The sequence below is a fragment of the Lepisma saccharinum genome, chromosome 4 (assembly GCF_977018435.1).
Source record: "Lepisma saccharinum chromosome 4, izLepSacc3.1, whole genome shotgun sequence".
NCBI lineage: Eukaryota > Metazoa > Arthropoda > Insecta > Zygentoma > Lepismatidae > Lepisma > Lepisma saccharinum.
The window spans coordinates 14,769,906-14,833,459 of NC_139232.1; the positions used below are offsets into that span (position 1 = coordinate 14,769,906).

The 63,554-nt window shown below is 38.9% G+C and overlaps 77 non-coding genes across 77 annotated transcripts; all 77 read right to left on the reverse strand.

The window, feature by feature from the left end:
* Positions 1–15,630: 15,630 nt before the first annotated feature.
* TRNAF-GAA (transfer RNA phenylalanine (anticodon GAA)) lies at positions 15,631–15,703 on the reverse strand. Its single transcript has one exon. It is a non-coding gene; the product is annotated as a tRNA-Phe (tRNA).
* Positions 15,704–21,447: 5,744 nt separating this feature from the next.
* Positions 21,448–21,520, reverse strand: TRNAF-GAA (transfer RNA phenylalanine (anticodon GAA)). The gene has a single exon. It is a non-coding gene; the product is annotated as a tRNA-Phe (tRNA).
* A 111-nt stretch (positions 21,521–21,631) lies between these two features.
* On the reverse strand, positions 21,632–21,704 carry TRNAF-GAA (transfer RNA phenylalanine (anticodon GAA)). Its single transcript has one exon. It is a non-coding gene; the product is annotated as a tRNA-Phe (tRNA).
* A 109-nt stretch (positions 21,705–21,813) lies between these two features.
* Positions 21,814–21,886, reverse strand: TRNAF-GAA (transfer RNA phenylalanine (anticodon GAA)). Its single transcript has one exon. It is a non-coding gene; the product is annotated as a tRNA-Phe (tRNA).
* Positions 21,887–21,996: 110 nt separating this feature from the next.
* On the reverse strand, positions 21,997–22,069 carry TRNAF-GAA (transfer RNA phenylalanine (anticodon GAA)). The gene has a single exon. It is a non-coding gene; the product is annotated as a tRNA-Phe (tRNA).
* Positions 22,070–22,182: 113 nt separating this feature from the next.
* Positions 22,183–22,255, reverse strand: TRNAF-GAA (transfer RNA phenylalanine (anticodon GAA)). Its single transcript has one exon. It is a non-coding gene; the product is annotated as a tRNA-Phe (tRNA).
* A 102-nt stretch (positions 22,256–22,357) lies between these two features.
* TRNAF-GAA (transfer RNA phenylalanine (anticodon GAA)) lies at positions 22,358–22,430 on the reverse strand. The gene has a single exon. It is a non-coding gene; the product is annotated as a tRNA-Phe (tRNA).
* A 109-nt stretch (positions 22,431–22,539) lies between these two features.
* TRNAF-GAA (transfer RNA phenylalanine (anticodon GAA)) lies at positions 22,540–22,612 on the reverse strand. Its single transcript has one exon. It is a non-coding gene; the product is annotated as a tRNA-Phe (tRNA).
* A 103-nt stretch (positions 22,613–22,715) lies between these two features.
* Positions 22,716–22,788, reverse strand: TRNAF-GAA (transfer RNA phenylalanine (anticodon GAA)). The gene has a single exon. It is a non-coding gene; the product is annotated as a tRNA-Phe (tRNA).
* Positions 22,789–22,896: 108 nt separating this feature from the next.
* TRNAF-GAA (transfer RNA phenylalanine (anticodon GAA)) lies at positions 22,897–22,969 on the reverse strand. The gene has a single exon. It is a non-coding gene; the product is annotated as a tRNA-Phe (tRNA).
* Positions 22,970–23,072: 103 nt separating this feature from the next.
* Positions 23,073–23,145, reverse strand: TRNAF-GAA (transfer RNA phenylalanine (anticodon GAA)). The gene has a single exon. It is a non-coding gene; the product is annotated as a tRNA-Phe (tRNA).
* A 103-nt stretch (positions 23,146–23,248) lies between these two features.
* On the reverse strand, positions 23,249–23,321 carry TRNAF-GAA (transfer RNA phenylalanine (anticodon GAA)). The gene has a single exon. It is a non-coding gene; the product is annotated as a tRNA-Phe (tRNA).
* A 102-nt stretch (positions 23,322–23,423) lies between these two features.
* TRNAF-GAA (transfer RNA phenylalanine (anticodon GAA)) lies at positions 23,424–23,496 on the reverse strand. The gene has a single exon. It is a non-coding gene; the product is annotated as a tRNA-Phe (tRNA).
* A 109-nt stretch (positions 23,497–23,605) lies between these two features.
* TRNAF-GAA (transfer RNA phenylalanine (anticodon GAA)) lies at positions 23,606–23,678 on the reverse strand. The gene has a single exon. It is a non-coding gene; the product is annotated as a tRNA-Phe (tRNA).
* Positions 23,679–23,781: 103 nt separating this feature from the next.
* Positions 23,782–23,854, reverse strand: TRNAF-GAA (transfer RNA phenylalanine (anticodon GAA)). Its single transcript has one exon. It is a non-coding gene; the product is annotated as a tRNA-Phe (tRNA).
* Positions 23,855–23,962: 108 nt separating this feature from the next.
* TRNAF-GAA (transfer RNA phenylalanine (anticodon GAA)) lies at positions 23,963–24,035 on the reverse strand. The gene has a single exon. It is a non-coding gene; the product is annotated as a tRNA-Phe (tRNA).
* Positions 24,036–24,138: 103 nt separating this feature from the next.
* Positions 24,139–24,211, reverse strand: TRNAF-GAA (transfer RNA phenylalanine (anticodon GAA)). Its single transcript has one exon. It is a non-coding gene; the product is annotated as a tRNA-Phe (tRNA).
* A 103-nt stretch (positions 24,212–24,314) lies between these two features.
* Positions 24,315–24,387, reverse strand: TRNAF-GAA (transfer RNA phenylalanine (anticodon GAA)). Its single transcript has one exon. It is a non-coding gene; the product is annotated as a tRNA-Phe (tRNA).
* A 102-nt stretch (positions 24,388–24,489) lies between these two features.
* TRNAF-GAA (transfer RNA phenylalanine (anticodon GAA)) lies at positions 24,490–24,562 on the reverse strand. Its single transcript has one exon. It is a non-coding gene; the product is annotated as a tRNA-Phe (tRNA).
* A 108-nt stretch (positions 24,563–24,670) lies between these two features.
* TRNAF-GAA (transfer RNA phenylalanine (anticodon GAA)) lies at positions 24,671–24,743 on the reverse strand. Its single transcript has one exon. It is a non-coding gene; the product is annotated as a tRNA-Phe (tRNA).
* A 202-nt stretch (positions 24,744–24,945) lies between these two features.
* TRNAF-GAA (transfer RNA phenylalanine (anticodon GAA)) lies at positions 24,946–25,018 on the reverse strand. Its single transcript has one exon. It is a non-coding gene; the product is annotated as a tRNA-Phe (tRNA).
* Positions 25,019–25,120: 102 nt separating this feature from the next.
* On the reverse strand, positions 25,121–25,193 carry TRNAF-GAA (transfer RNA phenylalanine (anticodon GAA)). The gene has a single exon. It is a non-coding gene; the product is annotated as a tRNA-Phe (tRNA).
* Positions 25,194–25,478: 285 nt separating this feature from the next.
* Positions 25,479–25,551, reverse strand: TRNAF-GAA (transfer RNA phenylalanine (anticodon GAA)). The gene has a single exon. It is a non-coding gene; the product is annotated as a tRNA-Phe (tRNA).
* A 103-nt stretch (positions 25,552–25,654) lies between these two features.
* On the reverse strand, positions 25,655–25,727 carry TRNAF-GAA (transfer RNA phenylalanine (anticodon GAA)). The gene has a single exon. It is a non-coding gene; the product is annotated as a tRNA-Phe (tRNA).
* Positions 25,728–25,829: 102 nt separating this feature from the next.
* On the reverse strand, positions 25,830–25,902 carry TRNAF-GAA (transfer RNA phenylalanine (anticodon GAA)). Its single transcript has one exon. It is a non-coding gene; the product is annotated as a tRNA-Phe (tRNA).
* A 108-nt stretch (positions 25,903–26,010) lies between these two features.
* On the reverse strand, positions 26,011–26,083 carry TRNAF-GAA (transfer RNA phenylalanine (anticodon GAA)). Its single transcript has one exon. It is a non-coding gene; the product is annotated as a tRNA-Phe (tRNA).
* A 202-nt stretch (positions 26,084–26,285) lies between these two features.
* Positions 26,286–26,358, reverse strand: TRNAF-GAA (transfer RNA phenylalanine (anticodon GAA)). Its single transcript has one exon. It is a non-coding gene; the product is annotated as a tRNA-Phe (tRNA).
* A 102-nt stretch (positions 26,359–26,460) lies between these two features.
* Positions 26,461–26,533, reverse strand: TRNAF-GAA (transfer RNA phenylalanine (anticodon GAA)). Its single transcript has one exon. It is a non-coding gene; the product is annotated as a tRNA-Phe (tRNA).
* Positions 26,534–26,818: 285 nt separating this feature from the next.
* Positions 26,819–26,891, reverse strand: TRNAF-GAA (transfer RNA phenylalanine (anticodon GAA)). The gene has a single exon. It is a non-coding gene; the product is annotated as a tRNA-Phe (tRNA).
* A 109-nt stretch (positions 26,892–27,000) lies between these two features.
* TRNAF-GAA (transfer RNA phenylalanine (anticodon GAA)) lies at positions 27,001–27,073 on the reverse strand. Its single transcript has one exon. It is a non-coding gene; the product is annotated as a tRNA-Phe (tRNA).
* A 103-nt stretch (positions 27,074–27,176) lies between these two features.
* On the reverse strand, positions 27,177–27,249 carry TRNAF-GAA (transfer RNA phenylalanine (anticodon GAA)). Its single transcript has one exon. It is a non-coding gene; the product is annotated as a tRNA-Phe (tRNA).
* Positions 27,250–27,537: 288 nt separating this feature from the next.
* Positions 27,538–27,610, reverse strand: TRNAF-GAA (transfer RNA phenylalanine (anticodon GAA)). The gene has a single exon. It is a non-coding gene; the product is annotated as a tRNA-Phe (tRNA).
* Positions 27,611–27,721: 111 nt separating this feature from the next.
* On the reverse strand, positions 27,722–27,794 carry TRNAF-GAA (transfer RNA phenylalanine (anticodon GAA)). The gene has a single exon. It is a non-coding gene; the product is annotated as a tRNA-Phe (tRNA).
* A 107-nt stretch (positions 27,795–27,901) lies between these two features.
* On the reverse strand, positions 27,902–27,974 carry TRNAF-GAA (transfer RNA phenylalanine (anticodon GAA)). Its single transcript has one exon. It is a non-coding gene; the product is annotated as a tRNA-Phe (tRNA).
* Positions 27,975–28,271: 297 nt separating this feature from the next.
* Positions 28,272–28,344, reverse strand: TRNAF-GAA (transfer RNA phenylalanine (anticodon GAA)). The gene has a single exon. It is a non-coding gene; the product is annotated as a tRNA-Phe (tRNA).
* Positions 28,345–28,447: 103 nt separating this feature from the next.
* On the reverse strand, positions 28,448–28,520 carry TRNAF-GAA (transfer RNA phenylalanine (anticodon GAA)). Its single transcript has one exon. It is a non-coding gene; the product is annotated as a tRNA-Phe (tRNA).
* Positions 28,521–28,629: 109 nt separating this feature from the next.
* Positions 28,630–28,702, reverse strand: TRNAF-GAA (transfer RNA phenylalanine (anticodon GAA)). Its single transcript has one exon. It is a non-coding gene; the product is annotated as a tRNA-Phe (tRNA).
* Positions 28,703–28,904: 202 nt separating this feature from the next.
* Positions 28,905–28,977, reverse strand: TRNAF-GAA (transfer RNA phenylalanine (anticodon GAA)). The gene has a single exon. It is a non-coding gene; the product is annotated as a tRNA-Phe (tRNA).
* A 102-nt stretch (positions 28,978–29,079) lies between these two features.
* Positions 29,080–29,152, reverse strand: TRNAF-GAA (transfer RNA phenylalanine (anticodon GAA)). Its single transcript has one exon. It is a non-coding gene; the product is annotated as a tRNA-Phe (tRNA).
* A 110-nt stretch (positions 29,153–29,262) lies between these two features.
* On the reverse strand, positions 29,263–29,335 carry TRNAF-GAA (transfer RNA phenylalanine (anticodon GAA)). The gene has a single exon. It is a non-coding gene; the product is annotated as a tRNA-Phe (tRNA).
* Positions 29,336–29,438: 103 nt separating this feature from the next.
* TRNAF-GAA (transfer RNA phenylalanine (anticodon GAA)) lies at positions 29,439–29,511 on the reverse strand. The gene has a single exon. It is a non-coding gene; the product is annotated as a tRNA-Phe (tRNA).
* Positions 29,512–29,614: 103 nt separating this feature from the next.
* Positions 29,615–29,687, reverse strand: TRNAF-GAA (transfer RNA phenylalanine (anticodon GAA)). Its single transcript has one exon. It is a non-coding gene; the product is annotated as a tRNA-Phe (tRNA).
* Positions 29,688–29,888: 201 nt separating this feature from the next.
* TRNAF-GAA (transfer RNA phenylalanine (anticodon GAA)) lies at positions 29,889–29,961 on the reverse strand. The gene has a single exon. It is a non-coding gene; the product is annotated as a tRNA-Phe (tRNA).
* Positions 29,962–30,162: 201 nt separating this feature from the next.
* TRNAF-GAA (transfer RNA phenylalanine (anticodon GAA)) lies at positions 30,163–30,235 on the reverse strand. Its single transcript has one exon. It is a non-coding gene; the product is annotated as a tRNA-Phe (tRNA).
* Positions 30,236–30,343: 108 nt separating this feature from the next.
* Positions 30,344–30,416, reverse strand: TRNAF-GAA (transfer RNA phenylalanine (anticodon GAA)). Its single transcript has one exon. It is a non-coding gene; the product is annotated as a tRNA-Phe (tRNA).
* A 103-nt stretch (positions 30,417–30,519) lies between these two features.
* On the reverse strand, positions 30,520–30,592 carry TRNAF-GAA (transfer RNA phenylalanine (anticodon GAA)). The gene has a single exon. It is a non-coding gene; the product is annotated as a tRNA-Phe (tRNA).
* Positions 30,593–30,695: 103 nt separating this feature from the next.
* TRNAF-GAA (transfer RNA phenylalanine (anticodon GAA)) lies at positions 30,696–30,768 on the reverse strand. Its single transcript has one exon. It is a non-coding gene; the product is annotated as a tRNA-Phe (tRNA).
* Positions 30,769–30,969: 201 nt separating this feature from the next.
* Positions 30,970–31,042, reverse strand: TRNAF-GAA (transfer RNA phenylalanine (anticodon GAA)). The gene has a single exon. It is a non-coding gene; the product is annotated as a tRNA-Phe (tRNA).
* Positions 31,043–31,144: 102 nt separating this feature from the next.
* TRNAF-GAA (transfer RNA phenylalanine (anticodon GAA)) lies at positions 31,145–31,217 on the reverse strand. The gene has a single exon. It is a non-coding gene; the product is annotated as a tRNA-Phe (tRNA).
* Positions 31,218–31,326: 109 nt separating this feature from the next.
* On the reverse strand, positions 31,327–31,399 carry TRNAF-GAA (transfer RNA phenylalanine (anticodon GAA)). Its single transcript has one exon. It is a non-coding gene; the product is annotated as a tRNA-Phe (tRNA).
* Positions 31,400–31,601: 202 nt separating this feature from the next.
* Positions 31,602–31,674, reverse strand: TRNAF-GAA (transfer RNA phenylalanine (anticodon GAA)). Its single transcript has one exon. It is a non-coding gene; the product is annotated as a tRNA-Phe (tRNA).
* A 103-nt stretch (positions 31,675–31,777) lies between these two features.
* TRNAF-GAA (transfer RNA phenylalanine (anticodon GAA)) lies at positions 31,778–31,850 on the reverse strand. The gene has a single exon. It is a non-coding gene; the product is annotated as a tRNA-Phe (tRNA).
* A 108-nt stretch (positions 31,851–31,958) lies between these two features.
* TRNAF-GAA (transfer RNA phenylalanine (anticodon GAA)) lies at positions 31,959–32,031 on the reverse strand. The gene has a single exon. It is a non-coding gene; the product is annotated as a tRNA-Phe (tRNA).
* A 103-nt stretch (positions 32,032–32,134) lies between these two features.
* TRNAF-GAA (transfer RNA phenylalanine (anticodon GAA)) lies at positions 32,135–32,207 on the reverse strand. Its single transcript has one exon. It is a non-coding gene; the product is annotated as a tRNA-Phe (tRNA).
* Positions 32,208–32,495: 288 nt separating this feature from the next.
* Positions 32,496–32,568, reverse strand: TRNAF-GAA (transfer RNA phenylalanine (anticodon GAA)). The gene has a single exon. It is a non-coding gene; the product is annotated as a tRNA-Phe (tRNA).
* A 109-nt stretch (positions 32,569–32,677) lies between these two features.
* Positions 32,678–32,750, reverse strand: TRNAF-GAA (transfer RNA phenylalanine (anticodon GAA)). The gene has a single exon. It is a non-coding gene; the product is annotated as a tRNA-Phe (tRNA).
* Positions 32,751–32,859: 109 nt separating this feature from the next.
* TRNAF-GAA (transfer RNA phenylalanine (anticodon GAA)) lies at positions 32,860–32,932 on the reverse strand. Its single transcript has one exon. It is a non-coding gene; the product is annotated as a tRNA-Phe (tRNA).
* Positions 32,933–33,041: 109 nt separating this feature from the next.
* TRNAF-GAA (transfer RNA phenylalanine (anticodon GAA)) lies at positions 33,042–33,114 on the reverse strand. The gene has a single exon. It is a non-coding gene; the product is annotated as a tRNA-Phe (tRNA).
* Positions 33,115–33,225: 111 nt separating this feature from the next.
* Positions 33,226–33,298, reverse strand: TRNAF-GAA (transfer RNA phenylalanine (anticodon GAA)). Its single transcript has one exon. It is a non-coding gene; the product is annotated as a tRNA-Phe (tRNA).
* A 103-nt stretch (positions 33,299–33,401) lies between these two features.
* TRNAF-GAA (transfer RNA phenylalanine (anticodon GAA)) lies at positions 33,402–33,474 on the reverse strand. Its single transcript has one exon. It is a non-coding gene; the product is annotated as a tRNA-Phe (tRNA).
* Positions 33,475–33,576: 102 nt separating this feature from the next.
* On the reverse strand, positions 33,577–33,649 carry TRNAF-GAA (transfer RNA phenylalanine (anticodon GAA)). The gene has a single exon. It is a non-coding gene; the product is annotated as a tRNA-Phe (tRNA).
* Positions 33,650–33,757: 108 nt separating this feature from the next.
* On the reverse strand, positions 33,758–33,830 carry TRNAF-GAA (transfer RNA phenylalanine (anticodon GAA)). The gene has a single exon. It is a non-coding gene; the product is annotated as a tRNA-Phe (tRNA).
* Positions 33,831–33,933: 103 nt separating this feature from the next.
* On the reverse strand, positions 33,934–34,006 carry TRNAF-GAA (transfer RNA phenylalanine (anticodon GAA)). The gene has a single exon. It is a non-coding gene; the product is annotated as a tRNA-Phe (tRNA).
* A 103-nt stretch (positions 34,007–34,109) lies between these two features.
* Positions 34,110–34,182, reverse strand: TRNAF-GAA (transfer RNA phenylalanine (anticodon GAA)). The gene has a single exon. It is a non-coding gene; the product is annotated as a tRNA-Phe (tRNA).
* A 103-nt stretch (positions 34,183–34,285) lies between these two features.
* TRNAF-GAA (transfer RNA phenylalanine (anticodon GAA)) lies at positions 34,286–34,358 on the reverse strand. Its single transcript has one exon. It is a non-coding gene; the product is annotated as a tRNA-Phe (tRNA).
* Positions 34,359–34,461: 103 nt separating this feature from the next.
* TRNAF-GAA (transfer RNA phenylalanine (anticodon GAA)) lies at positions 34,462–34,534 on the reverse strand. The gene has a single exon. It is a non-coding gene; the product is annotated as a tRNA-Phe (tRNA).
* Positions 34,535–34,636: 102 nt separating this feature from the next.
* Positions 34,637–34,709, reverse strand: TRNAF-GAA (transfer RNA phenylalanine (anticodon GAA)). Its single transcript has one exon. It is a non-coding gene; the product is annotated as a tRNA-Phe (tRNA).
* A 109-nt stretch (positions 34,710–34,818) lies between these two features.
* On the reverse strand, positions 34,819–34,891 carry TRNAF-GAA (transfer RNA phenylalanine (anticodon GAA)). Its single transcript has one exon. It is a non-coding gene; the product is annotated as a tRNA-Phe (tRNA).
* A 202-nt stretch (positions 34,892–35,093) lies between these two features.
* Positions 35,094–35,166, reverse strand: TRNAF-GAA (transfer RNA phenylalanine (anticodon GAA)). Its single transcript has one exon. It is a non-coding gene; the product is annotated as a tRNA-Phe (tRNA).
* Positions 35,167–35,268: 102 nt separating this feature from the next.
* On the reverse strand, positions 35,269–35,341 carry TRNAF-GAA (transfer RNA phenylalanine (anticodon GAA)). Its single transcript has one exon. It is a non-coding gene; the product is annotated as a tRNA-Phe (tRNA).
* Positions 35,342–35,450: 109 nt separating this feature from the next.
* TRNAF-GAA (transfer RNA phenylalanine (anticodon GAA)) lies at positions 35,451–35,523 on the reverse strand. The gene has a single exon. It is a non-coding gene; the product is annotated as a tRNA-Phe (tRNA).
* A 202-nt stretch (positions 35,524–35,725) lies between these two features.
* On the reverse strand, positions 35,726–35,798 carry TRNAF-GAA (transfer RNA phenylalanine (anticodon GAA)). Its single transcript has one exon. It is a non-coding gene; the product is annotated as a tRNA-Phe (tRNA).
* Positions 35,799–35,900: 102 nt separating this feature from the next.
* Positions 35,901–35,973, reverse strand: TRNAF-GAA (transfer RNA phenylalanine (anticodon GAA)). Its single transcript has one exon. It is a non-coding gene; the product is annotated as a tRNA-Phe (tRNA).
* A 285-nt stretch (positions 35,974–36,258) lies between these two features.
* TRNAF-GAA (transfer RNA phenylalanine (anticodon GAA)) lies at positions 36,259–36,331 on the reverse strand. Its single transcript has one exon. It is a non-coding gene; the product is annotated as a tRNA-Phe (tRNA).
* A 107-nt stretch (positions 36,332–36,438) lies between these two features.
* On the reverse strand, positions 36,439–36,511 carry TRNAF-GAA (transfer RNA phenylalanine (anticodon GAA)). The gene has a single exon. It is a non-coding gene; the product is annotated as a tRNA-Phe (tRNA).
* Positions 36,512–36,614: 103 nt separating this feature from the next.
* On the reverse strand, positions 36,615–36,687 carry TRNAF-GAA (transfer RNA phenylalanine (anticodon GAA)). The gene has a single exon. It is a non-coding gene; the product is annotated as a tRNA-Phe (tRNA).
* Positions 36,688–36,788: 101 nt separating this feature from the next.
* Positions 36,789–36,861, reverse strand: TRNAI-GAU (transfer RNA isoleucine (anticodon GAU)). The gene has a single exon. It is a non-coding gene; the product is annotated as a tRNA-Ile (tRNA).
* Positions 36,862–63,554: the final 26,693 nt, after the last annotated feature.

The following is a 63,554-nucleotide window of genomic DNA, read 5'->3' on the forward strand; positions in this document are numbered from 1 at the left end:
AAGCGATTCTTCGCAGCATTCAGATCAAGCACCTCAGGTTTCTTATTGTTCAATTAAGCAGAAAAGTACTTCACAGGTGTTACTTGCTACGGCAATTGTTCAAGTACAAGATATAGCGGGCAATTGGGTCAATTGTCGTGCTCTCTTGGACGCGGCGAGTCAGAATAATTTCATTGTTGAAGACGTTGTTCAAAGTAATCGTCTTAGAAAGGTAAAGCATCGAGTTCCCATTCAGGGAATCAACAATTCGTCAGCTGAATCGAGTCATTCAGTAGAGATCCGTCTGAGATCTAATAATAGCAATTTTACGACAAGTATTTCGTGCTCAGTGTTGCCAACCATTACAGGACTAATGCCTTCAGAAAAGTTTGATGCATCTGAATTGAACATTCCAACAGATATTCGTTTAGCAGACCCAAACTTTTGTTCGCCGGGCAAAATACAGATTCTGCTTGGTGCAGAGGTTTTCTTTACCGTTATGAAGCCTGAAAAGAGAACAAAACCAGGAAATTTCCCCATTCTTCAAGACACAGAGTTTGGATGGATTATTGCAGGGAAGATTCCAGCAACATCTTCTAGCAACAGTATTACTAGGTCATTTTTCACGAGAAAGGAAGATTCTCTCAGCTCGCAGCTCCAACAGTTCTGGATCATAGAGGAGATCCACACGAAACTGCAATCACCAGAAGAAATTGCTTGCGAGCAACATTTTCAGCGAAATGTGACACGAGATGAAAGTGGCCGTTATACGGTCAGGCTGCCATTATGTAAGGATCGTTCAGTGTTAGGTGACTCCTCGCACTCTGCATTAACTCGATTTCACCAATTAGAAACAAGGCTTCAACGTCAACCACAATTAAAGGCTGATTATACAGAATTTATGCAAGAATATTACCAGTTGGGACACATGGAACCCATAGGGAATTTAAATGATGTACAAACAAATGACTGCACAAAATTTTTCATTCCGCATCATTGTGTTTTCAAGGAATCCAGTACAACGAAAATACGTGTTGTTTTTGATGGGAGTTCGCCATCAACAAGCGGTGAATCAATAAATAGCATACAAATGGCTGGACCTACCATACAGGAGGATTTATTTTCAATTGTTCTAAGATTTCGAACTCACAAGGTGGCATTGGTTTCTGATGTAACAAAGATGTATAGAATGATAAACATACATCCAGATGATAGGCCACTGCAATGCATTCTGTGGAGAAACTCTCCTCAGGAACTCATAACAGTATTTCAATTGAATACGGTCTCGTATGGGCTTACATCAAGTGCCTTTTTAGCAATCAGATGCCTGAAGCAGTTAGCCGAAGATGAAGCAGTTAACTTCCCACACGCATGTCAAGTGTTGCAGCGTGATTTCTATGTTGATGATTACGTTGGAGGAAGCAGTAGCGTGCAAGGTGCGTTACAACTTTATGAAGATCTTTCAGAACTTCTGAAAAGAGGAGGATTCATCTTACGAAAGTGGTGCTCCAACAGTACTGAAGTACTCAACGCTATTCCAGAATCACTGAGAGAGACTCAAAATCTAATTCATTTTCATACCGAAGGTGTTAAAACTCTAGGAATTTCATGGAATCCCTCGGCAGACACTTTCATGATTAACATTGGAGCCAAGTCTGTCAACATGATGTCACACAAATCAACCAAACGTCAAGTAGCCAGTGTTATTGCCCAGATATTTGATCCAATTGGACTACTTTCACCAGTAACTGTAATGTATAAGTATTTTTTACAACAGTTGTGGCTTCACAACATAAACTGGGATGATCCACTTCCAGAAAGCCTGCAAGTTGAATGGGTTCATCTTCATTCTCAGCTACCAGTCATCAGTGAAATGCAAATACCACGTTTCATCCTAACACCTGGTTGTGTCAAGAATATACAAATCCATGGCTTTTCCGATGCATCGGAGAAAAATTATGGCAGTTGCTTGTATGTTCGTTCAGCAAACGAAGAAGGTTACGCCGAAGTTCACTTACTGTGCTCAAAATCACGGGTCGCCCCGATCAAGAAAACCACTCTTCCTAGATTGGAACTGTGCGCTTCAGTCTTATTGGCCAAATTACTCAACAAGACTCTCCCAATTTTGAGACTTAATATTGACAATGTTTATTTGTGGACAGATTCACAAATAGTTCTGGCATGGCTCAGATCGCCAGCAAGCAGATGGAAGCCTTTTGTATCCAACAGAGTAGCGCAAATTCAAGAATTTACTCAAACTTATCAATGGAGACATGTTTCGTCCAAGGATAATCCAGCGGATTTAATCTCCCGTGGAGTTAAACCTCAAGATATTCATCATCATTCGCTATGGTTTCATGGTCCAGCTTGGTTGCAAGAAGATGAAACGTGCTGGCCATCATCATCATCTGACACAAGTCTTAACAACAAACATGTTCCTGAACAACGAAAGCTTCCTGTAACCACACTGGTGTCTCATCTGCAATCAGAGGCAATAATAAACGATTTTTCTACATTTTTCAAATTGTTAAGGATTGTAGCGCTTTGTAAAAGATTCATTCGCAATTGTAAAAATGCAAGTAACAAACAATGCGATCCACTTACTTCAATTGACATTGAAGATGCCACTCAAGCGTGCGTCGTTATGACACAAATTTCGTTCTTTCATCGAGAGATAAATGATCTCACTGCCAAAGGGCAAGTATCCAACAAAAGTATCCTTAAAGACTTACACCCCTTTCTGGATAATCAGGGAATTCTTCGTGTCGGAGGTAGGCTAGAAAATAGCAACTTGGAATTCAGCAGCAATCATCAAATCATTTTGCATCCAAAAAGTCACTTCGCCCGTCTACTAATTGCATCAGAGCATGAACGATTGATGCACGCAGCACCTCAATTGTTAATCTCATCCATTCGAGAAAGGTACTGGATACCTAGAATACGACAAGTTATTAAGCAAATCATTCATCAGTGTTTAACTTGTTATCGTTTGAAGGCATCTGCAGCACAACAGCTAATGGGACAGCTCCCATCCATCAGAGTTACACCTAGCAAGGCATTTAATCATGTGGGCATAGACTATGCCGGACCATACGTCATCAAAGTAGGGTCAATCAGGAGTAAAATCACAAAGAAATGCTACATAGCTCTTTTTACGTGCCTAGCCACGAGAGCAATACATCTTGAACTAGTAACAGACCTTACTTCTGAAGCTTTCATAGCAGCATTGCGACGCTTTACAGCAAGGCGAGGCAAGTGTTCCACCATTATCAGCGATAATGCCACAACATTTCAAGGAGCGAAGAACGAACTTCAGAAACTTCAATTGCTATTTCAATCGCAAGGATTCAGTGAAGACATTCAAAGGTATGCAGCACAAGAAAACTTTCAGTGGAAAAATTCACCCCCACGTAGCCCAACATTCGGTGGTGTCTGGGAAAGCGCCATAAAATCTATGAAGTACCATCTTCGCAGAGTCGCCAAGAATGCTGTACTGACATACGAAGAGCTGTCAACTCTTTTGTGCCAAATCGAAGCTTGCTTAAACTCTCGACCTCTTACATCCTTACCTGACTCTCACGAAGAATTTAATTACCTCACTCCAGGCCACTTTCTTATTGGTGGTCCACTAACTTCCTTTCCTCAACCAGACTTAACTGATCTCAAGGAAAATAGACTTTCCAGGTGGCAACGAGTTCAACAGTTTCAACAAAGGATTTGGAGAAACTGGTCCCGAGATTATCTTCATGGTATGCAACAGCGTCAGAAGTGGACAACCACGCAGCCCAACCTGCAACCAGGACTACTTGTGCTTCTGAAAGAAGACAACCTACCCCCATTATCCTGGAAAATGGGCATTATAGAAGAAGTGTTTCCAGGGAAAGACAACTTAGTTCGTGTAGCCGTGGTTCGCACCAAGGATGGAGTGTACCGCAGGGCTCTAAGTAAGATTGTGCCTCTTCCAGATGGGAAGATCAATTAAACTTCCATGATTTAGTTTGGATGCTGTGCATTCCAACGGGGGGGAGAATGTTGAAGATTGTAAATAGTAGTGCCTTCCGCTCCTCATTTGTTTTTATTTTACTCCCGTTGGGAGCTTCTGGCAAGAACGCTGATTCTGGGAGCGTGGTATTCGAACACAGCGGCATGGTGCATGTCGGCTCGCTGCAGCGGGAGAACATTTCAGCTAGCCTATCGGATGTGGGCCTTTTTGTATTATTTCAGTGTGCAAACGCATTTAATTATTATATAGTACCAAGTGAATTAAAGGACTTATATCATATACGAATTTGTTGCTATATCCGTTGTTCCAGCCCTATGGTAAGATAGACAATATGGCGTCATACCCAGAGATGCCAGTTTTCAGTGTTGATACGTGGAAGGTATCTTCAAACAGGCATATACAAGGAAACAAACAAAGATTTACATATTCATTTTTAGGGAAGATCGGAAAATGCTTTCAGGGGCAAAAATGTCTATGTTTGTGGGTAGTTTATTGTAGAACTGGGGCAGCCTGTGGAATAGAGCGCGCTGTATAAGGGAAAGCCTAGCGGTAGAGTTGTGGAACAATTCAGTGTTTCGGGTGGATCGAGAGGGAACTCTGAAGTTGAATTCTGTAAGAAGAAATTCAGATCTTAATTTCCCATTGATGATTTTATAGAAAAATTTCATATCGGCCATATCGCGTCGGGTCTGCAGTAACTGAATGTTCAAAGTAACAATGGCGGTAAAGAAGCTGAGGACGGAATCCATGCTAGAAAGATTTGTATTGGAAGCCATGGCCCAGACTGGAGAACAGTATTCGAGAATCGGAGAAATGAATGACTTGAAAAACAGGCTAAGAGAAGTTGGAGTATCAATTTCAGTGAATCTGTAGAGGAGGCCTAAGAGGCGCATTGCACTTTTAGTTGTAGCTGCGATGTGTTCCTTAAAGTTCAGTTTTTCATCTATGATAACACCTAGATCTTTTTGGGTCGCAACTGTAGTAATATAATTGTTTTCAAGAACATAATGAGAATGTATTTTGTTCTTTTTTAAAGAGACTGTGAGGGAGGAACATTTTTGTGGGTTAAGTTGTAGATTCCACTGCTTACACCATGTGACAAGTTCGGAAAGAGCATTCTGGAGAATCACATCATCTTGCGAGGTTGAGATTTCTTTGAAAAGTTTACAGTCGTCAGCAAACATGAGTATCTTGACAGGAAGTGAGGAAAGTCTTTGAGGGAGATCGTCCATGTATAGGATGAACAAGAGAGGGCCTAAGACGCTCCCTTGTGGCACCCCAGACAAGACAGGAAGAAAATCAGAAGAGGCGCCTGAAAGGGTGACACGCTGTGTCCGTGAGTGTAGATAATCCTGGAATAAGGAGAGAAATTTGCCATGTATGTTAAATCTAGTTCGTAATTTGTGAATAAGAAGAGCATGGTTTATTTTGTCAAAGGCTTTTGAAATATCCAAGTATATCACATCTAGCTGGGAATTTTTGGAAATAGCCCTAGTGGAATGTAAAAGGAGAACTGAAAGATTAGTCAAGCAAGAGCTACCTGGAAGAAACCCGTGTTGGGCAGTACTGATATGCGGAGATGTAAATCTGAATAATCTGTCCTTAATGATTTTTTCACAGATTATAGACAGAGGTGACAGGAGTGATATTGGTCTGTATGATGTAGCACTATTTTTGTCTCCAGATTTGTGAATGGGTACAACGTTGGCTTTCTTGAACATCTGAGGAAACACGCCTTCAGAGAAGCACCTATTTAGCAAGAGAGAGAGAGGATGAGCCAAGAAGTCAGCAGTGTTACGGAGGAAAATCGAGGGAATTTCATCTGGTCCTAAAGAGCGGTGTATGGGTAATGAGGCAAGGAGAGATTTAACTTCATGAGAAGAGGTATTGATAGTGGAGAGAGAGTGTGAACAGACATACTGCACGTCGGGGAGTGGGTTGGTTGAAGCATGCGAGGTGAACTTTTCGTGAAAGAAACTGTTGAATAAGTGCACTCTTTTATCTCCACAGGCTGATTCCGATTTGTACTTGATTTCCATGGGGACGCGTGGTTTCTGCTTTCTTGAATTTAACAAAGTAAAGAATTTCTTTGGATTGGTAAGGCACTGTGATGTTACGTTGTCTACGTAGTCCTTATATTTTTTCTTAAGTAAATATTTGGAGTGACGTCTAATACTACAGAAGGTTTGGTGTGTATGCACATTGGGGCTTTGTTTCCACAGGTTCCAGGCTTCTTTTTTGTTTTTTAACACCAGGAGAACTTCATTGTCAAACCACATCGGATATTTGGTCGATTTCGGTTTCCTGGTCGGCACGAAGTCATCAATCACGGCGTGCAGTACGTTCACAAACATCTCCACTGATTTGTTGACGTCATCATCCTGCATCAGACACCACGGGTAGAAATGAAGAGCTCGGCGAATGTCCTCCCAGGGTGCATTCCGCCACAGGCGATAAGGCTGCTTTTGCGGTCGAGACTTTCTCTTATCCACGGGGGGCAGGTATACAAGGACATCTAGCGAGTCGTGGTCCGATGGTAAAATGTTTCTTTCCGGGGTTATTTCTGGATCAGGCAGGGTTGCCAGGACGTAATCTAAGTTGCTATCACCGCGTGTCTTATGCATGTTGAATTGCTTCAAACCAATGTCATTCACGAATGTGTCCATGAACCATTGATCAGCCGGGCAGTTTGGAGTACCAGACGTGGGGGTGTTCCAATCGATGGAAAGGTTAAAGTCACCAAAGAGCATTACGTCACCACACATTAAGGCTGCCAAGACTGAATCCCTGCAGGCTTCCAGAATTTGCACTGGAGAGTTTCTGTTCGGTGGATAATACGAACCAATTAAAATTTTTCTACCTTTCTCAAGGTTAAGTTCAACCCACACGATTTCACAGTCACGGTTCAGATCCTTTCGAATTTTGCTTTTCCACTTCACATTCACGCACACCATCACACCCCCTCCTCTTCCAACTGGCCGATCATTTCGAAAAATATTGAAGTGACTAACAAAAGGCAATTCATTGTCTGGAACAGTGTCGTTCAGCCAGGTCTCCGTAAACACCAAGCAATCGTAATTCAACAGCTCCGTCAGGTGAGTAGTACAGTCGGTGAGTTTATTTTTTATGCTTTGAGCATTTTGGTAATAAACTGAGAGGGAGGTAGAGTTCCGTTGGAGGGGCCCGGGGTTCAGATGAACGTCACCACACAGGAGCGCGAGGCACAGGAAGTAACGGTAGCTGGCGAGGGTTGTTGACTTACCTCGAGGGTGCGGGTCCCGTTGTACCGGCGGCCGAGACATGGCTGCAGAGAGCTTGGGAACAATTTGAATAGCAGGAACAAAGTAACTTCTGTAACCAAGTATCCAGTTCGTGATTACAGGATCCCTAGCCCACATTGACGAGCCAGGGTGTAACTTCACAGTCTCATCACGTTGAAAAACACAAATGGCACAAAACACTACAAGAACACAGGCTAAACTTGAGGTGCGAAGAAACGTACTCCTTCTACCATCCGCCATCTTGACTAAAAAAAAGCAAGTATAATGTGTCCAACACTTATATCTCGTGCATGCAATAATGAAGTCAAATTTATTTGAAAAGGTACATTAACTTTGAGGAATTTTTACGATTCTGCTTGCTAGACTTGGAATCAGAGGGGTGTGGAACAATGAATAGAGTTTTTCTCCACCTAGAGGAAATCGGCATCAATTTTGTGCAGAATGCAAATTTATGATGAGTTTATGCGATATCATATTTATAATACCTTGCATAATATCGAACAGTTATCAAAACAATATTTTTGATGACTTGCCGAGAAAATGTGCTTGGAACATAGGAAAGTGGATGTTTTCATAAACGTCAAAGTGTTTTTAAGAGGATGTTGTCAGTAAGTTAATGAAGAGCAGTTGGTTAGACGCTACTATCCTTTTTTTTAACCATACTTGAAAGGTCGCGGGTTCAAAATCCACCTTCTTTTTTTGTTTGCTGAAGATTAAAGCTTTTTTCTTTTAGTTATTCTTCATAAGATGTGTTAACACACGCATTATGATTAATTCACATATCACATATATGTATTCAGGATGCAAAATATAACGTTATTTAAGTTATGTATTGTTTATGCTCTTCACTGACACCTAAAATATTGATTATTACGATATACTAACACACATGCACACACACACACACACACACACACATACAATTATGTTAAGCAGTGATGTAGTACATTACTGTAACGAAGGAGAGAGTTTAATGAGTTCAAATTGCTAAGATTGGTAATTTTATGTACGTTCCTTCGTAATGACTGTTGTTAATCCCGTCACCTCCATCTTTCGATGCGTCTAAAACTAATAGTAAATACCCAATTAACATAAGTAAATGGTTATTGCGACGGAGGCTGATGCGATAAATGAAACTACAAATAACTATTTATATTGAGTGACAAGCAAAAAATTCAAAACCTGAGAATGATCATGAATTCTCCACTGCTTTTTATCAAAATATTTGTCTTATATCAACAGAAAGTACGAGTATCAGATCTAACTAACTTTCCACTAAATTTGCAATACTCAAAACAACCAGCACAGACTTAGCGCTATGTAACTGAATTCTGCGCATTCCACGTGGCATGTGATCATCGAAATAATAATAATAAAAAAAACAGTAAACCTTCCTTCGACAGCCTTCGTAAAGGCCTGGACCTATCCATCTCCAAACTAGTGGTGTGATGGGGCAAATGCCTGAACCGCTGTGACGACTATGTGGAAAAAATAATTCAAGGTACATAGAGCAATTAATATATTTTGATTTTTCTGCATTTTTATTTCGGGTGAAAAAAAATAGTGCAAAGACTTTTCGATTTGTCCTCGTATCGGAAATAAATAATTAACATAAACGTTGATAAACTCGAAGAAACAAATCACCTTTGAAATAATCTCTTTAAATAAAAGTATTCATGTATAAATATAAAAGAACCGAACTTACAAGCGATAAACCACATATTTACATGTTACAAAAAATTGCCTGCCGGTGGGTGAAGAGAAGAATTATTTATTGAATCTATTTCTTTGCATATCGAGTTGTTGTTTTAAGTCCACTTGATGCACAGGAAGGTTAATCTGGGTATCGATACAGGGACCCCTTGATTTCAAGGCGGCGACGCTACCACTGCGTCATCGGGGAGTCTTTTGCAAATCGATTTTTTCAAATTGCTCATTCGGTGCTCTCTTGCGTCGTCACTCCGGGCGACCGTATTTTTCTGGCCATGAACAGCTCGAGACTCGAACCCGGGAACTTACACACAGAAAACTAAACGCATCATTTGAAACAAAAAAAATGCATAAAGTCTGTAGCTCAGACCAAATGTTTAAGTGCATCATATGAAATGATGCAGAAAGGTGCATCAAGAAAAAAGGTGCATCAAATGATGCATTAGTATGCATAAAACATAAAGATGCATCTAAATGTTTGGTCTGCGTTACCTCGTACATTCATGCAGGCAAATGCATCCACATGAGATATACATATGCATCAAATGATGCACTCTTTAATCGTGGATTGCATAGCCTCCAGGGCAGATGTTGGCACCCAAAAAAACAGGGTAGATGGTGTTAACTCAGAACACGGTGCCAAACGTGAATGTACATACACACACACACACACACACACACATGCATGTACAAATATATATAGTTTCCTACATATAAACTATATTCATTACATACGTATATTTATCTCCAACAAAAAATATCGAATCATTTCTAAAAAATTTATTCAATTATTATCACATTTATATATAACTTCGTCTATATTCCAAAAGGAATATCTAAATAGATGGTCTTTAGGCTGGTTACAGTATCGTGAGTAAAATAGGATCGAACCAGATACCTTTAGATTTTAAGTCTAGCAGTCTCCCAGCTGAGCTATTTCGGCTGATAAAGCTTCAAGCAATACAATACCTTCCTGCGAGTTTGAAGTCAATATGTTCAAAAGAAAAGTACGGTTACAGTATTGTGAGTAAAATTAAATGATTTGAACAAACCCGGGATCGCAACAGGGACCTTTAGATCTTGAGTCTAACGCTCTCCCAGCTGAGCTATTTCGGCTGATAATGTTTTTGCGAAAACCGGGATCAAACCAGGAAGCTTTAGATCTTCAGAATAATGCTCTCCCAGCTGAGCTATTTCGGTTCATAAAGCTTCAAGTAATCCAATACCTGCGTGCGAGTGTGATGTCCGAATGTTCATAAGAATAGTACGGTTACAGTATTGTGAGTAAAATGAAATGTTTTTTGCCGAAACTCGGGATCGAACCAGGGACCTTTAGATCTTTAGTCTAACGCTCTCCCAGCTTTTTTTTTTTTTAAAGTTTTATTTCACTATTCTGTTTACATCTATGGATTTTTTGTATACATACAATTACATTACATCCAGATATTTACCAAAATATTGTGACAATCGGACATTTTGTTTATTTGATTGTTTCCATCTAGATCTTTTAAGATACATTGTATATAGGGTGATATTTGGTTCAAACTTTTTGCTATATATATAATATACTGTATGTGCTATTAGCCACACAATGGCATTTTGTTTCTTCACAGGGAAATATTTGAAGTCTGGTAATATACAAATTTTCGCTTGAAAGCATTGTGGCGATATACGACATATTTTGGCAAGGCACATAAGAAGAAAGGCCCAAATTTCTGAAATTCCTTTACATGTAGTGAGGCGATGTTCATTTGTATCCACCTCTCCACATTGTCTACACTCATTTGTTGGTAGTCTTTTTATTTCATTTAGTCGAACATTTGTTGGAACTAGATCATGCACCAGGGTATACCACAAACTTCGTATGTCCGTGTCAAGGAAAGGCTTGTGGAGATTTTGCCATACATTTGACCAAATAACATTAGGAAATTTTTTCTGTATTCGACTCTGCTGCAAAATAAGTTGTCGTTGAAAATGTTCATACAAATATTTTGACAGAGTATTCTTCTTCAAATCCATGGGAAACTCCACATAACTCCATTCTTGTATAAAGATTCGTACATACATAGGGTTCTTTGTTAGTCGAGACAAGTTGGGTGGATTTTGCGGTGGAAACGTATCGGTAAATATACGCAACCACATTGAAGTAATCGACCGTTCAATTAAGTACAATTTATAATTTCTAGCTAAAAATAGGGACTTACATTTATTTTCAATATTCCATAGTTCTAGACCACCTGTCATTTGTGTTTGGCACATGATCGGGAAAGGTACCCGAAAAAAATGTCCGTACCACATGAACCATCCCATAGCAGACTTTATTTGTCGGAGATATTGCTGTGTGATTGGCAACACTTGAGCGACATAATTTAATTTACTAAAAATAAAAGTGTGTAGGAACCAAACACGCTGAATTAAATTGAGTTGTCTTCCTCTCATTTGATAACACTGTAACCTGATTTCGCTTACAATTTTCGTCCAGTTTAGATCCAGCATTCTGGATTCATTAGTATGAAAAGTAATGCCCAATATTTTGAGTTCGTTTACATATTTTATCCCTATGTCCGGATTGTCTTGCTTCCAGTTGCCAACAGGTAAAGCCTTTGATTTTGTCATGTTAACTTCCGCTCCACTGGCAGAACAATACAAACACATTGCATTCAGTATATTTTGGAGCTGGTTCGTTGTTGTTACACAAGCTGATAAATCGTCTGCGAATGTAAACACTTGCGTTTCAAGAAAAGCACTCGCTGCCGGCGGGGCTCGGCACTGAATATATCGAAGTAGCGGGTCCAAGGTCAAAGCGAAGAGAAGCATACTCAAGGGGCACCCCTGGCGAATGGATCTCGTCACGTGTATTGCAGGAGTCACGAATCCATTGATAAGAAGACGGGAGGTTGCCTTTCTATAGAATCTTTGCAAAACAGATATAAAGGCTTCACTGAAGCGATAGGCTCGAAGTACTTCAAACAAATATTGGTGAATTACAAGATCAAAAGCTTTTGTGAAATCAAAGGATAGTATACAAGCTGCGGTTTGTTGCATTTCATAATAATACATTATATCACGTATACCCGCCACCGTAGAAAATATATTTTGAGTTTTACTGACACATGTTTGCCGTGAACTGAGTAAGGAAGATAATATAGGTTTCAGTCTATTAGCCAAAACTTTGGCCATAATCTTATAGTCACAGTTTAACAAAGTAATGGGCCTAAAGTCAGTCACTGCACTCGGACGCGTTTTTTTGGCAATCAGTACAATTATACCTTCATTTTGAAGCACGCATTCGTTTCGAAATGCATCTTGTATTATCTTGACCAATTCATGTTTCATAATATCAAAGAAACGTATATAAAATTGGTAGCCTATGCCATCGTTGCCAGGAGTGCGCTTAACGTTACAAGTACGCAGTGCTTCATACACTTCATCGACAGTGACGTCACTGTCTAACAAAGTTCTGTCTTCGTCCGTCAAAAAATTATTTACCGAGGTGAGCAATTGTTGTACAGCCAATTGATCTACTTCTTTACCAGTATACAAATTATTATAATACGTGTAAAACGCCTGTGATATACCTTGTTGATTGCTATGTGTATCTCCGCCGGGATCGACAATATTGTTTATCAATAGAGCTCGCCTTTGTTTTTGTGTGTGTACATAGTGAAATAAAGAGGTTCGTTCATCTTGCAAGGATGACGCATGAGTAGTTCTTATCTTTATACCCTCCAAGTGATGCCGTTGCAACGTAAGGATTTGTGCTTTGTATTTTTGTATCTGTGGATAATGTTCTGTGACATCAGGTCGCATACATAACTCATGTAAACATTTGTAATAGAAGTTCAACATTAAGTTCCGGTCACGTGCACTTTCTTTCCCTAGCCATTGAAAATAGGATTTAATTCGAGGTTTTACGTATTTTACCCACCACGTATTGTAATCAGTATAGTGTTTTTGTTGCCGGCACCAATACTTCCATTTTTCTTCAAACATATCATTAACATTAGGCTGTTGAAGTAGGGCAGAGTTCATTTTCCAATAGGACGGACCCCAAACTAATTTAGATTCTTGTAGATTAATACTCATTCTGATTGCTATATGATCTGAAAAAGGTACCGGCAAAGCATCTATTGTCGTCACATATTTTATAGTATGACCAAGTGTATAGAATCTGTCCAGTCTAGAACCTGCTTTGTTATTGAAATAGGTAAACACTATATCCTTTCGTTTTTCGGTCCAGATGTCCTTCAGCTGTAAATCGCTGATTAAGGTCGTTAAAGCTAAACTATTTTGAAACTTTCCTATACAATCACATGATCGCAGCACTTGATTAAAATCACCACCTAGGATGATACACGAATCATTATTTGGAAGTAAATATACTATCTCAGACTGGTAAAATTGCTCTCTTTTCCATCTGTTTTGCTGTCCGGAGGGGGCGTAGATATTAACAAAAGTATAGCGTTGACTTTGAAAACTAATTCCCCTCCCATCGACTAATTTCTTTACATTTTTTATTTCTATACCACTTTTGATTAAAATTGCCGTCCCTCTCCCGCTTGTCCCCAAGTTTACAATAGCCTCGTACCCATACAGGAAGTTAAAATCTACAATACAAACTTCCTGCAAGTATAAAATGTCAATCGAATGGATTCGGACAAAGTCCGCAAGCAATTTGCATTTCACTGGTGTCAAGATCCCATTGATATTAAGGGTACAAAGACGAGTGCTGTAATTCATGCACAATAAGATATTATAAAAAACTGTATATAAGAATACCACGTAAGTGTGCATTTTTGGTGCTCAATTACACTAAAGTAAGTATTAGTGCGAAGTGTTTTCAGAATGATGATATTCGTTCATGTGCATGACACAATTTACACTATTTTTTCTACCTGTTATTATATCGATATTCATCTTGTAACTCTCTAACATGTAATATATAACATTACACTGTAGACACTAAGAAAGTACACAAATTTATGTCGCGCACTACACCCATAAATCACTCTCATCTCAAAACATAAACTAACAAACATTTCTCCTTACACTACCACCTAATGGAGGGGGAGGGAAAGGCGATCTGAACCCACATCTAATTAACATTTCACTTTTGTTGGGTCTTCCTGCTGAGTATGACGGACTGCTGGCTGAGAGACATCCTTGTACATTTCTTTTTCTTACCTTCTGCTACCGCTTTCAGTCGTGAACTGGTGCGTTTTTTTCTATTTCGTTGACCTTTGTCCATAACTTGCTTATCATCTGTGGATTCCTCTTCGGTTTGGGAGTCATCTCCTGATACCATTTCTTGCGATTGTGACGAGGGAAGGGGGGGAGCAATTTCAGGTTGGTCATGTTGTTCACTCACGTTTCCTTCTGCTAGTTTCAAGGTCGTTGTGGGCGAGGAAGCGCCTGGCAGGGAAAGCTCATCACCTGCTTGGCTCTTTTCACCTTCCGATACACAGCTGTTCGCGGGGAGGGGAGGGGCTATCTTATCACTAATCGAGGCTTCAGGCGTGACCTGGTGGTTACTCGAAAGTTCCTCGCGTTCAACTTCTGCAACCCATGACGAAGTGTGACCTTCTGTTGTTAACAAATGGGAAGTTTCCTTTGCTGCTCTCTCTGATGAAACTTTGTTCGTCGGAGGATCCAGTGGCGTCTGTGCGGCACCTTCCGGTTCTTTTACATCTGGGTTCTTTGGGGATTCTTTCATTTCTATGTCCAGGGTTGTCGTGGGTACTTGAAAACTTGTAGGCTGGTATGGCAGTGGTTGTTCTTCTGCATCAATATTGATTGGTGATCGGTGGATGGCTTCCGCATATGTTGAGGCTGTCCTTCTTCCTGGTTTTCTACGCTTATCGCAACAATTTGAGAGATGTTCTGTAGATTCACATATCCTGCACGTAATCTTTTGACCATAGTACGTTACCCAATATCGATCACCTTTGATATTGATGTACGATGGAATTGGTTTTTTAAGCGTCATGCGAATTCGCTTTGTACCGGTACGCGTAGGGTATATATGTTCATCTGTGTACTTTTCATCGTCAACATATTTCACGTCACCATATGTTGCCAGTGTCTGTTGTAGAACGTCCATTGGAAGTTCCATAGGAACTACGTGTACATTCACAATTACACTATTTTGATCCGCCCATTCCAGTTTTACCTCATGCTCCCCATTGTCATCAGTGTATACTAATGTGCCTCCCGATCGTAATATTATCTGCTCGCCTAACACTCGCGATATTAACTTTATAAACACACACTTACGATACTGATCGATTTCAATACTAAGCACTTGATCTTCTGTTAGTGACAAATTCTGCTGTATCCACCGATGCAGTTGTATCGATGTCGGTTTTTGTCGCACATTCGTGAAGACCAATTTCACAGTATTCACTCGCCGTACAGACATGGTTAAAAAAACACAGAAGGTAGACTTAACCGGAATTTTACTCGCTTGCACGTAAATGCTCGACACGGACCGCACGTAGAGACGATGCACCGCGTGCCAGTGCTGGCAGCGAACTGTCCCCAGCTGAGCTATTTCGGCTGATAAAGCTTCAAGTAATACAATACATTCCTGCGAGTATGAAGTCCGTATGTTCATAAGAATTTTACGGTTACAGTATTGTGAGTAAAATGATTTTTTTTTGCCGAAACCCGGGATCGAACCAGGGACCTTTAGATCTTCAGTCTAACGCTCTCCCGGCTGAGCTATTTCGGCTGATAAAGCTTCAAGTAATACAATACCTTCCTGCGAGTATGAAGTCCGTATGTTCATAAGAATAGTACGGTTACAGTATTGTGAGTTAAATGATTTTTTTTTTGCACAAACCCTGGATCGAACCAGGGACCTTTAGATCTTCAGTCTAACGCTCTCCCGGCTGAGCTATTTCGGCTGATAAAGCTTCAAGTAATACAATACCTTCCTGCGAGTATGAAGTCCGTATGTTCATAAGAATAGTACGGTTACAGTATTGTGAGTAAAATGATTTTTTTTTTTTTTTGCACAAACCCTAGATCGAACCAGGGACCTTTAGATCTTCAGTCTAACGCTCTCCCGGCTGAGCTATTTCGGCTGATAAAGCTTCAAGTAATACAATACCTTCTTGCGAGTATGAAGTCCGTATGTTCATAAGAATAGTACGGTTACAGTATTGTGAGTAAAATGATTTTTTTTTTGCCGAAACCCGTGATCGAACCAGGGACGTTTAGATCTTCAGAATAATGCTCTCCCAGCTGAGCTATATCGGCTGATAAAGCTTCAAGTAATACAATACCTTCCTGCGATTATGAAGTTCGTATGTACATAACAATAATACGGTTACAGTATTGTGAGTAAAATGAATTGTTTTTGCTGAAACCTGAAGCTTTAGATCTTCAGTCTAACGCTCTCCCAGCGGAGCTATTTCGGCTGATAAAGCTTCAAGTAATCCAACACCTTCCTGCGAGTATGAAGTCCGTATGTTCATAAGAAGAGTACGGTTACAGTATTATGAGTAAAATGAAATGTTTTTTGCCGAAACCCGGGATCGAACCAGGGACCTTTAGATCTTCAGGTTTTTTTAGTTTTTTTTTTGCTGTCATCTAACCAACTTTTTTTTATTATTTACATTTCTTTTTACATTAAATTATCCAAAACTTCAATTCTTGTTACATTAAATTATCCAACTACAATTTGCAAATAATTTGCATACATATGTTTTTTTTCCATACACCACAAGAGTTTGCATAATCATTACAAAATACTCGAAAGTTTCCTAAAACCGGATTTTCTATATTTTCATACATTACAAAAGTGGCTAAAAGCCACTGTAAAGATTGTTGTTTGGTAGCCGGAAAGAAATTGAACTCCGGCTTTAGGATATAGTATACCTTAACACTAGTGGGTGACAAACGACAAATTCTACTTATACATTGTTGTAAAAATAACCATGCCTCTTTAATTTTTCCACACTTAGTCAGGCGATGTTCGATTGTATCAGTTTCATTACACGTGGTACACAACGCATCTATGCTAAATCCTAATCGAGCTCTTTTTTCTTTACAATCTATTAACTCATTTATCGCTCTAAACCAACATGATCTTTGTTTTTTTGTAAGGTGGCGTGCATGTATATTTTTCCAAATTATGTTCCATTTATAAGTTGGATATTTTCCCATAATATGTGAAGCAGGAGATTCCTTGTCCATATTTTGTTTATAGATTTCACGCACAGTTTGTTTCGGTGGATCGTCATTTCTCATCAAAGCGTATATTAACTCAATTATCACAGGAGAGTAATGACTGAAGAAAGGTGGCACCTTTGGTTTGTTTACAGGAGACGCCAGTGGAATTTCAGTGAACAATTGTCGTAAGAAATCAGCATTTGGTTCATTTACGCTGAAAACCCGCGCTACAAACCGCTGATAGAACAAGGTTCTCGCTTTCACTTGGAAATCGATCAATTCAAGGCCACCCTGTACATAGGAACGTGTAAGACTAGATTGTCTAACTTTAAAAACGTTATTTTTCCACACAAATTTACCAATCAGGCCCTTGATTGTGGCCGTATATTGAGGTGTTAATGCTAGTATCTGACAAGTATACCATAATCTTGACAGGCCATATATATTTAAGAAAGTAATTCGTGAATTTAAACATAAGTCAAGATGATTATACATGTATAAATAATATCTTAAATTTGTACATAATTTCTGGTAACTTAAGTTTATACTTTCTTTAATGGTAGAGCCAAACATTATTCCCAATATCTTTAGCGAATTTTGCATTGGGAACACTGTTGTAGCTGAAACAGGCCACTGTAACCCTAAAGCCATACAACGTGTTTTCAAGGTGTTGACCTTGGCACCGGATACTCTCTCGTAATCGATAAGACACTTTTTTAAGGCCAACGCATCTGCAGTGTGTTTACAAACAACTGTTACGTCATCCACAAAGGCACTGACCTTCATGTGGAATCCGTTTACAGAAAATCCTTGGACTTGTTCATTTACATGACATAGAAAGGGGGCCAAAGATAACGCAAATAGCGCCAGAGACAAGGGATTACCTTGAGGTAAGCCATTACTTACTACAAAGGGCTTAGAGAGAAATTCATTTACCTTTGTTTTGATGTGTATACCTTCCATTAAATTCCGAATTTGAGTAATAAGGACCGGTTGTATACCCATATAATTTAACACCTGCCATAAATACTGGTGGTTTACACGATCAAATGCCTGAGAAAAGTCAACAGACACTAAGAAAGCATCGGCCTTAGTATTTTCACACAGTGAAATACAATCTCTTATGTTGGATAGCAGATGATATACTTTTTTATTACCTAGTACTCCATATTGAAAGGGCTGAACTAATGTTTCTATATTGTTTTTTAACCTATTTAAGATACATCTAGTTAATATTTTATAATCCGTATTAAACATTGTTATGGGTCTATAATCAGCTGTCTTCCGTGGATTCTCTTTTTTTGCTATGAAAATTGCAACCCCCGTTTTACATAAGGTACTCAGTTTCCCTGTCGCAAGGACTGCATTTACCCATTCTGTTACCGTAGGTCCTATAAGGGGCCAAAATTGATAATAAAAGGTACCAGAAATTCCATCTAGGCTTGGGGAGGATTTCGATTTTGCCGCACACACTGCGTGATAAACTTCGTCTATCGTAAATTCTGTTCCATTTTGTGTCTCATTTTCAAACTCAGCATGAGGACAATATTGTTGGATATATTCTGTAGAATCAGACAGGGAATTACTTGGAACATTATATATTTCACAAAGGTTCTCCCGTAATAAATTACGTACAGTTTCTTCGTTTTGACACCATTCTCCTTCATTATTTTGGAGTTTGGTAATTAAATTTTTTGATTTTCTTTTATGTATTTGAACTACATGATTTAAAGATACATTTTCATCGGGGTCAATATTTATTAATTTACTTCTTGCCTTTATGCTATTTACCTTTTTGGAATATAACTGAAGTAATTGCGCCTTGACTTTTTTTATACGACTTTGTGTCGACCTATCCATTTGTGCCTTATTATGAAGTTCTCGTAACACACAAAAATGAAAATTTACTAAATTTTTCCAATTTCTAGTCTTTTCTATACAATACGTACGACAAAGTCTTTGGAGGGATGGTTTAAAAACTTGATCCAACCATCGTATAATATCGGTATTTCTCAGCGTTCGTCTTTGCCAACCTTCCCATGCCGTTTGAAAGGCTTGAATAAATTGATCCTCCTTTAGTATTATGGTATTCATAATCCAATATCCCCTTCCGACATGTATATAGTCAAATGGGGATCTCATTTTCATTACTACTGCATCATGATCGCTAAAGACTAGAGGAATTACCTCAATGTCTGACACCAAATGTTGTAAACTACTATCAACATACATACGGTCTAAACGCGATGCCCCGGTTTGTGTTTTATAAGTAAAGCCTAATTTTCCTTTTTGTAATTTTTTCCATACATCAACGAGATTTAGACCAGTTACTAAAGAGTTGAGTTCTGGAGAATAATTGAAGGTGGAAGTTTGGTCTTCTTTATGTAAAGTACAATTCCAATCTCCAGTAACACAAAGTCTATCTGTGTGACCATCTAAACAAGGGGATAATTCCTGTGTTATAAAATTTCTACGTCTATTTCTATTTTGAGTACCAGAGGGAACATACACATTACAAATATTTAAGTTACCCAATTTACCAATTATAATCCTCCCACCGGGGTGAAACTGAACATTTAACATATTTAAACCATGACGTACCAAAATAGACGTTCCCGTATAATTTTGAACACAATTATTATATTCTTCATAGTATTGATGACACTTCAAGGAAGGAATCCCCACCTCTTGAATACAAGCAACATCTACATTATTATTAATTAAAAATTCACGTAAGGCCACAAGTTTAGTGTCACTACTTAACTTATTTACATTTATGGTTGCTAATCGGAGAACCGGATTGGCCATTTTACTTTACAAGAGGAAATAAAGGGAACATGTTAGTATAAATAATATCATTGTGCAAACATTTTTGGCCATTATGCACTCAAATTTTTTAACCCGTCCTTTTGCAATGTCATGGTTTATCAACCATTGGCTGGTCATTTCTATCGAAATTGGGGTCATTTGTTTTCAAACTTTTCGTCGTAGGATAAGCAAATGAAGCATTTTTTTTGTTTATTTTTACGTTTTTGTATTGTTTTACTTACAGTTCCAGCCGATAATTTCTGTGAGGAGGATCGTAGTTCTCTCTTTCGCACACCTCTATTTGGAAGTAAGGAATCCTTTTCAACATCACAGATCTGCTGGGAAATTCCATTTTCCATCCAGTCATCTTTGTCTTCCATGGATAACTGCACTACCGCTCCACTATATGATCTAATGGGGCGAGTTGGAACACGTAATACCGTTGTTTTCCGGCGAGGACAGTCCTGTTTTTTGTGAAGGTCACTAGCACAAATTTCACACGTGGGTGTCTGTCCAGTATATATTATGTGCGTCATAAATTTATCGACCTGAAGAAAGGACGGTATGGTTTTTTTCAATGACATTTTCACTACTCGCACTCCGTTTTGTACTTGATATCTAAACTTCGTGCTCCATGTTTCACGTGTAATGTTATCTACTACACCGAAGTCACTTAATTTGGCACTTATAAGTCGATCATCCAATTCAAGCGGGAGATTGAACACTCGAATATATTTCACTTCTCGGCCAGCATCACTGAGCTTCACTTTTGTCATCTGTCCAGTTTCATAATGGAAGTTTACCTCACCAGAGTATTTTTCTAGGATATTATCCATTGTTGCTCGTCTTACTAATTTTACATATACACCGCGAACAGTTGTCGGTTTCTGTATGGCGTATATTTCATCTAATGTCAATTTGAAGGTTCCGTATATAAATTCATGTATTTCACTAGCACTCGGTTTAGTTGTTCCATTATCAAAGCTTACCTGAATGGTATTTTCACGCTGCATGATGATCGTATGTTGTCGTTTCAAGTCTATTCACAAATTCAGTGGGAAAAAAATCCCAATTTGATGGCGAAACAGTTCACCACGGTACTCGGTTAACTCGTTTGCTCACAGCAGCTCGCAACACGTCTGTACTCTACCGTGCCGTGGCACTGACTTAGTCTAACGCTCTCCCAGCTGAGCTATTTCGGCTGATAATGCTTCAAGTAATACAATACCTTCCTGCGTGTATGAAATCCGTATGTTCATAAGAAAAGTAAGGTTACAGTATTGTGAGTAAAACGAAATGTTTTTTTTTTCGAAACTCGTGATCGAAACAGGGACGTTTAGATATTCAGAATATTGCTCTCCAAGCTGAGCTATTTTAGCTGATAAAGCTTCAAGTCATACAATACCTTCCTGCGAGTATGAAATCCGTATGTTCATATGAATAGTACGGTTACAGTATTGTGAGTAAAATGAAATGTTTTTTTTTTTTTTTTGCCGAAACCAGGGATCGAACCAGGGACCTTTAGATCTTCAGTCTAACGCTCTCCCAGCTGAGCTATTTCGGCTGATAGACCTTCAAGTAATCCAACACCTTCCTGCGAGTATGAAGTCCGTATGTTCATAAGAATCGTACGGTTACAGTATTGTGAGTAAAATGAAATGTTTTTTTTTTTTTTTGCCGAAACCAGGGATCGAACCAGGGACCTTTAGATCTTCAGTCTAACGCTCTCCCAGCTGAGCTATTTCGGCTGATAGACCTTCAAGTAATCCAACACCTTCCTGCGAGTATGAAGTCCGTATGTTCATAAGAATCGTGCGGTTACAGTATTGTGAGTAAAATGAAATGTTTTTTTTTTTTTGCCGAAACCAGGGATCGAACCAGGGACCTTTAGATCTTCAGTCTAACGCTCTCCCAGCTGAGCTATTTCGGCTGATAGACCTTCAAGTAATCCAACACCTTCCTGCGAGTATGAAGTCCGTATGTTCATAAGAATCGTACGGTTACAGTATTGTGAGTAAAATGAAATGTTTTTTTTTTTTTTGCCGAAACCAGGGATCGAACCAGGGACCTTTAGATCTTCAGTCTAACGCTCTCCCAGCTGAGCTATTTCGGCTGATAGACCTTCAAGTAATCCAACACCTTCCTGCGAGTATGAAGTCCGTATGTTCATAAGAATCGTACGGTTACAGTATTGTGAGTAAAATGAAATGTTTTTTTTTTTTTTTTTGCCGAAACCAGGGATCGAACCAGGGACCTTTAGATCTTCAGTCTAACGCTCTCCCAGCTGAGCTATTTCGGCTGATAATGCTTCAAGTAATACAATACCTTCCTGCGTGTATGAAATCCGAATGTTCATAAGAAAAGTACGGTTACAGTATTGTGAGTAAAATGAAATGTTTTTTGCCGAAACCCGGGATCGAACCAGGGACCTTTAGATCTTCAGTCTAACGCTCTCCCAGCTGAGCTATTTCGGCTGATAGACCTTCAAGTAATCCAACACCTTCCTGCGAGTATGAAGTCCGTATGTTCATAAGAATCGTACGGTTACAGTATTGTGAGTAAAATGAAATGTTTTTTTTTTTTTGCCGAAACCAGGGATCGAACCAGGGACCTTTAGATCTTCAGTCTAACGCTCTCCCAGCTGAGCTATTTCGGCTAATAATGCTTCAAGTAATCCAATACCTTCCTGCGTGTATGAAATCCGTATGTTCATAAGAAAAGTACGGTTACAGTATTGTGAGTAAAATGAAATGTTTTTTTGCCGAAACCCGGGATCGAACCAGGGACCTCTAGATCTTCAGTCTAACGCTCTCCCAGCTGAGCTATTTCGGCTGATAGACCTTCAAGTAATCCAACACCTTCCTGCGAGTATGAAGTCCGTATGTTCATAAGAATCGTACGGTTACAGTATTGTGAGTAAAATGAAATGTTTTTTTTTTTTGCCGAAACCAGGGATCGAACCAGGGACCTTTAGATCTTCAGTCTAACGCTCTCCCAGCTGAGCTATTTCGGCTGATAATGCTTCAAGTAATACAATACCTTCCTGCGTGTATGAAATCCGTATGTTCATAAGAAAAGTACGGTTACAGTATTGTGAGTAAAATGAAATGTTTTTTTGCCGAAACCCGTGATCGAACCAGGGACCTTTAGATCTTCAATCTAACGCTCTCCCAGCTGAGCTATTTCGGCTGATAATGCTTCAAGTAATACAATACCTTCCTGCGTGTATGAAATCCGTATGTTCATAAGAAAAGTACGGTTACAGTATTGTGAGTAAAATGAAATGTTTTTTTGCCGAAACCCGGGATCGAACCAGGGACCTTTAGATCTTCAATCTAACGCTCTCCCAGCTGAGCTATTTCGGCTGATAATGCTTCAAGTAATACAATACCTTCCTGCGTGTATGAAATCCGAATGTTCATAAGAAAAGTACGGTTACAGTATTGTGAGTAAAATGAAATGTTTTTTGCCGAAACCCGGGATCGAACCAGGGACCTTTAGATCTTCAGTCTAACGCTCTCCCAGCTGAGCTATTTCGGCTGATAGACCTTCAAGTAATCCAACACCTTCCTGCGAGTATGAAGTCCGTATGTTCATAAGAATCGTACGGTTACAGTATTGTGAGTAAAATGAAATGTTTTTTTTTTTTTGCCGAAACCAGGGATCGAACCAGGGACCTTTAGATCTTCAGTCTAACGCTCTCCCAGCTGAGCTATTTCGGCTAATAATGCTTCAAGTAATCCAATACCTTCCTGCGTGTATGAAATCCGTATGTTCATAAGAAAAGTACGGTTACAGTATTGTGAGTAAAATGAAATGTTTTTTTGCCGAAACCCGGGATCGAACCAGGGACCTCTAGATCTTCAGTCTAACGCTCTCCCAGCTGAGCTATTTCGGCTGATAGACCTTCAAGTAATCCAACACCTTCCTGCGAGTATGAAGTCCGTATGTTCATAAGAATCGTACGGTTACAGTATTGTGAGTAAAATGAAATGTTTTTTTTTTTTGCCGAAACCAGGGATCGAACCAGGGACCTTTAGATCTTCAGTCTAACGCTCTCCCAGCTGAGCTATTTCGGCTGATAATGCTTCAAGTAATACAATACCTTCCTGCGTGTATGAAATCCGTATGTTCATAAGAAAAGTACGGTTACAGTATTGTGAGTAAAATGAAATGTTTTTTTGCCGAAACCCGTGATCGAACCAGGGACCTTTAGATCTTCAATCTAACGCTCTCCCAGCTGAGCTATTTCGGCTGATAATGCTTCAAGTAATACAATACCTTCCTGCGTGTATGAAATCCGTATGTTCATAAGAAAAGTACGGTTACAGTATTGTGAGTAAAATGAAATGTTTTTTTGCCGAAACCCGGGATCGAACCAGGGACCTTTAGATCTTCAATCTAACGCTCTCCCAGCTGAGCTATTTCGGCTGATAATGCTTCAAGTAATACAATACCTTCCTGCGTGTATGAAATCCGAATGTTCATAAGAAAAGTACGGTTACAGTATTGTGAGTAAAATGAAATGTTTTTTGCCGAAACCCGGGATCGAACCAGGGACCTTTAGATCTTCAGTCTAACGCTCTCCCAGCTGAGCTATTTCGGCTGATAGACCTTCAAGTAATCCAACACCTTCCTGCGAGTATGAAGTCCGTATGTTCATAAGAATCGTACGGTTACAGTATTGTGAGTAAAATGAAATGTTTTTTTTTTTTGCCGAAACCAGGGATCGAACCAGGGACCTTTAGATCTTCAGTCTAACGCTCTCCCAGCTGAGCTATTTCGGCTGATAATGCTTCAAGTAATACAATACCTTCCTGCGTGTATGAAATCCGTATGTTCATAAGAAAAGTACGGTTACAGTATTGTGAGTAAAATGAAATGTTTTTTTGCCGAAACCCGGGATCGAACCAAGGACCTTTAGATGAAATCCGTATGTTCATAAGAAAAGTACGGTTACAGTATTGTGAGTAAAATGACATGTTTTTTTGCCGAAACCCGGGATCGAACCAGGGACCTTTAGATCTTCAATCTAACGCTCTCCCAGCTGAGCTATTTCGGCTGATAATGCTTCATGTAATACAATACCTTCCTGCGTGTATGAAATCCGAATGTTCATAAGAAAAGTACGGTTACAGTATTGTGAGTAAAATGAAATGTTTTTTGCCGAAACCCGGGATCGAACCAGGGACCTTTAGATCTTCAGTCTAACGCTCTCCCAGCTGAGCTATTTCGGCTGATAGACCTTCAAGTAATCCAACACCTTCCTGCGAGTATGAAGTCCGTATGTTCATAAGAATCGTACGGTTACAGTATTGTGAGTAATATGAAATGTTTTTTTTTTTTTGCCTAAACGAGGGATCGAACCAGGGACCTTTAGATCTTCAGTCTAACGCTCTCCCCGCTGAGCTATATCGGCTGATAATGCTTCAAGTAATACAATACCTTCCTGCGTGTATGAAATCCGTATGTTCATAAGAAAAGTACGGTTACAGTATTGTGAGTAAAATGAAATGTTTTTTTACCGAAACCCGGGATCGAACCAAGGACCTTTAGATCTTCAGTCTAACGCTCTCCCAGCTGAGCTATTTCGGCTGATAATGCTTCAAGTAATACAATACCTTCCTGCGTGTATGAAATCCGTATGTTCATAAGAAAAGTACGGTTACAGTATTGTGAGTAAAATGAAATGTTTTTTTGCCGAAACCCGGGATCGAACCAGGGACCTTTAGATCTTCAATCTAACGCTCTCCCAGCTGAGCTATTTCGGCTGATAATGCTTCAAGTAATACAATACCTTCCTGCGTGTATGAAATCCGAATGTTCATAAGAAAAGTACGGTTACAGTATTGTGAGTAAAATGAAATGTTTTTTGCCGAAACCCGGGATCGAACCAGGGACCTTTAGATCTTCAGTCTAACGCTCTCCCAGCTGAGCTATTTCGGCTGATAGACCTTCAAGTAATCCAACACCTTCCTGCGAGTATGAAGTCCGTATGTTCATAAGAATCGTACGGTTACAGTATTGTGAGTAAAATGAAATGTTTTTTTTTTTTGCCGAAACCAGGGATCGAACCAGGGACCTTTAGATCTTCAGTCTAACGCTCTCCCAGCTGAGCTATTTCGGCTGATAATGCTTCAAGTAATACAATACCTTCCTGCGTGTATGAAATCCGTATGTTCATAAGAAAAGTACGGTTACAGTATTGTGAGTAAAATGAAATGTTTTTTTGCCGAAACCCGGGATCGAACCAAGGACCTTTAGATGAAATCCGTATGTTCATAAGAAAAGTACGGTTACAGTATTGTGAGTAAAATGACATGTTTTTTTGCCGAAACCCGGGATCGAACCAGGGACCTTTAGATCTTCAATCTAACGCTCTCCCAGCTGAGCTATTTCGGCTGATAATGCTTCATGTAATACAATACCTTCCTGCGTGTATGAAATCCGAATGTTCATAAGAAAAGTACGGTTACAGTATTGTGAGTAAAATGAAATGTTTTTTGCCGAAACCCGGGATCGAACCAGGGACCTTTAGATCTTCAGTCTAACGCTCTCCCAGCTGAGCTATTTCGGCTGATAGACCTTCAAGTAATCCAACACCTTCCTGCGAGTATGAAGTCCGTATGTTCATAAGAATCGTACGGTTACAGTATTGTGAGTAATATGAAATGTTTTTTTTTTTTTGCCGAAACGAGGGATCGAACCAGGGACCTTTAGATCTTCAGTCTAACGCTCTCCCCGCTGAGCTATATCGGCTGATAATGCTTCAAGTAATACAATACCTTCCTGCGTGTATGAAATCCGTATGTTCATAAGAAAAGTACGGTTACAGTATTGTGAGTAAAATGAAATGTTTTTTTACCGAAACCCGGGATCGAACCAAGGACCTTTAGATCTTCAGTCTAACGCTCTCCCAGCTGAGCTATTTCGGCTGATAGACCTTCAAGTAATCCAAAACCTTCCTGCGAGTATGAAGTCCGTATGTTCATAAGAATCGTACGGTTACAGTATTGTGAGTAAAATGAAATGTTTTTTTTTTTTTGCCGAAACCAGGGATCGAACCAGGGACCTTTAGATCTTCAGTCTAACGCTCTCCCAGCTGAGCTATTTCGGCTAATAATGCTTCAAGTAATACAATACCTTCCTGCGTGTATGAAATCCGTATGTTCATAAGAAAAGTACGGTTACAGTATTGTGAGTAAAATGAAATGTTTTTTTGCCGAAACCCGGGATCGAACCAGGGACCTTTAGATCTTCAATCTAACGCTCTCCCAGCTGAGCTATTTCGGCTGATAATGCTTCAAGTAATACAATACCTTCCTGCGTGTATGAAATCCGTATGTTCATAAGAAAAGTAAGGTTACAGTATTGTGAGTAAAACGAAATGTTTTTTTTTTCGAAACTCGTGATCGAACCAGGGACGTTTAGATATTCAGAATATTGCTCTCCAAGCTGAGCTATTTTAGCTGATAAAGCTTCAAGTCATACAATACCTTCCTGCGAGTATGAAATCCGTATGTTCATATGAATAGTACGGTTACAGTATTGTGAGTAAAATGAAATGTTTTTTTTTTTTTTTGCCGAAACCAGGGATCGAACCAGGGACCTTTAGATCTTCACTCTAACGCTCTCCCAGCTGAGCTATTTCGGCTGATAGACCTTCAAGTAATCCAACACCTTCCTGCGAGTATGAAGTCCGTATGTTCATAAGAATCGTACGGTTACAGTATTGTGAGTAAAATGAAATGTTTTTTTTTTTTTTTGCCGAAACCAGGGATCGAACCAGGGACCTTTAGATCTTCAGTCTAACGCTCTCCCAGCTGAGCTATTTCGGCTGATAGACCTTCAAGTAATCCAACACCTTCCTGCGAGTATGAAGTCCGTATGTTCATAAGAATCGTACGGTTACAGTATTGTGAGTAAAATGAAATGTTTTTTTTTTTGCCGAAACCAGGGATCGAACCAGGGACCTTTAGATCTTCAGTCTAACGCTCTCCCAGCTGAGCTATTTCGGCTGATAGACCTTCAAGTAATCCAACACCTTCCTGCGAGTATGAAGTCCGTATGTTCATAAGAATCGTACGGTTACAGTATTGTGAGTAAAATGAAATGTTTTTTTTTTTTTTGCCGAAACCAGGGATCGAACCAGGGACCTTTAGATCTTCAGTCTTACGCTCTCCCAGCTGAGCTATTTCGGCTGATAGACCTTCAAGTAATCCAACACCTTCCTGCGAGTATGAAGTCCGTATGTTCATAAGAATCGTACGGTTACAGTATTGTGAGTAAAATGAAATTTTTTTTATTTTTTTTTTTGCCGAAACCAGGGATCGAACCAGGGACCTTTAGATCTTCAGTCTAACGCTCTCCCAGCTGAGCTATTTCGGCTGATAATGCTTCAAGTAATACAATACCTTCCTGCGTGTATGAAATCCGTATGTTCATAAGAAAAGTACGGTTACAGTATTGTGAGTAAAATGAAATGTTTTTTTGCCGAAACCCGGGATCGAACCAGGGACCTTTAGATCTTCAGTCTAACGCTCTCCCAGCTGAGCTATTTCGGCTGATAGACCTTCAAGTAATCCAACACCTTCCTGCGAGTATGAAGTCCGTATGTTCATAAGAATCGTGCGGTTACAGTATTGTGAGTAAAATGAAATGTTTTTTTTTTTTTGCCGAAACCAGGGATCGAACCAGGGACCTTTAGATCTTCAGTCTAACGCTCTCCCAGCTGAGCTATTTCGGCTGATAATGCTTCAAGTAATACAATACCTTCCTGCGTGTATGAAATCCGTATGTTCATAAGAAAAGTACGGTTACAGTATTGTGAGTAAAATGAAATGTTTTTTTGCCGAAACCCGGGATCGAACCAAGGACCTTTAGATGAAATCCGTATGTTCATAAGAAAAGTACGGTTACAGTATTGTGAGTAAAATGAAATGTTTTTTTGCCGAAACCCGGGATCGAACCAGGGACCTTTAGATCTTCAATCTAACGCTCTCCCAGCTGAGCTATTTCGGCTGATAATGCTTCATGTAATACAATACCTTCCTGCGTGTATGAAATCCGAATGTTCATAAGAAAAGTACGGTTACAGTATTGTGAGTAAAATGAAATGTTTTTTGCCGAAACCCGGGATCGAACCAGGGACCTTTAGATCTTCAGTCTAACGCTCTCCCAGCTGAGCTATTTCGGCTGATAGACCTTCAAGTAATCCAACACCTTCCTGCGAGTATGAAGTCCGTATGTTCATAAGAATCGTACGGTAACAGTATTGTGAGTAAAATGAAATGTTTTTTTTTTTTTTGCCGAAACCAGGGATCGAACCAGGGACCTTTAGATCTTCAGTCTAACGCTCTCCCAGCTGAGCTATTTCGGCTCATAATGCTTCAAGTAATACAATACCTTCCTGCGTGTATGAAATCCGTATGTTCATAAGAAAAGTACGGTTACAGTATTGTGAGTAAAATGAAATGTTTTTTTGCCGAAACCCGGGATCGAACCAGGGACCTTTAGATCTTCAATCTAACGCTCTCCCAGCTGAGCTATTTCGGCTGATAATGCTTCAAGTAATACAATACCTTCCTGCGTGTATGAAATCCGAATGTTCATAAGAAAAGTACGGTTACAGTATTGTGAGTAAAATGAAATGTTTTTTTGCCGAAACCAGGGATCGAACCAGGGACCTTTAGATCTTCAGTCTAACGCTCTCCCAGCTGAGCTATTTCGGCTGATAATGCTTCAAGTAATACAATACCTTCCTGCGTGTATGAAATCCGTATGTTCATAAGAAAAGTACGGTTACAGTATTGTGAGTAAAATTAAATGTTTTTTTGCCGAAACCCGGGATCGAACCAAGGACCTTTAGATGAAATCCGTATGTTCATAAGAAATGTACGGTTACAGTATTGTGAGTAAAATGAAATGTTTTTTGCCGAAACCCGGGATCGAACCAGGGACCTTTAGATCTTCAATCTAACGCTCTCCCAGCTGAGCTATTTCGGCTGATAATGCTTCAAGTAATACAATACCTTCCTGCGTGTATGAAATCCGTATGTTCATAAGAAAAGTACGGTTACAGTATTGTGAGTAAAATGAAATGTTTTTTTGCCGAAACCCGGGATCGAACCAAGGACCTTTAGATGAAATCCGTATGTTCATAAGAAAAGTACGGTTACAGTATTGTGAGTAAAATGAAATGTTTTTTGCCGAAACCCGGGATCGAACCAGGGACCTTTAGATCTTCAGTCTAACGCTCTCCCAGCTGAGCTATTTCGGCTGATAGACCTTCAAGTAATCCAACACCTTCCTGCAAGTATGAAGTCCGTATGTTCATAAGAATCGTACGGTAACAGTATTGTGAGTAAAATGAAATGTTTTTTTTTTTTGCCGAAACCAGGGATCGAACCAGGGACCTTTAGATCTTCAGTCTAACGCTCTCCCAGCTGAGCTATTTCGGCTGATAATGCTTCAAGTAATACAATACCTTCCTGCGTGTATGAAATCCGTATGTTCATAAGAAAAGTACGGTTACAGTATTGTGAGTAAAATGAAATGTTTTTTTGCCGAAACCCGGGATCGAACCAGGGACCTTTAGATCTTCAATCTAACGCTCTCCCAGCTGAGCTATTTCGGCTGATAATGCTTCAAGTAATACAATACCTTCCTGCGTGTATGAAATCCGAATGTTCATAAGAAAAGTACGGTTACAGTATTGTGAGTAAAATGAAATGTTTTTTTGCCGAAACCAGGGATCGAACCAGGGACCTTTAGATCTTCAGTCTAACGCTCTCCCAGCTGAGCTATTTCGGCTGATAATGCTTCAAGTAATACAATACCTTCCTGCGTGTATGAAATCCGTATGTTCATAAGAAAAGTACGGTTACAGTATTGTGAGTAAAATTAAATGTTTTTTTGCCGAAACCCGGGATCGAACCAAGGACCTTTAGATGAAATCCGTATGTTCATAAGAAATGTACGGTTACAGTATTGTGAGTAAAATGAAATGTTTTTTGCCGAAACCCGGGATCGAACCAGGGACCTTTAGATCTTCAATCTAACGCTCTCCCAGCTGAGCTATTTCGGCTGATAATGCTTCAAGTAATACAATACCTTCCTGCGTGTATGAAATCCGAATGTTCATAAGAAAAGTACGGTTACAGTATTGTGAGTAAAATGAAATGTTTTTTGCCGAAACCCGGGATCGAACCAGGGACCTTTAGATCTTCAGTCTAACGCTCTCCCAGCTAAGCTATTTCGGCTGATAGACCTTCAAGTAATCCAACACCTTCCTGCGAGTATGAAGTCCGTATGTTCATAAGAATCGTACGGTTACAGTATTGTGAGTAAAATGAAATGTTTTTTTTTTTTTGCCGAAACCAGGGATCGAACCAGGGACCTTTAGATCTTCAGTCTAACGCTCTCCCAGCTGAGCTATTTCGGCTGATAATGCTTCAAGTAATACAATACCTTCCTGCGTGTATGAAATCCGTATGTTCATAAGAAAAGTACGGTTACAGTATTGTGAGTAAAATGAAATGTTTTTTTGCCGAAACCCGGGATCGAACCAAGGACCTTTAGATGAAATCCGTATGTTCATAAGAAAAGTACGGTTACAGTATTGTGAGTAAAATGAAATGTTTTTTTGCCGAAACCCGGGATCGAACCAGGGACCTTTAGATCTTCAATCTAACGCTCTCCCAGCTGAGCTATTTCGGCTGATAATGCTTCATGTAATACAATACCTTCCTGCGTGTATGAAATCCGAATGTTCATAAGAAAAGTACGGTTACAGTATTGTGAGTAAAATGAAATGTTTTTTTACCGAAACCCGGGATCGAACCAAGGACCTTTAGATCTTCAGTCTAACGCTCTCCCAGCTGAGCTATTTCGGCTGATAGACCTTCAAGTAATCCAAAACCTTCCTGCGAGTATGAAGTCCGTATGTTCATAAGAATCGTACGGTTACAGTATTGTGAGTAAAATGAAATGTTTTTTTTTTTTGCCGAAACCAGGGATCGAACCAGGGACCTTTAGATCTTCAGTCTAACGCTCTCCCAGCTGAGCTATTTCGGCTAATAATGCTTCAAGTAATACAATACCTTCCTGCGTGTATGAAATCCGTATGTTCATAAGAAAAGTACGGTTACAGTATTGTGAGTAAAATGAAATGTTTTTTTGCCGAAACCCGGGATCGAACCAGGGACCTTTAGATCTTCAATCTAACGCTCTCCCAGCTGAGCTATTTCGGCTGATAATGCTTCAAGTAATACAATACCTTCCTGCGTGTATGAAATCCGTATGTTCATAAGAAAAGTAAGGTTACAGTATTGTGAGTAAAACGAAATGTTTTTTTTTTCGAAACTCGTGATCGAACCAGGGACGTTTAGATATTCAGAATATTGCTCTCCAAGCTGAGCTATTTTAGCTGATAAAGCTTCAAGTCATACAATACCTTCCTGCGAGTATGAAATCCGTATGTTCATATGAATAGTACGGTTACAGTATTGTGAGTAAAATGAAATGTTTTTTTTTTTTTTTGCCGAAACCAGGGATCGAACCAGGGACCTTTAGATCTTCAGTCTAACGCTCTCCCAGCTGAGCTATTTCGGCTGATAGACCTTCAAGTAATCCAACACCTTCCTGCGAGTATGAAGTCCGTATGTTCATAAGAATCGTACGGTTACAGTATTGTGAGTAAAATGAAATGTTTTTTTTTTTTTGCCGAAACCAGGGATCGAACCAGGGACCTTTAGATCTTCAGTCTAACGCTCTCCCAGCTGAGCTATTTCGGCTGATAGACCTTCAAGTAATCCAACACCTTCCTGCGAGTATGAAGTCCGTATGTTCATAAGAATCGTACGGTTACAGTATTGTGAGTAAAATGAAATGTTTTTTTTTTTTTGCCGAAACCAGGGATCGAACCAGGGACCTTTAGATCTTCAGTCTAACGCTCTCCCAGCTGAGCTATTTCGGCTGATAGACCTTCAAGTAATTCAACACCTTCCTGCGAGTATGAAGTCCGTATGTTCATAAGAATCGTACGGTTACAGTATTGTGAGTAAAATGAAATGTTTTTTTTTTTTTGCCGAAACCAGGGATCGAACCAGGGACCTTTAGATCTTCAGTCTAACGCTCTCCCAGCTGAGCTATTTCGGCTGATAGACCTTCAAGTAATCCAACACCTTCCTGCGAGTATGAAGTCCGTATGTTCATAAGAATCGTACGGTTACAGTATTGTGAGTAAAATCAAATGTTTTTTTTTTTTTTTGCCGAAACCAGGGATCGAACCAGGGACCTTTAGGTCTTCAGTCTAACGCTCTCCCAGCTGAGCTATTTCGGCTGATAATGCTTCAAGTAATACAATACCTTCCTGCGTGTATGAAATCCGTATGTTCATAAGAAAAGTACGGTTACAGTATTGTGAGTAAAATGAAATGTTTTTTTGCCGAAACCCGGGATCGAACCAGGGACCTTTAGATCTTCAATCTAACGCTCTCCCAGCTGAGCTATTTCGGCTGATAATGCATCAAGTAATACAATACCTTCCTGCGTGTATGAAATCCGAATGTTCATAAGAAAAGTACGGTTACAGTATTGTGAGTAAAATGAAATGTTTTTTGCCGAAACCCGGGATCGAACCAGGGACCTTTAGATCTTCAGTCTAACGCTCTCCCAGCTGAGCTATTTCGGCTGATAGACCTTCAAGTAATCCAACACCTTCCTGCGAGTATGAAGTCCGTATGTTCATAAGAATCGTACGGTTACAGTATTGTGAGTAAAATGAAATGTTTTTTTTTTTTGCCGAAACCAGGGATCGAACCAGGGACCTTTAGATCTTCAGTCTAACGCTCTCCCAGCTGAGCTATTTCGGCTAATAATGCTTCAAGTAATCCAATACCTTCCTGCGTGTATGAAATCCGTATGTTCATAAGAAAAGTACGGTTACAGTATTGTGAGTAAAATGAAATGTTTTTTTGCCGAAACCCGGGATCGAACCAGGGACCTTTAGATCTTCAGTCTAACGCTCTCCCAGCTGAGCTATTTCGGCTGATAATGCTTCAAGTAATACAATACCTTCCTGCGTGTATGAAATCCGTATGTTCATAAGAAAAGTACGGTTACAGTATTGTGAGTAAAATGAAATGTTTTTTTGCCGAAACCCGTGATCGAACCAGGGACCTTTAGATCTTCAATCTAACGCTCTCCCAGCTGAGCTATTTCGGCTGATAATGCTTCAAGTAATACAATACCTTCCTGCGTGTATGAAATCCGTATGTTCATAAGAAAAGTACGGTTACAGTATTGTGAGTAAAATGAAATGTTTTTTTGCCGAAACCCGTGATCGAACCAGGGACCTTTAGATCTTCAATCTAACGCTCTCCCAGCTGAGCTATCTCGGCTGATAATGCTTCAAGTAATACAATACCTTCCTGCGTGTATGAAATCCGTATGTTCATAAGAAAGGTACGGTTACAGTATTGTGAGTAAAATGAAATGTTTTTTTGCCGAAACCCGGGATCGAACCAGGGACCTTTAGATCTTCAATCTAACGCTCTCCCAGCTGAGATATTTCGGCTGATAATGCTTCAAGTAATACAATACCTTCCTGCGTGTATGAAATCCGAATGTTCATAAGAAAAGTACGGTTACAGTATTGTGAGTAAAATGAAATGTTTTTTGCCGAAACCCGGGATCGAACCAGGGACCTTTAGATCTTCAGTCTAACGCTCTCCCAGCTGAGCTATTTCGGCTGATAGACCTTCAAGTAATCCAACACCTTCCTGCGAGTATGAAGTCCGTATGTTCATAAGAATCGTACGGTTACAGTATTGTGAGTAAAATGAAATGTTTTTTTTTTTTTGCCGAAACCAGGGATCGAACCAGGGACCTTTAGATCTTCAGACTAACGCTCTCCCAGCTGAGCTATTTCGGCTGATAATGCTTCAAGTAATACAATACCTTCCTGCGTGTATGAAATCCGTATGTTCATAAGTAAAGTACGGTTACAGTATTGTGAGTAAAATTAAATGTTTTTTTGCCGAAACCCGGGATCGAACCAAGGACCTTTAGATGAAATCCGTATGTTCATAAGAAAAGTACGGTTACAGTATTGTGAGTAAAATGAAATGTTTTTTTGCCGAAACCCGGGATCGAACCAGGGACCTTTAGATCTTCAATCTAACGCTCTCCCAGCTGAGCTATTTCGGCTGATAATGCTTCAAGTAATACAATACCTTCCTGCGTGTATGAAATCCGAATGTTCATAAGAAAAGTACGGTTACAGTATTGTGAGTAAAATGAAATGTTTTTTGCCGAAACCCGGGATCGAACCAGGGACCTTTAGATCTTCAGTCTAACGCTCTCCCAGCTGAGCTATTTCGGCTGATAGACCTTCAAGTAATCCAACACCTTCCTGCGAGTATGAAGTCCGTATGTTCATAAGAATCGTACGGTTACAGTATTGTGAGTAAAATGAAATGTTTTTTTTTTTTTGCCGAAACCAGGGATCGAACCAGGGACCTTTAGATCTTCAGTCTAACGCTCTCCCAGCTGAGCTATTTCGGCTGATAATGCTTCAAGTAATACAATACCTTCCTGCGTGTATGAAATCCGTATGTTCATAAGAAAAGTACGGTTACAGTATTGTGAGTAAAATGAAATGTTTTTTTGCCGAAACCCGGGATCGAACCAAGGACCTTTAGATGAAATCCGTATGTTCATAAGAAAAGTACGGTTACAGTATTGTGAGTAAAATGAAATGTTTTTTTGCCGAAACCCGGGATCGAACCAGGGACCTTTAGATCTTCAATCTAACGCTCTCCCAGCTGAGCTATTTCGGCTGATAATGCTTCATGTAATACAATACCTTCCTGCGTGTATGAAATCCGAATGTTCATAAGAAAAGTACGGTTACAGTATTGTGAGTAAAATGAAATGTTTTTTGCCGAAACCCGGGATCGAACCAGGGACCTTTAGATCTTCAGTCTAACGCTCTCCCAGCTGAGCTATTTCGGCTGATAGACCTTCAAGTAATCCAACACCTTCCTGCGAGTATGAAGTCCGTATGTTCATAAGAATCGTACGGTTACAGTATTGTGAGTAAAATGAAATGTTTTTTTTTTTTTGCCGAAACGAGGGATCGAACCAGGGACCTTTAGATCTTCAGTCTAACGCTCTCCCAGCTGAGCTATATCGGCTGATAATGCATCAAGTAATACAATACCTTCCTGCGTGTATGAAATCCGTATGTTCATAAGAAAAGTACGGTTACAGTATTGTGAGTAAAATGAAATGTTTTTTTACCGAAACCCGGGATCGAACCAAGGACCTTTAGATCTTCAGTCTAACGCTCTCCCAGCTGAGCTATTTCGGCTGATAGACCTTCAAGTAATCCAAAACCTTCCTGCGAGTATGAAGTCCGTATGTTCATAAGAATCGTAAGGTTACAGTATTGTGAGTAAAATGAAATGATTTTTTTTTTGCCGAAACCAGGGATCGAACCAGGGACCTTTAGATCTTCAGTCTAACGCTCTCCCAGCTGAGCTATTTCGGCTAATAATGCTTCAAGTAATACAATACCTTCCTGCGTGTATGAAATCCGTATGTTCATAAGAAAAGTACGGTTACAGTATTGTGAGTAAAATGAAATGTTTTTTTGCCGAAACCCGGGATCGAACCAGGGACCTTTAGATCTTCAATCTAACGCTCTCCCAGCTGAGCTATTTCGGCTGATAAAGCTTCAAGTAATACAATACCTTCCTGCGAGTATGAAGTCCGTATGTTCATAAGAATAGTACGGTTACAGTATTGTGAGTAAAATGAAATGTTTTTGCTGAAACCCGGGATCGAACCAGGGACCTTTAGATCATCAGTCTAAAGCTCTCCCAGCTGAGCTATTTCGGCTGATAAAGATTTAAGTAATACAATACCTTCCTGCGAGTATGAAATCCGTATGTTCATAAGAACCTTTAGATCTTCAGTCTAACGCTCTCCCAGCTGCGCTATTTCGGCTGATAAACTTTGAAGTTGTGAGACGTTAAACTACGTTATTTGCTATGGTATGGTCTGTACCCCGTAAAGCTTGACGGGTGCAAAATAGCCTTAGTGCTGACGTATCCAAAATTTTAAATTCAAATTCATACATAGAACACCCATGGCTAGTCAGAGATTCGAAGCCTAGATTCTTGGCTTCGTAGCGCGCAGCGATAACCATTCCTTCAGGGAGGCCCGCAAACTTAAGAATCGGTTCAAACTGATATCGAATCAGCCCTAGACAGCATGATGCAAAATATGCACATTTATTAATTTTATTAGAATTATTAGGCTCTGAGTCAAGGTAAACATTAAATATTATACGTAGGATTGGCCCCACGCTATTTTGGGGTTGACACTTTTGACTATGCAACGCTGGATGGTAAATGTTGCGACATCGTATGCGGAAACCAGCGATATTTTGACTTTCTTCTCAGTAACTTTACCAAATGCGTCGCCACAGTACACCAGCCTCTGGATTCTTGGCGGCAATAGAGGAAGTTTTGGAATAGTGTTAGTACTCGATCTTGTTTTTGATGAAGGAGTAACAACACTGAATAAAGTTAATAATACCGAAGGCAACACATTAACAAAGATAAGTACAAAAGTATGACAACTTTTGTAGTATTACTTCTATACGGAAGAAGACGCAGAAGACGGAAACGACCTGTTACTGTGCAAGCAACTGAAAGATGGATTCATAATATGTAAAATTGTATTAGGCCCGTACCGTACCCAAAACTTTTTTAGTGAGTGAGGGGGCCGGGAGCATATGCGAAAATGTGGAACGAAGACACCTGAATTGCTGTGGAGTTGATTTAATTATTATATTTTACGTCGCTTTTTTGCCAATTATGTTTAATCGCGACGACAAGTGATGATGCGATGAAATTAATGAAGGAACACACTCATTGTGGAGGCCGGGTTTCGAACTATGGACCCCTGGCGTCGTAACGCACATTGGCCAACTAACGGTGGTCAGCGAAATGCTGCTGGAGTTTTAGGTCTAACCATCAATGCTACTGTAATATTAAAGTTAGTTTTTGATTGATTGATTGATTCATTCATTTGGAGCTTTTAAGTCAACTTTATGCACAGTAAAGCTAATCGGAACTGGACCTACAGTTTAAAGTGGGATCCGAGCCACTATGTATCTCCACCGGGTATCGAATTCGGGATCCCTTGATTACAAGGCGACGACGCTACCACTGCGCCATCGGAGAGGGCCTACAGTTAGAGCTAAACGTACAATAGTAGAGTTGTATTATTATGGTCCAAAGTTACGGAAGAATTCAACTCGGCGATACACCGATGATTATAAGTGATTATAAAAATAAAGGAACCCAATATTGCAGGCTGGAAGCCTGACTCTACATAACAGACCCATTAATTTATCCGAGTACAAAATTGAAATTTTCACAAATTTGAAAAATCGTTGATGTTATTTTCGTAGCTCTTTTTAGGTTCACATATAAATATTTCGTAGTTCGAGTGGGGAGGCATGGCCTGGTATGTTGTGTGCGTTTCAAAGTTGCCCGAATAACTTTAGTATATCTCAGTAATGTCTGTATGCCCATTTCACATACGCTTTTAAAATGTATTAAGTAAACCTTTTAAGTGTTAGATAGGCATGACGATTCGAGTTTAACGGGACAAACACATGACAATAGTTTGTTGGCTAAATGTTTCAAATCTGGCGTAGGAAGTAGTTCGTGTAGAACAATTAGTATGTTGTTTAAATTCTGCTGAATTTCCATGAATACTAACATCAAGAACAATGGCAATAAGCTATCGTTGTTACTCTAAAGCTGTTCAAAATCCTCGAAGCACATGTCTACGTCTGTTTATAAAAAGAATAATAAAATAATCAAATAAAAAATTTGCAAAAATCCTGCAATCTAGTCTCACGCAGCATAAAAGTATTTGCTCTCAAAGGTAGAAGAAAAGCATACATACTTTCCTTGAATTATTTTCTCTTTCTTTAAAGAAATAGCTTCGTTAATGTGAAGAGATAAACCAGAGTATATCCAAAGGTTTCCTCCTTCTCTTTCTGCTTGTTACAGACAAGGAGAAGTTCTCCCTTTCTCTATCATTATTCCCTTTCCTCGTTTACTTTAACAATTGTTTACAAGACAGATCTTCAAATGATCTCCTCTCCGTTCCTCAAATGGATCCGGAACATTTAAGTGCTTGTTAAAGAACGAGATTCTCTACAGAAATTTGAATTTCAAATGCAATAGGATTTTTCACGGTACAAATTAAAGCTCATATCGCGCACACCAGACGCTGCTGTTTATATCCAGCTTGAAGTACTGCAAATTCACTTCATATTTTCTTCCGATGGTTCCAAGTTTTATCTATTTGCAGGTAAAAGGTACAGCATAGCTTCGAAGACCCTCGATTTAAGCAAGTTGTTATACTCAGAAAACCAACGTTGTTGATGTATGTATGCGTTAATGTTCTGGTATAATATATCATGCAGCAAGTTTCAGTATTTTTTTAGATATAGCCTAATACTTTAATAACTTTTCAATAGATCATTATCCAAGTGCACTATTCCTAATTGAATATTGGAAAGTTTGTTATATATTCGCTATTCGCTCTTCACTACACCATATAACCAGATAGGTTACTCGTTAGTGTTGGTAATATTGTGACGCAAAGTAGAAAATAATTTCAAATAGGACCTGGCAACACTAGAGATTGGCAATGGAAAAATGAGAAGAGAGAGTTTCGTGAAATGTTTCACGTCGCAATTTTTTTCGTAAATAGTTATTACCTCATATGTAATGTGCTCTGTAAGATCACTGATACTTCTACCGTATGTTTGTTTAGTGCAATAATACATTCATCTTCTGAACCATGGGCTGTTATTTCTTGTAACGGTAGTGTTTTGCCTCTTTCTCTTCGTGTTAGTGTACTTTCGCCATTCACCTAACTCGCTGTTTGGAGGTGAGATAATCCTGTACGGTTTGGTTGAATATTATATTAGTTTATACTTAATCCGTTCACAGCAAACTCAAGGTAAACTGTTTGTATGTGGACGATCCCAACCGCATCACCACATTAGACGCCATTTTGGAAAAATCCTACTCAAAGTTCATTTCCTCAACTAACTGTGCTTCCATGAGCAAAGGAAGTTCTGCAATAACCATCCACTAAAAGTTTTCAAGAGGACTAAGTTTCTTCGTTCCTATACGAGCGTTCCGATACGGTCAACGAGACACTTCCAAAAATTAAAAGTTCCTCTCTATCACATAACTGTTACTTCAACCAAAACCAATCAAGAAATTTACGGTACGTTTCTTAGTTCCCCTTTTGAGGGTTCAAAATCTAATCATATCCATTAATATGACGTAATGTTACTAAGTAGCAAGCCATAATGAAATTATAACTACCTGTTGGAGTAAAAGGTAATTAGAGCTTCGTTTACTATGTAGCTACAAAATACCCCACGGGTACTAGCCTCGTCAGAAAACTCTCACATAGCAGTTTTATTGGTTATTTTTTAAACTCCTTCAATAGCCCTAAATAAAAACTTTAGCACTCTTTATGTTATCTATACCTTCATGTAAAAGACAAAAGACTACACTAAATAAAACAACCGTCAGAAATTCGGTGCAATATTTCTTGCATTATTGTCCTTTGTTTCTTGTAAAAATAAATTCATGTTGTCATGATTACACTGGTCAACATGATTTTTTTCACAAGAAAACTAAGTGGCGAGTCTAGTGTATTTTTACACTGAATTCATATACGTAATTAGAACTTTTCCATCAGGCACAGATTTTCTGTAACAGTTACTTTTTAAAATTGTATTTGGAGCAGTCTTTATGGCCCGCCATGGGGTGCTTTAACCTGTATTTAAGTTATACAAAGATATATTAGGTGTTCTTCAACTAGTTTGTTCATAGATTCTTCCAAAGTTAGTTTGAAGGCTGTGCTGCTGCATAATGGCAATGAAATACGATCAGTACCTGTAGCGCATGCAGCTGGTATAAAAGAGACATATGAAATTTATGCTGGAAAAACTCAAATATAGCAAATATAACTGGAATATCGTTGTCGTTGGAGACTTAAAGGTGATTGCCTTACTGTTTGTTGGTTTGAAACTTGGATACACAATTTTTTTTTATATATAAATGGGACAGCAGGGATAAGAAGTCTCACTACATGAGAAAATTGTGGCCTAAACGTGAATCTTATTCCTGGGCAGAACAATGCGTCAAATACCCACTTAGTGAATTCTGAAAAAGTGTATTTACCTACATTAGATATCAAATTCCGAATCGTGAGAACTTTTGTGAAAGCAATGGATGAAAACTCTGCTGCAGTTATGTACTTGAAAATTAAATTTCCAAATGCCAGTGATGCGAAACTGAAAGAATGAATTTTTATAGGGCCACAAACAAGATCATTATACCACGTACGCTCTTAGAAGGAACATGAGCTCGTCCAATACGCAGCCAGTGCTCTTGCGCTGTTGCCAAAGTAACTGCTAGCGAAGGAGAACACAGAGAATTCGCTGTGTCCAATATTCAGCTTTCTTATATGTAATGCATTCACATTATATTTGAGTACAGTAAAATAATATGGTGACTATTTCTACACAGGATTATAATATCCTATCACTGTAGCATATAAGAGAAACCCATACCTGAAAGAAGATTGAAGAGACTTATTGTAGAGGAACTGCAAGGTTATCATCATCATCTCTCTCGTTTCTGTTTTCTAGCATGTTTCCCAGGAGATTTGAGCCGGCCCCCGTGGCGGAGTGGTTAGAACATCGCGTTACGACGAAAGGGGTCCAGGTTCGAATCGGCAGAAAAGCGAAGTAATATAATCAATCAATAACGGCTTTATTGAGTCCTCTCAGTTCTCACAACTCCTTCGTGGCGTACGAGTAAAATAATTTTACACTGCCCTTGCTACGAAAACGCTGAACTTAAACTAACACGGACTCGCACCGCAATGTTCCTAAATGCTCACGACAATGAAGGGTCATTGTGTATATTTAGGTGAATTTAACACCTATAGCTTTTCCAAGACACAACAACTCAGCGGCGTCAAACACAGTGGCAAAAAGACAGAAGAAAATTGAAAGGGTCATTGTCCGTGTGTGTGTTGAGACGTGCAGTTTCCCGTGTTTCTTCAAGAACCGATATCTCCAGTTATAGACGACGGAAATTCATGGGACTTGGACAGTCAGGTTCAAAATTTCGTACCCCATCTTATGATGAACTTTAAAGTGTCGAGTTTTATGAAAACTTCCTGCGCGCAAAATAAATACAGAACACGGCGTTTAACTTGCGCGCCGCAGTTTCCTAACTGTACAGTGGCTCTCAAAAGTTTTAGGACAACGACATTTTAAACTGGGCAACCAAATTTACACAAGGCGTTGTTGGGTTGCGTGTAGAGTTAGGCTCAATTTCAGGGTTGCCACATGCACAATAGATATTTATAAAATACGCGAAAGAAATAAAAACAAGTAATATTGTATAAAATTATTAAAAATATCACTATTATACCGCAAGTGACAAAATTCTTTCTGAAAGACAAAAAATAGGTTTTCTAGTATTTCATCGCTGATGAGTCTACAGAAAGGAAAAGAGGTGAGAGAAAACGAAAGGTGACAAAGGAGAGGAGAAAGAGAAAGCGAAAGGAGAAGAGGAAAAGTAGAGGAGAGAAGAAAGAGAGGATAGACGAGGAGAGGAGATGTAGTGAAGAGAATGGAAAAAGATTCTAGGAGAGATGAGGAAAATGGAGCAAAGAAGAGAGAAGAGGAGACGAGAAGAGGGGAGTGGAGAGTAAAGTAAAGGAGAGAAAAAGAGAAGAACGGAAAGAAGAGGAGAAGAGTACAGTGGAGTCGGAAATCTAAGACAGGAGAGGAGATACGATGAGTGGAGATGAGTGGGATGGAGATAAGATGCGAGAAATGTAGGGAAGGCGATATGAGATAAAAGCAGAGCGAGCAGAAGGAGGGGAGAGGAGAAGGAGAAGAGAAGAACAGAAGGGACTGAAGAGAAGAGGTAGTTTCAGAAAATATCGTCTCAGCGTCAAGAATTGATGCATTGGTCAAATTATCGACATGAAACATTCAATAACATTTTGAAATGTACTGAAGAATGTATTAGATCGGTTCGAAATGCCTTTTGGCTTAGTTCAAAGGAAGGTAAAACTCTTCCATGTAAGATCTTTGATTTTACCTGCGATTATACCACTAAAAACATGAATATTTATAAGAATTATCCCATTTTTGTTCACTTCTCGGTTCGTTGAAATGGAGATTTTGTAATTTATATTTCCCCTCCCCCCCCCCATCGTTAATTCCAAACTGAATCATTCCGTTTCACACGGCGTGGACAATGAACACAATGGGATAGGTCTAAAACTTACGAAAATTTTCTGCCACCGGAAGGGTTTGAACCTACGACCATCAGATTGACAGTCCTGAACGGTAAACACTGCCCTACAAGCTTTCGCTCCTGAAAGTAAGTAGAAGGAGCTGACCAATGTGAAATGTAGATGCAATTCTCCTCCTACATATAATGTGCATACAATACTTGTTTGTAACAAAGAAAACGAAGGTAGTACGACTCGGCGAAAACATTTAATGGAGAATTGCACATGATGAAAACTTTTCGTTCGATATTTGCGGAGGTATCCTTGCATTGAACTCGAGTGGGAAAAGGGGGTAAAATTAGTATGTCCTTAATTGCAACAAATATAAATAGTTATTTCATTAATATTTGTCAATGTCTTTGAAGCAGTACACAATTATCGTTAGAGAATCATAATTCACGATCTTATAAATAAAAATATCCCTTTGAATGTGTGTAAATTCATTTATTAGTTTATTTTTTTATAAATTCCATATGCAGAACAATCTAGCCACTATACACTGCTATTACAAATATAATGTTAGCATGCTCTTGTTTATAATAAAACGAGAATTAAAGAAGGAACACCTAGTATGGAGGATCGAACCTGGGACTGTAATCAATGCTTTCAAGAACTCTAACCAATACACCACGCCCTTTGTTTCCCTTGGAGCAACAGTTCTTACTTATTCTGTCGCGTGAATATTGTAAACGTTATCCTGCAAAGAGAAGTTCAATACTCTGATATAGCTCTGTACTTCTAGAATTACTCTATACACATGCACTTGAATTTAACTCTGAATTTATTTCTTCGTTGTTACTATATATAAGCTTGTGAATATACTTTATTTGTAATTTATAACGGTTACATGAACATCTACGAAATAGTTCCTTATAATAAACTTCGGTTGACCAATTTGCCAATATAAACAAATGGAATACAGATTGTCTTCGAGCTTACATTGTTAAAAAGGAGCGGATACACGTATTACTATCCCAATACTTTTTTAATAAGATTTCTTGTTTGTCAGAAATTATGACTTAAACTGTTGCATGTTGAGCTAGTGCCAACCCAGCCACCTCTGATAAAATCTATCATTCTTCAGATTCTCTTTCAAATTCGACTCTGGTCACTTGTAACTTGCTGGGTGCAGACACTATGCATTGACGCACAGTGTGTTGCGATAAGAAGCGGCCTTGAATAGCGTGTCAGTCACTTTGAACGCGAGCACGCTACGCTACCAAGCTTCTCTGCCTCTGAAAACCAAGTCATTTTTTTCCACCGTTTCCGAAAGCGATTGCTATTGTAGAAGTATATATTTTCTCAAAAGAGCACGAAAGGAAATTTGGCCAATATTCTCCCGTAGTTTAAAACCAAATATTATCTATTAAACGGAAAGTTCGCGATTGTGAATAAACCTATCTGAGCATAAGGTGGATGTAAATAATAGATTTAATAGAAAGATTCTCCAAAATTTCTCTCCCACTGTCTACGTCAGGCCAGTGCCAAGGGGGGGCATGGGAGCCATACCCCTCGAACCCTGAAAAAATATTTAAATGTGAACCTATCAATAACTACGAAAATAACGTCGTCGATTTTAGAAATGAATCTGTTTCTTGCGCAAAAGTCTTCAGGCTGCAATATTAGTTTTAATTTTAGTTTTATAATCATTGATGCAAGGCTACCAGACGTCCGATTCAGCGATTTAGTCAGGACAGTGCAATACTTTCAATCCCTGTCCTGACTTCTTCGAACAGCAATCGTGATGTCTCTTTATTATTGCTTTTTCTTAACTCACAATTCGACATATTCTTTATTGTAATAATATTTCCTAGTACGCAACATTTAATTTATAAATATATTATTTTCTAAACATAGACTTATCATGACTTTTCAATGGCGCTTGCACTATTTGAACTATTTTGTAATATCTGTGTCTCTCTCTCTCTCTCTCTCTCTCTCTCTTATATAATAATAAAAAATCCTTTGCGCAACAGCCCCTCTCTCTTATATATATATATATATATATATATATATATATATATATATATATATATATATATGTGTGTGTGTGTGTGTGTGTGTGTGTGTATATATATATATATATATATATATATTTGGTCTGGCCCCTCCATCAAAGAAATCCTGCGTATGGACTGGTCTACGTCAATGACAGAAAAGCAAGCAATATTATTATTTATTTTTAACCCAATTAAAGGAATGTGGAAAAATTTAAAAGAAATAAGAAAGAGCAGAACGACTATTACTCTACTTTAAAAATTGTTGTTCTTCGAGGAAGAAAAATAAGTAGTATTCACTCCAGCACCTTAACAGAGTGTCCCACGAGTCTCTCTTGACTAATACTGTCAAATGTGAAGTGATATTATGAATAAAATTTTCCGCCTGTTTACGTCTAACGTTGCGCAGATTTGGTAGTTCGCAAACGGTATAATTATTTAGTGTTAACTTACGCAACAGCAAATACATTTCATAAGACTGTTCTGAACACGACACTTGCGTCAGTAAACAAGCATTTCGTCTGTTGCAGTATCACAGGATAAGAATATCGTCCTGCAATGGTCAAGCCTCTAGATATTTTCCATTAATAATGTCTAAACACAATACTAAGTTAGAAGAAATAACTCGCATTTTCGCAACTACCAATATTCTCGTTTATCTTCATCACTTCGAGAAGTATTTCTCGAAGATATCTGCTATACTACAAGAAAGCAATTCAAAATTAAAGTAAAAGTTCAACTACATGTACCCAACAACATTTACAATATTGGAGGGACAGAATACTTAAAAATTGTTGTTTCAATCGAAAGTAAGGGCGTCGTGTAGTTGTTAGAGTTATCGATTGGGTTCCAGGTTCGATCCTCCATACTAGGAGTGAAGAGCATGGTAACATTATATTTGTAATAGCAGTGTATAGTGGCTACATTGTTATGCATATGGAATTTATAAAAAGAAATTTAAAAAAATGAATTGACACACATTCAAAGGGATATTTTCATGTATAAGATCGTGAATTATGATACTCTAACGATAATTGTGTACTGCTTCAAAGACATTGACAAATATTAATGAAATAACTATTTATATTTGTTGCAATTAAGGACATACTAATTTTACCCCCTTTTCCCACTCGAGTTCAATGCAAGGATACCTCCGCAAATATCGAACGAAAAGTTTTCATCATGTGCAATTCTCCATTAAATGTTTTCGCCGAGTCGTACTACCTTCGTTTTCTTTGTTACAAACAAGTATTGTATGCACATTATATGTAGGAGGAGAGTTGCATCTACATTTCACATTGGTCAGCTCCTTCTACTTACTTTCAGGAGCGAAAGCTTGTAGGGCAGTGTTTACCGTTCAGGACTGTCAATCTGATGGTCGTAGGTTCAAACCCTTCCGGTGGCAGAAAATTTTCGTAAGTTTTAGACCTATCCCATTGTGTTCATTGTCCACGCCGTGTGAAACGGAATGATTCAGTTTGGAATTAACGATGGGGGGGGAGGGGAAATATAAATTACAAAATCTCCATTTCAACGAACCGAGAAGTGAACAAAAATGGGATAATTCTTATAAATATTCATGTTTTTAGTGGTATAATCGCAGGTAAAATCAAAGATCTTACATGGAAGAGTTTTACCTTCCTTTGAACTAAGCCAAAAGGCATTTCGAACCGATCTAATACATTCTTCAGTACATTTCAAAATGTTATTGAATGTTTCATGTCGATAATTTGACCAATGCATCAATTCTTGACGCTGAGACGATATTTTCTGAAACTACCTCTTCTCTTCAGTCCCTTCTGTTCTTCTCTTCTCCTTCTCCTCTCCCCTCCTTCTGCTCGCTCTGCTTTTATCTCATATCGCCTTCCCTACATTTCTCGCATCTTATCTCCATCCCACTCATCTCCACTCATCGTATCTCTTCTCCTGTCTTAGATTTCCGACTCCACTGTACTCTTCTCCTCTTCTTTCCGTTCTTCTCTCTTTCTCTCCTTTACTTTACTCTCCACTCCCCTCTTCTCGTCTCCTCTTCTCTCTTCTTTGCTCCATTTTCCTCATCTCTCCTAGAATCTTTTTCCATTCTCTTCACTACAGCTCCTCTCCTCGTCTATCCTCTCTTTCTTCTCTCCTCTACTTTTCCTCTTCTCCTTTCGCTTTCTCTTTCTCCTCTCCTTTGTCACCTTTCGTTTTCTCTCACCTCTTTTCCTTTCTGTAGACTCATCAGCGATGAAATACTAGAAAACCTATTTTTTGTCTTTCAGAAAGAATTTTGTCACTTGCGGTATAATAGTGATATTTTTAATAATTTTATACAATATTACTTGTTTTTATTTCTTTCGCGTATTTTATAAATATCTATTGTGCATGTGGCAACCCTGAAATTGAGCCTAACTCTACACGCAACCCAACAACGCCTTGTGTAAATTTGGTTGCCCAGTTTAAAATGTCGTTGTCATAAAACTTTTGAGAGCCACTGTACAACGTTGCACTCCTGCCATTGGCTGGTCGCCACGTACACCCTCTGCGTGGCTCCGCCCGATATCGCTTATAAAAACGTACGACGTATAATGGCTGACTAACATTTTGAGAACTGCAAAAACCACTGGAGAAAGCAGCCTGGTAGACGTTCAAAAATTTATGTTGCAATTTTCTTCGAAATCACAAAGCAGAAGACTATCGTGATATAGCTACGCGTAGTTACTGATCTTGGGAATTCAAACAATGCTATGGGATACAACTTGCCTTTAAAAATTCACTTCTTCGATTCCCACCTAGAAAAGCTTCTGGCTGTCAGCGATGAGCATGGCGAGCTTTTCCATCAGCAGGTTTCTACAATGGAAAGAAGATGCCAAGGCAAATGGAGTCCCTGTAAGCTAGCTGACTATTGCTGGACCATAAAGAGAGATATCCCAAATGCAAAATATGCCTGCAAATCACTATGTTCAACGTTTTAGGTAAGCCAGAATGATTGTTTTGATTTGGTGTTTTAAGTCCACTTTATGCACAGTAAGTCTAATCGGGACTGAACCTACAGTTTAAAGTGGGATCCGAACCACTATGTGCCTCCACCGGGTATCGAACCCGGGACCCCTTGATTACAAGGCGACGACGCTACCACTGCGCCATCGGGGAGGCCCAGAATGACATATTTCTTTATTATATAGATTTACGTTAACTGCTGATTTTATAAAACTTAATACGTCTGCCACAAAAAAAAACCCTGTCTGATGAAAAAAAGTTAAAAGTATTTTCGCATTCAGCATGAAAAATACTTCTACATTCAGTTAATTTTGTTCTTGTGAAAGAAAAAAGTTCATTTTTGTAAGCCAGTGTTGTTAGTCAAGATTTAAGCATGCAACTAATAAATCAGCCTGGTAGTTAGCTTTTAGATATGCTGTTTGATATGAAATAACACCGTAAGCTACTGTCTGTGCTTTATTAAAACCGTAACCAACAACTTTAGCTACTTTAGAAAAATAGATTTTGCTTGAGTTTCAGAAATATTGTTAGCTACCGCTCTGTTAAAAAAAAATTCTTCGTACTGCTGTACGTCTATTTTAACTTTATTAACTGCTATGAGAAGCAGTAGTTTACAATAAATTAGTAACTTATTAGATTCAGACGGACGACCCTATGTATAATTAGTTACGTTATATTCAAAGTCTATACACAGAAAATACTGGTTTGTTTGAATTATCAAAAAAGCCCTTTGGTAATATTCAACAAAATATTAGTAGCTTTTACTAAATTTGGTAATTTTCATCAGATTTTTTCGTAATTTAAATAAATGTGCGCGATTTGTAGAAGGCTTTTGGTATTGTTGAGCAATGATCTGTTTGTCGCCTGTTTAAAAAATGTTTCGTTACAGGAAACTATTTTGTGGGTATTCCAAACTAACTTTTTTCCTCTGTGTACACATCGCGTCGGGAAGGTTTAAAAATGTGTAGAAGAAACAAAGATATGCTGATGACTACGTGCACTCACTCCAGATCAGATGCGTACTCTGTCACATGCACAGGACTGTAAATGACACGTGACATACGGCGGAAGTCATCATCAACAATCAACTTGTAGGATGCAAACTTGATACAAATTTGAAGCACGAGACGTTTAGTAAATGGTTTCGGCGTCTCTCATTTCAGACACTCCAATGACAACAGATAGGAGTGACGACCGAGCTAGTGACCGGGTTAATGTTCAATAATTACGTGTCGAACCTAGTTAGCATCTGCCTGTGAGTAGATTGGCCATCAGTGATCGGATTCTCATGGCTAGATTCAGTGGACCATTATTACAGGAGTCCGTGCCTGATAGTGTAATCAAAGGATGCCGGGTTCGATTTCCAACGGAGGCACATAGTGGTTCGGATACCACTTTAAAAGTAGATCACATATCGATCAGTCTATCTGTACATTACTACCATGCTTCAAACAAGGTTTAGCCGGCCTCAGAGACGGAGTAGTTACACATCGGTGTTCTTTGTGAGTGTCCCTTCATCAATTGCATATCATCACCATCTTTGCTATTAGCCAAAAGTAGCATGTGGTAAATTGAACCAAATCAAACAAGCTTTCACCTTACGACCTTCAGATAATAGCAGGGTCATTCTATGTGAAATCAACAAGGTCCTCAACCTTGCATTTTTTTATTCATTTAAAGTTTGCCATACTGAAAGGGCCACTTGAGGTAGAATCATAAGTGTTGCAAACTATGCGATTTTCACAGTTTTCTCCAAAACATTATGTTAACTTTCAATTGCAATATTTCGGCAATCAGGGCACCGATGGAAGTATTTCGGACGGCGTTGGAAAGGCCTTAAAAGGCTCTTTGACATGAGATATTGCATATCTATGACAGGGTAAAAAGAACAATTGAAGGTGGTGTAAAGAAAATTGTGGTAACTATTTTCTCAAAAAGGTATTTTCATTTTATCCAAAAATGACATTCCATACATACACTATTACTCAATAGCTGTACAAAATTTTAAAATGAGATGCCAATGGGATCCGGAGTTATGTTAGATCTAGGGTAGGTTATGGTAGGGTAGAATAGTTTAGGTAATATGCATAACATATTTTGATAGACAAATTCCTAATATTTAAAAGAAATTTAAGAGAAATAAAATACAATATTGTTCAAATTAACGTACATGAATCTAATGTTTTAAATTCGCTGTTATTATAAATACAGGATGATTCAAAAGTCCGTTCCCATAGGTCCGTTATTAGTGCACATAGCGTAAAATTGAAAGAGGAGGAACAGATATGGGAAATAGGATATTTTCAATGTAAAGTGCTTGACTTTTCAACATGTCATGCGCAGTTTAAGCTGTACACTGGTACGAGTCTCATTGATAGCCAAAAATGCCAAATGCTTGGCCCTGAATCAGTAGCGGCTTTTGCTTATTCGCACATTCGAACATGCACACCCAAATAAATCAGTAATGCATATCATTCTTATTATACTTATTCATTGGAACTTTTATCTCCTTCAAAACATCAAGTGTTCCCACGCCGCTTCACCAAGAAAGATGGTAGAGAAGCGTGCGATCAGTGATATCACCCGCGTAGACCGAGGCGATCGCACAATGAGAGTTTCTTTCCCTCTGACGCTGTTGCAGCAGTTAAGTAGAGGACGTTCATTGGGTCTTCTGGCTGGGGCGCCGTGCGTGGGGACCTTGCATCATTTAGAAAACCCATGAACACAGTGGTCGGTGTGTTAGCAAATGTAGAGTTGCAAACTCATTCCATTGGAGATCGTGTGACGGAGTCGACGCAACCCATACATCATTGCAAATTGAGTGATTTTTTTTTAGAAAAGGGAAATTTCGATGGTATATTGTAAATCTCATTCTTTTCCGAGCATGCCAGGGGCAAGAATGAAGGGAAGGGGAAGGAAGGCGACTGAAAGCGAGACGGGTGTTTTAAACATGCCTCATATTGCCTTTGCTTAGTGCATCTTAGCCAAAATAAACAGTCCGAATTATTATCAACCCGCGTGGAGGGAGCGTACATCAATCAGTCAGCTGTTTTGCATTGTGTGCCTGTTACTGCGTTGTAAAATTGTTTACCGCTGTCAAAAGGTCGTTCCTCTTTTAGTGTAAAGTGTTTGATTTCATGATAAACAGGGAAACTGTACATAGCGAAAGCAGAGACTTAATATTTAACGTTGCTAAATTTTTGGAGGGAAGTTAGCTACAAAGCCTGTAGCAACTGCAGCAATATATGGATACGGTGGAAGGGAAGGAAAAATTCTAAAGTACGAAGCAGGGCAGTGTGGACTGAGTGACTTGACTTAATTCCTGTTGTTCCCTGTGGAACATGTGGCATCAACAAAGCATCTCCACCTGGTCCTACTGACTGCAATTCTCTTCACTGCATTCCAGTTCTTTCCTTCCTCCAAGGCCTCAGCGTGAACAGATCTTCGCCACGTCTGTCTAGGCCTCCCTCTTTTCCTTCTTCCCTGCGGGTTCCAGTCTAGTGCCTCTCTCTCGACAGCCTCATTTTCCTTCCTCAACGTATGCCCTATCCAATTCCATTTTCGCCGCTTTATCTGTATGGACACCACGGTTTCTCCAGATTTTCTCCAAAGTTCCTGGTTTTGAATCACTTCTGGCCAAAAGATATTCAAATTTTTTCTCAGGCAGCGATTGATGAAGGTCTGTAATTTAGAGGTAATCGTTTTGGTTACTTTCCATGTCTCAGACCCATATAACAGTACAGACTTAACATTACTTCGAAAAATATGAAAATTTGGTCTTCATAGATATCTTCTTGTTTTTCAATACTGGATAGAGCCTCACAAAGGTATCATTTGCTTTTTGGATTCGTTGAGAAACATCCTGTGCAGCCCCTCCGTCTTTTGCCACCACACTACCCAGGTAAGTAAAGCTATCCACATTTTCAATAATCTCTTCACCAATATTAAACGGGTCTATTTTTGTGGAGTTAATCCTCAGTGCCTTGGTCTTCTTGGAGTTAATCACAAGTCCTGCTTTTTTTTTGCACTTTCTATCAGATCTGCTAGTTTTGTTTGCATATCACCATGTGCTTCAGATAAGAAGCACAAATCGTCTGCAAAATCAAGGTCTTCTAGTCTGTTATTCAATCCCCATTGGATACCACGTCTTTTCCCTCCTATTACATTTCGCATCACTGCATCGATCACGATCAAGAACATTGTAGGTGATAATATACAACCTTGCCTCACTCCAGACTGCATATCTATTGGTTCGGATACACGGCCTTCATGTATAACTCTACATGTATAATCACGATAAGTTTCTCGGATAAGATCATGAATTTTTGTGGGCACTCCATATCGTTTCACTTCCTTCCACATTGCATTTCTGTTGACCGAGTCAAATGCTTTCTCGAAGTCAACGAAAACTGTATAGAGACGAGATGACCATTCTATACATTGCTCCAAAATTATTAGCAAGGTGTTTATTTTGATCAATACAAGAGCGATTTGGTCGAAACCCTACCTGTTCTCTTCTGAGTCTCAAGTTAACATGCTCCTTAATTCTGTTTAGGATAACTCTAGTGAAGATCTTACTCGGAATGGAGAGAAGTCCTATACATCTCCAGTTGTCCTACTTTGATGTATCCCCTTTTTTCGGTAGCTTCACCAACAGGCGACTTCTCCAGTTCTTAGGCATCACTCCCTCTATCCATATCTTCTCAAATAAGGGCTGCAACATATTGGCTGTGGTGTTTATGTCACTTTTCATCACTTCCGGTGGTATGTTGTCTACACCAGCTGCTTTACAATTACGTACCTCTTTCAGAGCCTGTTTAATCTCTCCTACTGTTGGAACATCCGTCCTAATTCTTAACACTGGGGCCAACATCGCCATCATTATCATCTTCCTCTTCCCCCTGGTCTATCTGAGCATCCACAGAGCGATTAAGGGTTGCAGAGAAGTGCTCCTTCCAACGTTTCAGTTGGTCCTCAGTATTCGTAAGGAGGGTATCTTTACTTCTCACTGGTCGATTTCTCTGCATCTGTTTCCTTGACAGAACTTCTGTGATGTTGTATAGTTCTTTAAGATTCCTCTTTTTTGCTGCTTCCTTCGCCGGATGAGACAGATTGTCTACCCAGTTTCTTTGATCCCTACGAACTCTACTCTTTACTTCTCGATCCTTCTCTGTATACTTTGTTTGCAATTCTGCCTTCCTTGCCCTTGTCCTGCTTGAGTTCATTGCCTCCTTAATTACTTTTCGCTCATTCATTTTTTCCCAGGTCTGCAGAGACATCCAATCTTTTTTCCTCCTATCCTTAAAGCCCAGAACCTTTTCACTTACTTCTGCGAAAGCAGATCGGATTTTTGTCCATTCTCTTTCAATTGTTTCATTCTGCTCACTTTCATCGGTCAATACTTGGAACCGATTTCTCAGTTCAATCCTGAAGGTTTCCTGGAGATTCTTATCCTTTAACTTACGAACATCATACCGCTTCCTTGTCTGTTCCATTCTCTTCTTCTGAGCTTGAATTTTCATTTTAAAGTTAGCCACTACCAAATGATGATCACTCCCAAATGTCTGCACCTCTCTTGTTTCTTACATCCTGTAGCGAACGTCGCCACCTCCGTCCAATTGCCACGTGGTCTATCTGGTTTTCTGTTCTATGGTCTGGTGATACCCACGTTACCTTATGGCATTTCTTGTGAGGAAATATAGTACCATCAATAACTAATTCATGGCTAGCACAGAAGCCCACAAAAAGTTGTCCATTCTCATTACGCTCTCCTAAACCATGTTTACCCATGACATGCTCAAGGCCTTCGTTGTCCTGCCCAAGCTTTGCGTTTAAATCTCCAATTATTATGATATCCTTCCTTTTTTGCTTCTTTATTGTTTCATTGAGCTGCATATAAAACTCTTGTTTATCTCAGGCTCTGCTACTTCTGTGGGTGCATAACACTGTATCATAACGATGTTTCTGATATTGGTTTTGAAATGTGCTACAATTATCCTCGCAGACACTGGATACCATTGAATAAGGCTCCTTTTTGCTTCCTTGTCCATCAATATACCCACACAATCACGACTCACACCTTCACCTTCAGGTCTTCCGGAATATATGAATGTAACTCCTTCATGGGTATTTACCTCTCCAAACTCTGGCCATCTGACTTCACTTATACCTAGGATGCTCAGACAATAGCTCTTCATGCAGGCCACTGCTTGCCGTAGTTTTCCACTCTCCCGCAGGGTTCTTACATTCCATATTCCAATTCTCGTTGTCCTTTTCAGGCCAAATGTCGTCGTCTTAGAATCAGTTCGGCTTCCTCTTGTTGATGTTTCTTTAATAGTGTGATTTAAAGTGTGCGGGTTATTGGCCCACAGCACCCGATCTTGGTGATGGGGCTGCAACCTAAGCCTCCAAGCAGGCTAATTTTCTGTCGAGGTATTTTCCCCTAGTCTTTTAGGATCGCTCCTCTCCACAAGACAGTGGCTTTTTCTCATATTTATACTCGATGAGAATGAGTGCCTCTTCCGCCAGCTATGCCGTTCCAAAGGTCTCCTTCTCCGCCATAGTTTCCGTTCAGGTCTTCACCGTAACCCTGGCAAGGGGCCCTTACAAGGTACTACCAGCCGGTGCCAGCTGGCCCAAGGTTTTTTAAAAAGATGTGTTAATCCTCCTGATTCCTGGTTCTTCCGCCTCCATCGCCGTTGAGATGGCCATCCATCTTCTTCCGCCATTGGAGCCGTTGAACAGTAGGTTGCTTCTTAGTCTGACTCTTTACCACTAGCCTGCCCAGCATGGGAGACCCTACCAGTAGATATGCTACCGCTGGTATAGTCTAGTGGATCATCAGAGTATGCAAGCCCCACCACCAACTACAAGGTCATGCAACCACTAGGTGTGGGGACTGAGTGAGTACTGTAATTTTCTTTAAGATTTATTATTATCTTGATTTCGCTTGATTTGCTTGGTTCGATCAGTCTGTCATTAGAAATAGACAACATATAGATTATAACTGATTTCCTCCATGTGGTAGTTGGATCGGCTTCTTTGGTGTACGCCAATGCTATTATTCTCCTTCTCATTAATATCAGCGGAGTGGGGAAGGAAGTTTTTACGAACTGTCTTCCCAATCGACAATAGTATTGATATTACAGATCGGTATTTCTATGTTTCGAGTGATTTTGTCAGTTTATCAATGATGAATTACGGATTGCACAATACCATCGCTCTTCTCGTGATTGGCTGGATAATTTCCGAAATATTTGAAATTTGTAAAAAATCAGCGTTAAAAGAAATCATGAAATACAGGGTGTTCCCGGGCTGATGATACAAACTTTCAGGGATGATGGAGAAGGGCACATTTATCAGTTTGAGTTAAGGAACCCTGGTCCGGAAACGACTTAGTCGAAAGTTATAAGCGAAAATCGGTGGATGAAGATGTAATGCTTTTATTACCTGCAGAAGTTTTACAAGCTGCAACATCCACAAGAGTTGTTCAAAGTGGTGTCCCCCGGCTTCCCTGCAGGCACGACATCGTCGCACAAAGTTGTGGCGTACCCGTTGGAACAACCCCGGGGTCGTTCGAACAATGTCACAGGAAGCGAGACTGCAGAGGATCTCCTCGCAAGAATTCTCGCTGCCTGGGTACGCCAAAACTTTGTGCGACGATGTCATGCAGGCAGCGAAGCCGGGGGACACCACTTTGAACAACTGTTGTGAATGTAGCAGCTTGTGAAACTTGTGCAGGTAATAAAAGTATTACATCTTCATCCACCGATTTCGCTTATAACTTTCGACTAAGTCGTTTCCGGACCAGGGTTCCTTTTCTCAAATTGATACATGTGCCCTTCTCCATCATCCCTGAAAGTTTGTATCATCAGCCCGGAAACACCCTGTATAACTCTGTCATAGCCTTATTTTCAGTAAACGGTGATCAAAACTTGGGTTGCCAGTACATTTATCATCATTATGTACGCAAAAACGGGTGGGAGTATTTGACAGGGGTGGTACAACACTTATGGATGCGAGACTGAAATGCACACCCATAGAGCCAGACCACCAGCCGCCAATGCCCTGAATACTGCATGGCATCACAATGTCATACAGTACAGGGTTAATTAAGAATTGATGATGATTGTAAGTGAATAAATTATTTGTAATTGTTTCGAATCTGCTGTATGAAACCACGTTTATATATAAATTAAACTCTGAACCACAGAGAGGGGAAATAATGGGGGAGCAGGGAACAATGGTGCCACTGAAGTTGGAATTCTTCTAACATAGTGGTTTTCGGTGGACACACACTACATATGCGCATATTTTGTGTCCATCAATACAATAAAACAATGAGATGGAATGAGATTTCATTCCCCAACTGAACTTTCATCAAGCCTTTTGTCCTCTCCCCCATAATTAGAGGGTGTGCGCACGCCTATGCCTACGTTTAAAGTGTGTTCCAAACTACAGTGTGCCTCCCCCTGAGTACCGAACCCAAGACCTCTTTATTAGAAGGTGACGATGTTGCCAGTACGCCATCAGTGAGGGCCAAAAAAAAGTACGTTACTATTTGAAGTGATAACTGATAGCTTGCTCCATCTCACAAAATAATTTTCCTCCTTTTAAAAAAATGTATTCTGAACGTACGGACGAGTCGTGTTCATGCATCAGATGAAATAATGTAACCATTTCAGCATAACATGTGAGATTTGACGCTAATGAAAATCATTTCTCAGTAGCTGCAAGAGTATTAACAACAGATGAGGAAAGCCTTCGAGAATTCTCCCCCATCCCCCAAAAAACGAAGGGGAGGTTCTCGCAATATCACGGAGGAAAGTTCTTCAGTAAGTTGTTGCCATGGAAGCAACACAGAGACCGTTCGTTATTGAGAGGCCTGTTCACCATGTAATTTAGCATCTTACTTCCAAATCACGAACAAACTCAAGCTTCTCTCCAACCGTGCATAACTCAAATTCTTATTCTATAGCGTCTCTCTCTCTCTCTCTCTCTCTCTCTCTCTCTCTTTCCACTCAAAAATATTTAAGTAACGTTTTCAAACTCTCAGATATTAAAGAACATAATTTCCTCTACAGCTTGGTAATAAAAACATGGAAATCTAAAGCATAATTTAGGGGGAAAAGCTAAATTAGTCAGATTTCAATTCGGATATCACTCGGGCTGAGTCTATACCAATTCCCAGCGATACCGATACCAATGCTTCGAGCCGGCTCCCGTAGCGGAGTGGCTAGCACTTCGCGCCACGACGCCAGGGGTCCTGGGTTGGAATCCTGGCCTGGGCATGGATGTTTGTGAGTGTTCATTCATCAATTTCATCATATCATCACTCATCCCCATCTTCGCAAATTAGCCAAAAGTGGCACAAAAAGCGAAGTAAAATAAAGCAAATTAACCAATCAAAACCGATCCTTTGAAATTGTAATAATAAAACGTTGTATAATATATGTACTTATAATTTATTTGCATGTATTTTTAGAATAAATTTATATATCATTAGAAAAATTTACATTTATATCTTTGCATATATGAATTTTTAAATATTTATTTTACGAAAAATATGTAAATAGAAGGTAATTAGAGGTAGTATTAAACGCTATGCATATGATTTTATGTTTATTACTGTAAAGTATGTAATGTTTAAAACGATAATAATTAATGTTTATAATATTGAAAATAAGTTTTTATGGTTTATGAAACGCAATGAAGGGTGTTAATGGTACGAAGGAAGACGGTCGCAGCACTCGAACCCACGACATGTAATTGTAATAAATATAGTGTACTATGTAATAATGTTATATGCTATGAAAGACGGTGGTCCGATACGCTAGACAGGAGACGGTGAACTCCACGCAGGTAGACAAGAAAGGAATTTGAGGAATTTGCGGTCAAGGTCAAATGACGTCACAACGCCAGAACAAGAAAGAATCCGATTGACCGAGCAGAACCGGTATTTCCAAGGTCAACTAGAACGCAAGAATAGGGGAAGTATGCAACGCTGTAGGGCAGGGCAGGGATTGAACCAGACATCAAAGGATGCGCGGTCAAGGTCTAATCTTTGAAACTTCGCGTCGCTTGTAGAACCGGCTTCCGCCGCCAATTAATATTCCGCTCAGGGTTACCCCAAGGCACAGTTTAGGCACACCTAAAGTTTTCACAATTTGCTTTTATCACGGGGTGTCGAACCTCGGACCCTTTGATTATTGATTTAGTTAGTAACGTTTTGTTACTGCGTGTTTTTAACATAATATTGAGTTTATTTTTATCAAACTTTGACATTATGTCAAATATTTTACAAGTTTTTATGTATTTTTACTCAAATAACACAATTTCATCTATTTAGACAACATTTTTTATTATATTTTAGACTCACAGATACATTTGTTCAACTTTTAACTTATTATTTTACAAGTTCAGGCTTATTTTTGACAAAATAACATTATTTAAACTTGTTGTCTTGTCACGTTTTGTTTGGTCATTTTCCACGTTTATCCTAATTTTTACTCAAATAACACAATATAAACCGTTCAGGCAAGATGTTTTATTATATTTTGGACGCACAAAGGGTGTTTCTCAAGTTTTACTTCTTGTTTTACAAGTGTTTGTATTATTTTCTATTTATTGCGGTTTGTATCCCATATTCACTAATTTTTAACTTCGAGTTTGGTTTTTTATGTAAATCTTTTCTAAACACTAAAGAGAAAGTAGTTTGACTAAAAGTTATTTTATAGTTTACGGTTTTCAGATTTCCACTATGATATTTTTGGTTTTGTATTTCGATATTTATTTAAGTCAGGTTATGTTACGTAAGAAAGTTTGTTTATTTTAGAATTTCAACGGTATTTTTTTGCTGTTATGATTGGTAAAGTTTCCTAAATATATGAGGTAGGGCTCCATATATTTTTTATTTTTGCATGTTTTTGATATGATGTGATGTGATCAGCACCATGCTCCAAGTGTTTGTACCCCATGTTTTCATTTTATTGAGGCTTAGTGACTTCTAGAGCCTATTTATGCAGGAGAGAAGGCTTGTAAATTTTGTTCTCAGATATTCCACAACCTTATGTCAGAGTATTTTAAACTACATTTCAGATTTATTACGTGCCACTAGAATATCACTGCTTGCTTAATTTTTATGTCCGTAACGCTGTTAGTGTGTTTTTAGCTAAGATTTACTGGGTAAAGTTCACGAAATGTTTAACATTTCGATTATTTGCCCTTATACGAGGCTAAACGTTTACTGTAACGAAAATTATTGTGTGTCTGTAAAGATTGAAATCCTTTTACCGAGGGGTCCATAACTCGAAGCTTACCAACATTGTTTTTTTTTTTCTTTCTGTATAACCATTTAACAATATAATGACAATTAACAGGACTAGACGAATCTCACACTCGACTATATGAGCCTTAGGTTTAGTTGCCAAACCCTTTTTTACCATGCTAGAAGAAATATTTACCCTTATAGCCTTTTATTCAGGGTACTTTTACAAGTATCACTGGCTTTTTTGAGTGATAGATTTAATATCAGAGGTTATTTGTATCTGTTATATCATACGAGGCTTTTTTCTTACTACAATCACTATATGTTTCTGAGGACTAAAATCGTCTTACTGAAGATTAAACATCAGGGTGTGACTAGGCACTTAGCATGTTTATTGATTAATCACACGAACCTTACAGAGGATTGTAGGAGCCAGAGCCTTATTAGCCTGCAAGAACCACTTATATGTTGGCTTGTAACTGTTTATTAGATTACAAATTCATTTTGTATTCAAATGAAACAATTGATGTATTTTTAAAAGTTTATTATTTTAATTTAATAATCTATTCAAGAATATATCAGATTTATATACATGAAAAGTAGTCTACCAAAAATCGAAAGTCACATAGTCATTACGATTTAGCCGCTGCTGGAATTTCTCTATGAGGGTTTCATGGTAAGAGAGAAATTTTCGCCAATGTTCAAAGTTGAGGGTGATTCACCCGGTGGTCTTGCTGATTTCCACTGTTATGTTTTTTCCACAGCCATTGAAGGTAATGGAAAGTTCTCCGAATATGCACATGGTTCTCGACCTGTCTGGCACATTTATATGTGTGGAGAGTGCTTCCACTTAACTTTTGTAGATTGCATCTGATCTGTAGACGCATTCCGGGTACTCTATTCTATCTAAGATAATGTAATTTTCTTCATGGTTTAAAATCAATTTTGTGTCGGTGAAAGTACCTCGAATAACGGCATCCATGTTGTTATCAATGTTGTATCGGCTTTCTCGTTCCATGTTGTGTTTTTTGATGTGTATCTCTAGTAGACTGCAATGCTTACAGTGATTTTGGTGGGTATAAATACAAATTTTTCAAAATATGTACAAAGTACTACAAAAGCAACAGAAATCTTCCCCAATACATGGTTCCTACGAAAGAAAAAAAATCAGTTTGACTTTTTTATAAACCCATCATTTGCTATTTCAAGTAACAACATGCAGCAGAATCACTTACAGCTCAACACTAACTAGACTTCGATTTGTATAATATCAGGTGCTAAATGTAGCAAGAGCGATGGTAGGAAACATTTTTTGAGAATCCAACTATATTTTAAACTTACACAAAAGCAGATTTTTCTATGTAAGTATATTTTTATTCATTACTGAGTTTAACAGACCAAACAGGAAGACGACAAAATTCACTAAACGTAGATCTGTACTATAGGTGGTTGCATGAAAATAACTAGGTCTGAGCTGAGGGTATATATAGGGGTTGCTTTTTATAATTCTCACCTTCGCTGGATCGGCGACGGAACGCACTTGTGGGCGGTAGAACCTGAACGGACTCCACCAGATGGCTTGGCGGATGAACCCAAGTAGGGTCATAGTAGACGCTACGACCAATTTGGTCACTGGTTTTTATATGAGGAACCTAAGTTAAAAGCCAGCTAAGCTATGCGGGCGCAAGGTATTCTTTTTGAAAAGTTAGTTATGTTAAGAAATATATTTAAACACTTGAGAACACTTATGGTCTGAATCGACTCAGAATGAGACAACATTTATAAAATTTTACGGACTGGACATATTTTACCACTATAGAGACCTATACTATGTATAAGTGGAAACGCTAGAGTGCAGTTAGCTTTCAAAATTGAGGTTACATAGTACAATATGTTGAAGATTTTGTGTTTGGTGAGCTTAACAAGTTACACTATATCCAGTTAAGTACAAATAATGCTAAAACTCTTAGATTTACTGTAAATGCGCCATCTACTAGCCAAGTTTTAGTAACATTTTATTTAACTATAGTACAAATACCAAAGAAATAGATATATTTTATTTATAATTTGCGAAAATGTACTAGGATTTAATTCACAAAGTTCGGTTAAAACAGTATTTTCTTTAAAAAAAAAATATTGTTACTGTCTTCCAATTTTATGTTTCTCATGATATTTAGCCTCTATACTTGATAAATGATGAAATCAATGTGTAATATAACAACTAATCTACACTGTTTTGGCATCCTTTAAATAACAAAAATGAATCAATTGTTTTTTTGTTTTTTTTACTATTTTATACTTATTTAATAAAACAATACTACAGTTTAACTAAATTTTTAACAAATTTTTACTAACTTATATATCAAAGTTATGTTATTTAGAGTGTATGAAGGCGTATAAAGTTAATATTTGTACCTATCAGTGCAACTAACAATTATATTTTACACACAAAAGATAATGTTTACAGTTAAATTACTTGAATCAGAAACTAATATTTTACAGAAATTGATTCATTCAGCCCTAGTCAATACTTTTCTGCATCAGAAAGGTTTTTAAATTTTATTTTAAGGGGTATTCCTAAAATGTATTTCTTAGGCAAACTGGTTTAATTTTCTACTTATAATGCAAAGTTTCGCACAATGCATTGTAAATGTGTTATGTTCACTACCTACAAACCAATCAACTATGCTTATTTAGTGTATTTAACTTATATATCTTGTAATTAACAAACTAATGTAATTACTATGATATGTTAAAAAGCTTGTAATTACTATAAATTTTTCTATCAGCGTATTTTCAAATCAATATTATTAGGTATAGTATTTGATTTATAACTAAATTGTTCTTTTATCAAATTATGTAAGAGTACACTCAAGCATCTACTCAGGTAACACTTATATTCTTTTTCACACCTACACACTTTTACGTATGCCTTTTTTCAAAATTTTAGTATGAAGGCTATTCAAGCAAGGGTAGGAAAGGTAGGATTTCTGAGAATTTGTTGCAGGTTTTTGTTGTCCAAGTACAGATGAGAACTGAGCTGGGAGACTCTTTTGAGCCTTTTCATGAGAGTTGCATGTGAACTGTATGCAAATTGAGCACTATTGACTGTGCATAAAAAAAAAGGTAAAGTGTTCCCCTGTGCATAGCACCACGCCATGAAGGCGTATAGGGGGTGTGGGGGTAACGCCCCACACTTTCTTGATCCGGTCGTGAGTGGGGGTGATGTGATCAGCATCACGCCCCTGACCGCCTTTACCCCCCAGGGTTTCCCCCAGGTACCCATGTTATTCGACGCTGGGTGGGCGCCGGGGCCGCTTCCACTGTGCATGCTTCTAAGTTTTGCTGTTATTTTACATCAACTCTGTGAGAATGTATTATTGATTGTATTTGTATATGTTTTGGGGACTTTGCAGTTTTATGTTATGAGGCAGTTTGTTGTAGAATATTTTGCCTGATTTTTTTGAGATATTGAGTGTCTGCTGTTCTTCTTGTAATTATTTTTCCTTCTTGTGTTGTCGGCTAGAAAACGGTTTTAGGGGGCAAAACCCCCGTCTATTGTTATGCCCATGCCTATCCGGGAACAACGGTGTCTATGAATTCGTCATCTCTCTACAATTGCACTGCGTTTGGTACGGACAATCCTACAGTTCTGTGCTGTGTGCGTTCCAATTATATGTGTGTTTTCTTCCTATGCCAGATTTACGTGGTTTCGTGGTCAGATCCCTACTTCAATTTGCCCTCATCTTGACATTTGAGGGGGTTTTTGCCCCCTAAAACAGTTTTTTTGCCGAAACAGAAAAACACGTATTTCTTCTTGTGGGCTCCTTTATACACCTGCCAAGTTTCATGGAAATCGGAGGGGGAGGACAGGGATCAGATCCCCACTTCAATTTGTCCTCATCTTGACATTTGAGGGG